Consider the following 62,047-nt stretch of genomic DNA (forward strand, 5'->3'; position numbering starts at 1 on the left):
TATGCTGCTAATTTTTGACATCGATGCTTTTTTTGTCGATTTCGGTGCTGACAACCTGTGTTATTGATTTTGGCATTGACGTTCTTTTCTACTGATTTCGACACCGACACCCCGTGCTACCGATTTCTATGTTTGACATCTTTTTCTGCCTCGAATTCTCTGTGTGACCATGGGTCATCCTAACACCAATTTTTACAGATCATACAGATGTGTATTCTTACAATTTGATTATTCTGAGCATTATTCGTTCTGTCATCATGTCTGGTCATGCAAATACTTCATGGAAATCTGATCAATATATGTTGAAGAAGTTTCAACAGTTCCTTGCTTCACAACCCTCTGTCATGCCAGCTTCCTCTCATGTAAGTTTGTCATCGTCTGGTATTTCAGGTATATCTTCATCCTTATGGATTTTGGACTCTGATGCCTCCCATCATATTCCATCTAATTTATCATCTTTTATTTCTTTTTCTCCCCGTTCATCTATTGTGATTGCTAATAGTACTCCTATGTCATTAATATGTGTCAGTTCAATTGTTACATCTTGTTTATCTCTTACTTATGTTTATTATATTCTGAGTCTTACTTTAAATCTTATTTTTGTTAGTCAATTATATAAGTCTGGATACCTAGTCTCTTTTTCTTCATCCAATTGTTATGTTCAGTACTCGCAATCTCAGAGGCTAATTGGCACAGGTCGTAGGCAAAGAGGACTCTATGTTTTAGATCAACTCAAAGTACCAGAAGTTGTAGCTTGGACTGTGGATTTATCATCTTCTTATTTTTATTTATGACACTCTCGTTTAGGTCATGTTTCAACATCTCATTTGCAGTTTTTAGTTTCTACAAGAGTATTAGGACCTTTAAAAAGTTTTGATATTTCTGATTGTAGTGGTTGTAAACTGGCTAAATTTTCTACCTTACCATTTTATATAAGTCTTTTTTTTCTTCTATTTCATTTGATCTTATCCATTTTGATGTGTGGGGACCCTCTCTTATTCTTACAAAAGGGGGGTTAAGATATTATGTTTCATTTATTGATGATTGCATTCGTTACACTTGGGTCTATCTTATAAAACACAGGTCTGATTATCTTACCATTTTCAACAACTTTAGAGCTCTTGTGAAAAACTCAACATTCTAGTATCATAAAGTATTTTCGTTGTGATTTGGAGGGGGGATGAATACATTTCGAATCATTTTTCACAATTACTTGCTTCTGATGGTACTATTCATCAAGCCTCTTGTACAGATACTCCTAAACATAATGGTGTGGCTGAACGAAAACATAGACATCTTGTTGAAACAGCCCGTTCATTTTTATTATCTTCCAGTGTTCCTAGTACCTTTTAGGAGGAAGCAATCCTTACTGCTTCTCACGTGATTAATAAAATTCCAACCTCACACAATTTAGGCTTGTCACCTTTTGAAAAATTGTATGGTCATGCTCCTCTCTATTCCTCTTTGCATGTTTTTGGTTGTACTTGCTTTGTCTTTCGTCCATATGTTGAGCGTAATAAATTAGTCTCCCGTCTACTCTTTGTGTATTTTTTGGTTATGGTGTTACTCAAAAAAGATATCGTTGCTTTGATCCCATTAGTCAAAAATTGTATGTCTCTCGTCATGTTGTGTTTTTTGAGCATATTCCATTCTTTTCTATTCTAGCTAGTTCGCATAATATGACAAAGTCAGATATACTTTGTATTGATCATTTTAATACTAACACTGAGGAAGTTTCACCCACAACTCCTACTGGTAGCTCAACTGAATTTAGTACTTTGGTTCGACCTGAGATATCTGCTCCACATGCTCTTCCTTCTACCACTACCCAATCATCTCTTAAGGTTGCGGATGATCCTTCTCTCCACCATCGTCTATTCACTTGTGTTTGTAAGTCTACTAAACTGTCAGATTTTGCTTACTCTTGTTATTCTCATTCTTTTACTTCATTTGTTACATATATTCATTGTCTTTCTAAGACTGTATCCTATAGAAAAGATGTTTGTAACTCACTTTGGTACAGTGTTATGGCTGAAGAATTAACTGCTTTGCATCAGATTCATATATGAGATTTGGTTCCATTGCCACCAGGAAAACACACTATTAGTTCTCGTTGGATATAGAAGATCAAAATTAAATCTGATGGATCTATCGAGTGATACGAAGCTCGTCTTATTGCTAAATGTTATTCTTAGGAGTATGACATGGATTATAAGGAAATATTTGTTTCTGTTGCAAAAATGATGAATGTTCGTACTCTGATTGTTGTTGCTTTTGTTCGTCGATGGAGAATATCTCAAATGGGCACTACAAGAAAATTCTTATTCAACAACACTTAAAAGACAATGATTTTATGTCAAAATCGTTGTTTTTTACCTTTTAACAACGGTTTTAACAAAACCCGTTGTCTTTAAGCGATTTTTTGGGGCTCACGACAACGGTTTTTAAAAATTATTGTCTATTTGTACTTTTTTGGGATTACGACAATAGTTTTTGAAAGCTACGACAACGGTTTTTAAAACCGTTGTCTATTTGCACTTTTTTGGACTACGACAATAGTTTTTAAAGGTTACGATAACGATTTTTAAAACCGTTGTCTATTTGTGCTTTTCTAAAGCTTACGACATGTTTTAAAACCCTCTTTCTTTTATTTCTTTTCCAAAACCCTCGCGACTCGACTCTCTACCTTCCTCTCACCTCGACTCGTAGCTCGACTTTCTATAATTATTCTCTCATAAAAAGGAAAGAAATTCTAAAAAGTTAGAAATTTTTTCATAATCATAATACTAAAATCCTAAACAGACATAAAATATAAAAATTACCAAAAATAACTAAAATACTAAAAAAAATTTAAATACCCTAAAAGTGAAAATTATCAATAATAATAATAATATGTGGATCCTTGTCCATTTCTACAATTCTATGATGTGGTTATATATATATATATATAAAAGAATGATAATTTGCACAACGGTGGGTGACTAAAACTTTTTTTTTTATTTCCCTCTCTCATCTACACACAATTCTCTTCTCTCTCCTATATGCAAGTTTCTCTCCTACATGCAATTGGGTGCTTATTTTTACAAACCAGTACTAAGGTAGAACTAATTTTTAAAAACCAACTCCAACGTGCTAATCTTTAAAGACCACCACCAGCATGTTGGTGCTGGTTTGTGTAAACCAGCACCAACTACTGTTGCTGGTTTGCACCACATTTGTGCTAGTTTGCACAAACCAGCATCACTAGTGGTTTAAAGACTAGCACTAAAGTAGTCAGACGGGTCAACCCATGGCAGGCGGATTGGCCCACGACGGACCAGCCATTTAGCAAGGCGGGACGGGCCAACTCGTCATCTTGGCCGGTTGAAAAATCCCCAACCAAACCAAATCCAAGGTGGATTGCGGGTTAGGCGGGCCAACTCACGGGCTATATTTTATTTCGAAAAGATTTCATCAATCAAATATATCCAAAAACAGATATTTTAAATGTAAATCAACACAAATGAGTACTCATGTTGGATGAAAAAGTACTATTTTTATTTTAAAATTATAACAAAGAAAGATAATAAATTGATATAAAACTTAACTTACATGCGTTTCTTAACCCGCGAGTCAACCCAATCTCGTCGTAGGCTGACCCACGTGGGTCGCGGGCTTAGGGGGTTAGCCACGGTGGGCTTGGGTTGATAAAATTTCAATCCAATCCGTTTAAATTTTTAGTGTGGCGGGTCAACCCAACGAACCCAACCCAAATTGGCATCTCTAACCAGCACCAACAGAAGACCAGTTGTGCAAACCATCATCACGTTGGTGCTGGTTTACACAAACTAGTACCAACCAACACAGTAGTTAGTGTTGGTTTGTGCAAACCAGAACCAACTATTGGTGCTTAGTTGGTGTTGGCTTGATCTTTAAAGATTAGCACCAACAAAAAATCAGTTGTAGAAATTAGCATCAACGTGGTACTGGTTTAAGAAAATTAGCACCAACGTGATGCTAATTTGCACAAACCAGCACCAATGTGGTGCTGGTTTGCATAACTGATCTTCTGTTAGTGTTGGTTTGCACAAATTAGCACCAACGTAGTGTAAACTATATAGCTAGCACCAATAGTTGGTACTGGTTTATGCAAACTAGCACCAACGTGGTATTAATTTGTGCAAATCATTGCCAATGTGTTGGAACTGGTCTTTAAAGATTAGTTCCACCTTAGTGTTAGTTTGTAAACAATTAGTACCACCTTGCATGCAAGAGAGAGCATGCAAGAGAAAGAGAGAGAGAAAAAATTAATTTTGACCACGTCATATCATCTATGTTGGATGTCACCCATCATTATACAAGGTAAGTCTCTGCTGTGGATGAGATGTCGTACGCCTATATACCCCACAACGATCCAGACATTTGGATTCAATTTTTTTAAAATCAACATTTCCTTAAAGATGGATAATATATTCGTGAGCATCTAAATTTTTTTATCTTGATTAATATTATAACTAAAAGGGAAGCCTTAGACTTTAGAGGGAAAATCTTATTAGGTTAAATCCATTATAATCCAACATATAAATCCTAAATTTTAAATTTTAAATTTTAAATTTTAAATTTTAAATACATATAATATACACAATGAGTATCTAAAATTTTTAATCTTGAATCCTAATCCAAAGAGAAATTTGAATCCTGAAAAAAAAATTATTGATTCAAATCTATTATAATCTAACTCCTAAATTTTAAAATTTTAAATCTTAAATAAATATAATATATATAAAAAAAATAAAAAAAATTACTAAATGAATCCAAGCACCAGTGTCGGACACGGGCGCGCCATGAAAGGTCCCCAACATCATTAAATTGTAATTCCAATTTCCTTGGAGAAGAAGAACGCGGCACGGATGTTTTGTTGGAATTTTCCTTCAGCTCCTCTATGTTATCTTTATCTTGAAAATGTCCTCGTAGTTTTAAAATTGTAACCATACAGTCACGATATCTCTAACTCTCATTACTTTACATTTATGCTGTTAAACTGATTCGGTGATTCCTAACGTTCACAACATTATTAAATACAATATATCCCACTTAAGTAAAAACATAAATGAAAATAAAAAAATATATATCAAACAGGCAAATATATAAATAAATGTCGCAAATTAATATTAAAAATTAGATTAAATAGTATTTTCTTTAATATTTAACTAGTTTACATTAAGGGTGTTAGAGCATCCACATCAGGTTCTCTATTACTATATCTAAAATTTAGGGTAAATGACTTACTTTATTAAATTTAGATAATCACTTTTCATTACACACTACATCAAATACCCTAAAATTTTCATCATCCTAATTTTTTTTATTATTTTCTTCTCTTTCTTCTATTTTTTATTATTATATTTATGGAATGAGTGGAAGGAGAGAGAGTGAGTGGAAGGAGAGAGATTAAAAAGAAATATTATTTTATTTTCAGGGTAGAGGTTTCATTCCCTAAATTTAGATAATCACTATTCATCAAATCTAAATTTAGGGAATGGATAAAGTAACTAGTTATCCTATCTAAAATTTAAGGTAAAATATTTGGATAAGGTAACTGATGTAGATGTTCTAAGATGATATGATGATTATTATAATATTACACAAATCATGAAATCTAGTTATTCCCTATGAAGGGCACATCAAAACAAATAAAATAACAACATTGATAATTTAGAGTGAAATAATTTTAATAGGTAAGTATCAAACTCAAGGATCTCGTCAATATCATAACTGAAAAAAAAAATTATCTTGCATTCAATTAAGAAAAACAATATTATTTTGATCAAGTTATTACTATTAGAATAAAATATTTGTCATTAAAAAGGTATTTAAAAAAAGGATAATAAAGGATGCATGGTTGTTTGATTTTTATCCAAAATTTTATCTTAAAATATAATAAATTTGTACCAATTACAAAAATCTTTCCTTTAGACTCGCATCATCCTCTTCCTCTTCCCTATCTTACCTCATCAAATTATCTTAATTCACAACACATTCATTTTATAAATTATATAACAATAGGATGTCATAAATCTAAATTCATTTCTAAATTATTACTAACGAAAAAACTTGTATGGCATGGCTATTAGTGATGCATAACGTGATAACGTTCACACCAAAAGTATCGTCATCGGCCGCATTGCAGGGCGGGGCTGCTAGTGAACTCAGATAACAGAACGAAAATTTTAAATGCAAATATGGACAATGAAAAACTGCATATATTTAGGGTTTATTATTAAGGTGAACGTATAAACCAAATTGGAATTAAATCTGGAAATCTATTAATGAATATAAATTTCGTGATCATGGTTAATTTTTCGAATGCCTAGTTAAAAATAGCTGGCCAACGGTTGCATGACAACACGGATCCCGAAGCTGCCGCGAAGCTTCTCTCTGGGCCTCTTAACTCCGTACACGGCGCAGCGAAGAGAACCGAGGCGACGAAGACGAAGACGAAGACGACGACGGAGTATCGCGAGGGACGAGGACGAGAGGAATCTCATCTTCTCCGATCTCTCATTGCCTCGTCGCCGCCACCGCCGCCGCCGCCGCCATCGTCACCGGACCTTTCGGCATCCCTAGGTGAGTTTGCTTCGATCTCCAATGAGGCTCCCCCACCGTTGCTATGCGAAGATTCCTCCATGCCTTAGTAATATCCCTGTTCATCTATTTGCCCTAGTCCGTCTGATCCTCTTTTTGCGGCCCAGATTTTGATCGATCGTCCACGTCCCAGTGCGAGCGATGGACCCAATGCGGCGTGACGAGGAGTATGGTCTCGGCGGATCGTCGGAGATCGTCGACGCGGACAAAATAGGCGCTGAGGACGATGCGTTCGCTATCCCCCCGAAGAATGCGCCGACGGAGCGTCTGCGTCGATGGAGGGTACGTTCGCATTCGCTTCTTCCCTGATTGCTTTATGGTGGTAAACGGAATGAGAATATAAGTGTTTCCGTTGATTGTTTTGTGTTCCATCCCTTCTCGTATTGGTTCCACTGATGGAACGAATCAAGGCGAGGACATTAATGCTATCGAAGTCTCATTTTGATCTCCGGAGGGATCGGAATAGATGGATATATAATAAGACACTGAGGTTGAATTTTTTCCCCCTCATCACTTAAATTTCTGATCGTCAAAATTTCAAAGTACCCGCAGAAAGATATAAGGAGAATTCATAAAAATATATGTTTGATATGGATTTTTTAAGAAAAAAAAATTACAGTCAATAAACTAGCTCAATGATACTTATATATTCGGTGCGGATATATATATTTATTATATATAACTGTGTAGAGGTGCAATGTTTTCGATGCTATTCTTATTCTTAGATAAGCGAGCAGAACTTTGCAAACCAATTAAATAATCAGAAAAAGGAATATTCATTTTGGTTGGTAGTTTTTCAGAGTTCAAACATTAATTTAATCAGGCAATCTAACTACTGCATGTTCTAACTGGCATTGACTTGTATTATTGACAAATTTGAGTTTATCTAAAAAGAACTACATAATCTAATTTTTCTGTTTTTTCTCTCCTACAGCAAGCAGCTCTTGTGTTAAATGCTGCACGTAGATTTAGATACACACTTGACTTGAAGAAGGAGAATGAGAAAGAGGAAGTGAGAAGTAAAATAAGAACCCACACACAAGTCATACGGGTATATTCATCCTTGTGGTTCTTTTATTTCAGGCTTGTACTAGATTGCGATGCCCTTCTTCTTATGACTTATAATAATTTGTGTTTTATTTGTCCTTTCCAGGCAGCATTTCTCTTCAAAGAAGCAGGAGAAACACCACCACCACCAGGTACATGTTTCATTATTGATATGCATAAATTCGATTCCATTAGAGATGGATCTTAGATCTTAATCATAAATCTCTAGTATGCTGATTTTTTCTTATAGACTTCTTATTTTAATATCTATTTTATTGCATTGTCTTTTTATACTCCTAACAAACTAGATGCTACTGGAGGAAAACCAGTACTTCAAGAAGGTGATTTTCCTATTGCCGTCGAAAAGCTTATGGAAATAAATAGGGAACATGATTTAACTGCACTAAAAGAATTTGGAGGGGCAAGTAGTTTATGACTTCAGCAGCTACATCTAAAGCTATAATTTATTAGATGTTCAATTATGTTGCATGTTTTTCTTTATGTTCAGGTTAAGGGGCTGTCAAATATATTGAAATCCAGCACAGAGAGGGGTATCGTTGGAGATGAGACAGATTTATTAAATAGAAGAAACATATTTGGGGCAAATACATATCCACAAAAGAAAGGGAAGAGCTTTCTGGTATGAGATCCATGCTATATCTCATGTTTTGCAGCTCTCATTCTATATGCTTGATTATTACGATTTTAATCCCACTTCTTCCAATTGTAGGTTTTTGTGTGGGAGGCTTGCCAAGATTTAACACTAATCATACTAATGGTAGCTTCAGTTCTTTCTTTGGTATTGGGTATAAAAACAGAAGTACGTTATCTATGCTAGGTTCTCAGCTATTCTATTATTTTTCTTATATTATCAAATTGTTTATATTTTATATTATTTTTCAAGATTCTTTTCCTTTTCAGCATGCAAAAGCGATTTCTGTTTGTATAGTCTATCAACTTTTATGCTAAGAATTAGTTTGGTTCATCATACATTGTAAAATGGGCATGTCATTTAACATTTTTGCAAAAACATGATATCTGCTATTTGCTTAAGTAAATCTCAGCAGCATAATTTTCCTTTGTATCAAATTCCGGGTCCAAAGAATCTGATAGAATAAACGTATGTGTTGCTTTTTTTTTACTCATTCATCATCAAAGCTTACTAATTGTTGGATGCATGGGCTATAAATATTATACATCAATAATAGATTTTCATACCTTTTCAATAGCAGTTTGTACAGTCGTACAAAAGATAATATACATTAATTGTATGTTCACTACAGTGAATAACAATACATATATTTTGAAAGTTATCTATAAAAATTATTACATTAAGCTTAATTTTTTGGGTTTCTAATTTTATTTTATATTATCAAGAATATTGATTATCAAATAATATCGAATCAATTTATAATGTTAAATATAAATCACATTCCTATTTCATTTTTTCATTTTATTATTAGAAACTTTCTCATTCTTTTAAAAAAAATAAAATCATTCTTTAAATTTTTTAAAATGTATTGTGATAAACTAATGTTTGTCGAACAGAAAAATGTACTATTGTTCAATTGAATTTAAAAATAGGAAAACATAGATTAATCTAAATAAAAAATTGGAAAATTTTACAAAAGGTAATTTTTTAAAAAGAGGATATATAATGTAATAGTTTCTAGAATACAATTGTTAAAGCAATTATATTTGATATATGATTAACCATGTGTAAATCTTGTTTCTGTTTCCAATACTTTTCAATTAGTTACCTGAGAGGATCTATAACTTCAATTGTTGACCTTTCAAGTATGAAACCAAATTAATTTTTGGTCATTGTGGTCTCCTACCTTAGTCTTTTTTCTATTATTCTTTTTCAAAGTTTCATTATAGGATTTAGTTTAATACCCTTATAGTTTGTATAATTTCGTACGTTTCCTTTAGGAACTAGAGTACTTAATCTCCGCCGATTAGATATTTTTTCGTTATGAATATGTGAAGGATATTTTTGATTAAACATGATTTTCTTCTTTTTTTTTTGCCACAAGTTTTATTATTAACTAATATTAAAATTTTATTTTTTGCACAAGTAATTTTTGAAGAAGTTCAAGTACAATCAATTTCCTATACCCACATTTTATAATTATATAAAATAATTAACACATGAAAATTTAATTTATTTCCTTTACAATGTTTCAAATTATAATTTTATAGTTTTTAATATATTAATATTTTATGAAAATAGCAATTTTCTTTTAAAAATTTATTGAATTGATTTACTAATTGTCAATAATGTTTATTAAATGTAATATTAAATTTAAATATCTTATACTTGCTAACTATATAGTTCCTTTGATTAATTATATTTCATCAATTTTGTTAAAAAAAAAGTTTATAATAGAATCTAAATTTTATTTATAAATTTAAAGCACTACGATATAATTAATTTGAAACGCAAATAAGAAAAAATATTAATTAATAAAATCTTCAATATGAAAAGATAAATTTGAATTTAATGCAAGGTTTAAATTTATATGGTAAAATTGTAATACAAACATTTATATAGTTTAATTATATTGTTTAAAATATACTTATTTGGGCTATATAAATATTTTCAAAAAAAAAATATTTCTTCTTCTGTTAGTTAAATGTGAATTATATCAATACATTATAGTATTTGACATTGCAATTAATTTATAATTCTTTTCTATATAACTGAAAATGGGACTCATCTTTATGTTGATTTTTGTAAAAAATAAACAAATTGGATATTTGAGGTGATTTTTTTAGCACTCCTTTTTACAATATATAGATATAGCTAGTGGCGAACTCATGAATATGAGTCGAGGGAGCAGAGTAAAGCAACTTACATTTATTGTTTTTCAATGGGTTCAATACTATAAATGATTAATAGTTTAAAAAAAGAAATTAGTCATCCTTTATAATGGTCTTAAGGGAATAAAAATTTTAGGAAGTCAAAGACAACAAAAAATCTAGGAGTGTGAGAGATACCACTAGCACCCTCGTGTCTGCTCTTGAATATAGCATCGTTTTCATCAATCCCTCATGTTATCAATTATTATTTTTTGGTTTTGCAACAACCACTCGTTTAGTTGTTTCTAAAAAAATATATATTTTTCCTTGATATTATGATTTTATTTTAGACATGCAAATAGTTGTGTGGTTTTCATATTCCTGAATTTATTTTAAATTCATAAGCAAAAGAGGAAAGACTAAACTTATCTTTGTAGCTTATACCATCTATCTGAGTAACCCTCCTAACTTGTTAGTGCTTTATGTCGTTCTTGTTTGTATGCCAATCCAAGTTTTTGGATTATTTTTATGGACATCAAAAAGACTAAACTTATCCTTGTAGCTTATACCATCTATCTGAGTAACCCTCCTAACCTGTTAGTGCTTTATGTTGTTCTTCTTGTTTGTATGCCAATCCAAGTTTTTGGATTTTTTTTTTATGGACATCAATATGCTAACTAGATTTTATTATAAATGTTGATGCATTAACATTCTTGTGTTTGTACTCTTTATTTAATGTGCTATAATATACTATTTAAGGGCTTAAGTGAAGGATGGTATGATGGAGGAAGCATCGCCTTTGCTGTTATTCTGGTTATACTTGTTACAGGTATGATATCCATAAGTGATTATTTAATTTGTTGCATTTTTTGTTTGAATCAATGATTTTGCCTTAAGAATTTGCACCTTTAAAGTATTTCATAAGAAACATGGATGAGACCAAAAATCATTTCAACAGAGACAAAATGATGCTGTCGAGAGTGAACAAAAGAAAAGGAAAACAAAATGCCTTAGGAAGCATTTGTTTAGCCAAATTTGTATTAGTTTTCTTGTTTTCTACTTAAAGACGAGCAAAGCTGTTTGTAGGAGTAAACATGGATTAGCCTGGTCTGGTTCTCTACCAAAATTTGACCCAGCCCAAGTTTTCCGGCTCAAGGAAAATTGATCCAAAATCATATTCAAATTCAAGTATGCTAAATTTGACCCAACACATAAAAATCAGAACATATAAAGTTTATACATAGTAGTCAAAATTGCATTGGAGGTTGATCACTAATTTCCATTTCTTAAAGAAGTTGAAAATGCAATCTTATTCTTTTTCCCTTTTTTACATTTTGCAAATTTTTGCTTCTTGTGTAAAAGAAATACTGGAAATTTTTTACAAACTAAATACAATCATAATCTCCCTGAATTCAAGTCAATGGATTGCCTAGTTTTGCCAATTTGAAATACTTTTGTAAAATAAAGGGTTGCAACGAACCCGGTCATGGTCAGTCCCAAGCCCGAAGAAAGGAGGAGGGTTGCGTTATGTTGTCGGCCAGCGTTAAAACTATGACAAATATTCAATGAATGGATCCATTAAATTATTGTGTCAATGCTAGGTTGTTCTCCTGAAGGAATGCATTGCAGGGTCCGACTGTAACATCTCGGCAAGAGCCGCTACAACTTCAAAACTCAGGTGTAGTGCTAAATATGCAAGAGTTCGCATTGCAGGATCTGATGTAACGTATCGGCAATGACCGCTACATCTTCATGAAAACTTAGGTGTAGTGTTAAATAAGCAAAAGTTCTCATGTCATAGGTTGGATAAGAACAAATATGATAGGAAAACTAATAATCTAAAATTTAGAACATATAACATAGAAACTCTCACCGGTAAATCTATGGAGGTAGTAAATACGCAATGATTAAGAGAATAATTAGTATTTTATGTGTACAAGAGACAAAATTGATAGGCGAGAAGGCAAAACTAATAGAGAACTCGGGTTTTAAATTACGGTACACAGGAAAGAGTAAAGCAAGAAAGGGAATGGGTATTGTTGTAGATAGTTCGTTAAAAGATGAAGTTATAGGAGTAGTTAGAAAAAAGGATAGAATTATAACTCTTAAGATAATAGTGGCGAAAAAAACTATGAACATAATTAGCATATCTGCACCGCAAGTAGGATTAGATGAAACTACCAAATCAAGATTTATGGACGACTTAGATGAAATATTACAAAACATTCTGCCAAATAAAATGATTTTAATAGGAGATCTAAATGGGTATGTCGGAGTGAAAAATAAGGAATATGAGAGGGTGCATGGGGGTTATGAGTTGAGAGTGAGAAATGAGGAAAGAAAAATTATATTAGATTTTGCGATAGTATATGACCTTATATTAGCTAATATGCTTTTTTAAGAAAAGAGAACACTTAGTCACGTTCTAAAGTGAAAATAATAAATCACAAATTGACTTTCTTATAGTTAGGAAGAAAGATAGAAAGATATGTAAAGATAACAAGATCATCACTGAAAAAAGTTTAACTATCCAACATAGGTCAGTAGTTTTGGATATACATCTCAAATATAATATCAATGGAAAGAAAATATATACAACTTCTAGAATCAAGTGGTGGAAGTCAAATGATTGGAAGCAAAATATATTTAAGGAGAAGGTAGGAGTACAAACATTAGGTGAAATATACAATGATTCTAATGCGACATGGGATAAGATAGTATCAAAGTTAAAAATAGTAGCTAAGAGTGTACTCGATGAGTCAAAGGGGCATGCACCACTAAGGAATCTTGATGGTGAAATGAGAAAGTACAAAAGAAAATGAAGGAAAAATGAATAATTTATAAGAATTATATATTTATAAGAACGAGGAAAATTTTAAAAAAAATATACAATAGCCAAGAAAGAAGCTAAGAGAGTAGTAAATGAAGCAAAAAATGAAACTTTTGAACGATTATATCAAAAATTGGATACAAAAGAAAAAGGAGACATTTATAGAATAAATAAAGTGAGAGAAAGGAAGACAAAAGATCTTATCCAAATAAAATGTATTAAAGATGAATATAATAGGGTACTAGTAAACGATGGAGAAATAAAAGAGCAGTGGAAGTGGAAGAGGTATTTTCATCATCTTTTTAATGAAAGTTTAAGTGACCAACTTAACTTAGGTAATTTAAGTAGGTCAAATGAGCATAAACATTTAAATTTTTATCTTAGAATTCAAACTTTAGAAGTAGAACAAGCTTTAAATGGGATACACAATGGAAAAATTGTTGGACCAGATGATATTCCAATAGAGGTATGGAAGTGCCTAGGGAAATAAGGTATTAAATAACTTACAAAATTATTTAACATGATATTGAAAAAAAAAAAAAAAAACTTGATCAATGGAGGATAAGTATTCTAGTTCCCTTATATAAGAACAAGGGAGACATACAAAATTGTGCAAACTATAGGGGTATTAAACTAATGAGTCATACCATGAAACTTTGGGAAAAAGTAATAGAAAAAAGATTAAGGAAGGACACCATGGTGATCGAAAATCAATTTGGGTTCATGCTTGGAAGGTCGACAATAGAAGCTATACATCTTCTTAGATAATTAATTGAAAAATATTGGGAGCAAAAACAAGATCTACACATGGTATTCATTGACTTAGACAAAACTTATAATAGAGTCCCAAGAGAAATATATGGAGAATTCTAGAAAAGAAAGGTGTTGCGTAATATATATTGAACTAATTAAGGATATGCACGAGGATGTAACTACTAGAGTAAAGACTTCAGGCGGAGTAATTGAAGAATTTCTAATAAACATAGGGTTACATCAAGGATCCGCTTTAAGTCCCTATCTTTTTACACTAATTATGGACGAGCTCACTGCACACATTCAAGACACAGTATCATAGTGCGTGTTATTTGCAAATGATCTTGTTTAGTAGATAAAACACGTGAAGGAGTAAATGCTAAACTAGAATCTTAACAGAAAATACTAGAAGGGAAAGGTTTTAAGATTAGTAGAATAAAGACAAAATATATGAAATTTAAGTTTAGTAATATTAGACATAATGAGACAATTGTTAAGATAGCAAATGACGAGTTGCCCGAAACCGAGAGTTTTAGATATTTAGGATATTTTTTAAAATGATGGAGAGATTGAGAGAGAAAATTCTACAAAATCACAGTTAAACCTGCTATGTTATATGGAACTTAATGTTAGACTATGACTCGAGCATATAAGCAGAAGATGAGAATTGTATAGATGAGGGTATTAAGGTGGATGTGTGGACATAGGAGAATGGACAAAATAAGAAATGAGAACATTAGAGAGAAAATCAGAGTTGCATCTTGATCCTGTCCGAGCGCTGAGTCGACGGACGCTGGGGACGTGGCAGGCTCCGCTGTCTCCGACTGTTGGTGTAGATCTCCGACGAACCTGCAAAGAAGCCGAGCCGGGAGGGGTTTCCCGGCGACGTACCCTCCGACGCTCAAGTCAGGCAACGAGAAATGAGAGAGGCAGCGTAACTGTGGCTACAGTAAGGGATCGCGCATACCTTCGTCGACGTTTGGGGGTCCTTATATAGGACCCCGGGGAGGCGTGGGCACGCTTCTCGATGCGTGCATGCTTCCCCAAACATACCTTAACGAGCCCATGTCAGAAAAGTACCCCTGACGCCATTCCGCAATCGTCCGAGCATATCCCGGATGTGACGGTGGAAGCTTCCGCCGTATGATCCTGTGTACGGCTCGGCCGCCAACTCTGCTGCTTGTCGGCGGCAGACGTCTCGAGGATGATGTTATCCCCTGTCTCCTTTGTCCTCTTGCGCCTCCTGTCTGTTCCAGGGCCGAGTGGTTCGGCCGCTCGACAGGCATATCCCTTCTGTCCCGGTTGTAGGTATCGGTCCGACCGGGAGGACTCCCGGTCGTATGCTCGGATGAGATTGCTCCTGTCTGTCTATGTTGCCTCGTGCCCGGCCGAACGGACAACCCGCTCAGCCATAAAACCTTTTTACCTTGAGCATCGGAAACCCGACCCCTAATCGGGTTGTCTTTCATTCAGCAGGAGGATTCATGGTCGGCATGCTTCGTCCGATCGGTCAGCCTGTTTCATCCGGTCGGTCGAGTCTCAGGGTTGAATCTTTTGACCTTTGATCTCCACGTGCCATTGACCTTCTGCCAATGAGAATCTCTCGTTCTTACCACCGGATCACATCTATTGAAGGAAAACTTCGAGAGATACATTTAAGATGGTACGGGCATCTACTGAGACGATCAATAAATGTTCTAGTTAGGCGATTTGAAACTATGACAAATACGCATATCAAACAAAGAAGAGGAAGGCCAACAAAAGACTTGGTTAGCAACAATAAAACAAAAAAAGACAGCCCGGTGCACAAAGCTCCCGCTATATGGGGTGGGAAGGCTCCATTGTACGCAGTCTTACCTTGCTTTTTGCAAGAGGTTGTTTCCAGATAAATTTTATCTGGAAACAATAAAATAAGATAAAATTTATTTAAGTATAGATGATGATATAGTAGAAGATAGAGCTCAATGGCTTAAAAGGATCCATATAGCCGACCCCACCTAGTGGGATTAGGCTTAGTTGTTGTTGTTGTAAAATGAAGGGTATTTTTTCTATGGAATGCAAATGGCAATAGCCTCCCAGTATATTGTTGATATACAAATATTGTATTCTTACTACTTAGATGGTACAGTCATTTTTTTTAGAGATTTTTAAAATATCATGGTTAATATTTATGGGCAATTAATTGCATAGTTTTGCTCTGGAACATTAATGACTAATCCATTAAATTCTTTCTGCACTTTCACACTAGGGTTTTATACCTATATATGTGAGTTACTCTTTTAATGAATTTTCTCTAAAGAGGTAGTATTGTTCTTCAGTTCACTTGGTTTTACCTTGTTTGCAGCCATCAGTGATTATAAACAATCCCTCCAATTTCAACATCTGAATGAAGAAAAGAGAAACATTCACTTGGAGGTATGTATGAGCTGATGACACTATTTGTTCTTTTTTTTATCAGAATGTCACCCAAGATGTTTGCAGAATGTCAAGTTCTTAAAGTTTTCAAATTGCCTACTGATTCAAGTTATCTACGTTCCAGGTAATTAGAGGTGGTAGAAGGATAGAAGTTTCCATATATGACATAGTGGTTGGTGACATTCTCCCACTTAAGATCGGAGATCAGGTACAAAATTAAGATGCTACTTATCTTTTATTATGCATTGGCCTTACAATTAGTATTGCCTTTTAGGTTCCAGCTGATGGGATATTAGTCTCTGGCCTTTCTCTTGCCATTGATGAATCTAGTATGACTGGAGAAGCCAAAATTGTGAGTTGTTTCTTTAACTTATTTGCATAATCCTGAGACTTATGTGAGCTCGATCAGAGTATTTGATATGATTTAAATTTCCAGGTTCATAAGGACCAAAAGGCACCATTTTTGATGTCTGGTTGCAAGGTTTCTGATGGTTATGGCACCATGTTGGTAAGCATTTTGTGTTTTCAATTGTTTGTTGTTATAGCTGTGTATATTATTTGATTGAATAAACACAGATTAATAATTATTGGGTTGAAAGGAGGCCAAAACATATATGCATTTTAGAGTATCCTGATTATACATATCTTTGATTACTCTTTTCCATGATTCTTAGGAACATTTATGAAATAGGAATTTAATCCTTTGGGGAACTCGGACAATAACTATGCCTATAATATATTATTAACTTCTTCACTTTGCATTCTTTTGCACCACATTAGTATGTCTTTTTCATAAATCTTAGGTAACTGCTGTCGGAATTAATACTGAATGGGGTCTGTTAATGGCTAACATTTCCGAGGACAATGGGGAAGAAACACCTCTGCAGGTATTTCATCTTACTTGTGCGATTTTGTTTGACATGATATATAAGAAACATGTTTTTTTGGTGATGCTTTGGTGTATATTTTTGTTTTCTCATTAGGTGCGATTGAATGGTCTTGCCACGTTGATTGGTACTGTGGGGTTGTCTGTTGCTGTTGCTGTTCTTGTTGTCCTTGTGTCTAGGTAATGACACAGTTTTCCAATTGAGTATGCCACAAAATTTTAAAATTATTATAAAACTTTCAGATACTTTACTGGCCATACCAAAAATCCTGATGGAACTATTCAGTTTCTGAAGGGACAGACTAGTGCAAGTGCTGCCTTCGATGGAGCCGTTAAAATCCTGACTATTGCGGTGCGTAGCAATACTTTCTAGATCTGTAAATCATTGGTTGCTAGCTTACTTTGCACTGGTCTTTGGCTAGGTAACCATAGTAGTCGTTGCAGTTCCAGAAGGGTTACCATTAGCTGTGACATTAACGTAAGAATTTCTTTTGCATTTTCATATAACGTTTAAGTTGCTTGTTCTATCTTTTCTGCTAATTAATCATGTCTTTGAATCTATCAGTCTTGCGTACTCAATGCGAAAGATGATGGCAGACAAGGCTTTGGTATGCATCTTTCTTAAATCATATCCATGTTGCAACAGCAGAGATGAACATTTATGATGGTTTTATCACAGGTTAGAAGACTTTCAGCTTGTGAAACCATGGGATCAGCAACAACAATATGCAGTGATAAAACTGGTACTTTGACACTCAATCAGGTTTGCAAACTTGTCCTCAATCATCAAATTGTCTTCTTTGGCGTTAGCAATTTGTTTTACTAAATTTACAAAGCTCTTTTTGTCTTTTGTTCTTCTTCAGATGACCGTTGTAGAGGCTTTGGTTGGAGGGATGAACTCCCAGTCTCTTGACAATTGTGATACATTGTCTAAATCGCTAGTTTCTTTACTGATCGAAGGCATTGCTCAGAATACTACTGGAAATGTGTTTGAGCCTGAAGTAAGTCGACCTCTTGTCCGATTGAAATTCACATTCTTAATGTTAGATAATTGTTATATCTGTTTGAAAGAATTCACATTCTTGCCTTGTTAAGGTAGAGGGGAAATTTTTTTTCTTATTTGAACTCTTGGTAGCTCCTCCTATAGATATGTGTGTGTGTGTGTGTGTGTGATGGATATATAAATATTATTCTAAATAGCCCCTCTACCTTGACATATTTACACATTATTGATCCTTTACCAATAATACTCTCTCGCAAACTATTTAGAATATATTATGAAGCCCATCTTGGTATAAATATGCTAATTGATTGAATGACAATCAATCTGTATATGTTTTGTATTCTCATTTGTATTCTAAAATACACATTCGACATCATATGCATAGGAACTCAATTATCATAATAAAGCCTCATTGAATTTCAGGAGCATATCTAATCTTTATCATTAAATGCTTCACCCAAATGAGTTCATATACCACCAAGGCCGCACTTAACATTCTCACCAGTGCTAGCTTGTTGCTCTTCTAGGAAATTAGGTTACCTCATAAGAGGACACAATAACTAGATGTAGAAAAACCGTTCTCAATCTACTTTGAGTAACCCACAATATAAAAGATGACCTTGATACCCTTTCCTGTCTATTTGTTTAGGTTACATAGAATCCTCATAATTGATACTAATAGGCATAACATGGATTTTCTAGAAATTTACTACTCATACTAATTATGAGATGTTGGGTGTAGTCACATAGACAATTCAGTTTTTTTACTAGCCTTTTGGACATTGTAGATTACCTTCTGGCCCCTCCAAACATTTATAATCTCGTTGTCAAATTCTAATGTAATTAACTCTTATCTTCCAATTCTACCATCAATTAACTAAAGATAACATCTCATGTTCCCAACACGTCTCTCTATTTCTCTATAGTGGCTTGTCATTTCTAATAGGGATATAGTTCTCAAAAAAAAATTCACCAAAAGTAAATGTATTAAGTGATTTTTTTAAGAAATGTCAAAAAGTCTTAACAACTCTATTTGTGAAAAAAAAGGGACTAAATTTAATTTTTATATCCTATCACATCTTCTTTCCACTATGCAATTTATAATTTCTAAGAGTCTGGCTGTCTAGGCTTAAATTTCTGTCTGTCCAGTGCCTTTTAAATTTTTTGGCGTGTCAAGATAATTATAATAGTTTGTGTTAATAGGATGGTGGAATTGTAGAGGTGACTGGCTCACCTACAGAAAAGGCAATCCTTTCCTGGGGAATCAAGGTAAAAAGTTCAGAGGACAAGTTCTTTAATGGTATGCATTGTTTGATCGTTCTTTAATTAAATTTTATATGATAATCGTACATGGACCTTCTTCTTTATAGCTGGGAATGAAGTTCGATCTTGTGAGGAAAAGTTCATCAATTCTTCATGCAGTTCCTTTCAACTCAGAGAAAAAGCGTGGTGGTGTCGCTATAAATCTGGTAATCAGATTTCATAGAATATCTTGAAACCGTGATATTTATTTAGCATTTTAAGGAGGCTTTTTCCTACATATTATTGAAATTTATGTGTTTTATAATGGTTAAAAGCTACTAATTTATACAGTTATTCTTGAATAGCTTTTCCAGCTTCCATTTCAGAAGCTTGATTCCGTTAACTATTTTTCGGTTCCTTTTAAAAAAATTGCCACTTGACTAGACATGTTTGACTGCATCGAAATTATCTCATTTTTTCTCTTTGCTAAAAGTTGCAGTTATTGGCTTTCTTACATCTTTTCAGTGCATTTTCTGATTGCAATAAACAATCTTTTTATCCCTCTTGGGATATACTCACAAGGGAATTTCTGTATTTTCTTATCTTCTTTCAATTTCAGATGCATGTGAGATATAATTGTCTTTTTTCCCTCATGTTTGCAGGCAGACTCAACAGTTCATGTGCACTGGAAAGGAGCTGCTGAATTGATCTTAGCTGCTTGTACAAGATGGATTGGCATTGATGGTTCTATTCAAATGCTGAATCCAGAGAAGGCATGTCTTATTCTTTTAATACCTTCAACTAATATCTGGCTAACATCTTTAATTATACAGGTGGATGAATTTAAAAAATCTATTGAAATCATGGCAGCAAAGAGCCTACGTTGTGTTGCGTTTGCATATAAAATGTATGATCACGATAGAGTTCCAGAAGTAGATAAGAGGGGTGATTGGAAGTTACCTGAGGACGAACTTGTTATGCTTGCTATAGTTGGAATAAAGGTCTGCTCGTGAGAAATGAATCCGATATTTCTTACTGATTTTTGTAGTTTTGGGTTTCTGACTTTTATGTTCTTTTCTCTCTTGATTTGTGACACAATGTGATTGCATGTAGGATCCTTGTCGTCCAGGCGTTAGAGAGGCTGTCACATTATGCACCTCTGCTGGTGTCAAGGTAGTCTTTAAGAGCAATAATGCAATAATAGCATTTACCGCATGTTCTGTTATTGTTGTTGGCCAACATTGTTGCCATTTTATATACACTTTTTGTCTTTCAAACACTCGTTACCTGTCGTGTGTGTTATATTTTGATAGTTCAATTAGTTTTTTAGAGTATAAATGTTTACTTTTCATCCTAAACAAATCATCTCTTGGTTGATAAGGTTCGCATGGTTACGGGCGACAATATAGAAACAGCCAAGGCTATAGCTATGGAGTGTGGAATACTTGATCCCACTTCAGCTCTTTCTGAGTCAAGCATCATTGAGGGAAGAGAATTTCGTGTCCTCTCCGAATCTGCAAGACAAGCTATTGCTGACAAAATATGTGTATGTCTAACATGGTTTCTTATAAGTTATTAATAAGTTTCAAATGATATATTTGACCCTTCTCTCTAGTTTTGAAGTGTGTATTTCTTTGTTTAGGTAATGGGTCGGTCCTCGCCAAACGACAAACTCCTGCTTGTTCAAGCCTTGCGGAAAAAGGGGCATGTTGTCGCCGTTACTGGAGACGGAACTAATGATGCTCCAGCATTACATGAGGTATGATATTCATTCAAGAATCTCATACGTTGATTATAATAGTAGTCGCTGATTTATATCATGTTCTCCATTTCATTTCTTAGGCAGATATAGGTCTATCAATGGGAATTCAGGGGACAGAAGTTGCAAAAGAAAGCTCAGACATCATTATATTGGACGACAATTTTGCATCCGTTGTAAAGGTTCGCTTGAAGTCTTTGCAGCTTCAAAATTCTCTCTGGCTTTTCGCTCTATCAAAGTTCATATGAATGTGTCCCTTTCAGGTTGTCCGATGGGGCCGTTCTGTGTATGCCAACATTCAAAAATTCATTCAATTTCAACTTACAGTCAACATCGCAGCACTCATAATAAATGTGGTAGCTGCTGTTTCAACCGGAGATGTGCCGCTCAACGCTGTTCAGGTTCAGCAAAATTTCATTATATTTTCTTTGCAAAACCAGATTTTCGCTATTTTTTTCTTTGATCTCGTCCAACTCATAAAAAGAATATTTTGGCTGAATGTATTGTGAATATCTTAAACTTAAATCGTTTGTGGTAAATGTATTAGCTTCTCTGGGTCAACCTAATCATGGACACTCTTGGAGCACTAGCACTGGCAACAGAACCACCTACCAATGAACTAATGAAGAGATCTCCTGTTGGTCGAAGGTCAGACTCTTCCTTTTACCATGATTTAAACTCCATATTAAACAACTTTCGTAGTGTACCGATATCCTTTTCTTTTTTTTCATAGTTTAATCTTTCTTAATCTATATTTTTCTTTGGTTTTATTGTTCGCAGAGAACCTCTAGTTACTAATATCATGTGGCGAAATATAATCGTACAAGTATGTCTTCACCTTTAGCTCACTCAAGCTTTCCTTTTCTTTCTTCATAATGGTTAGTTCTCTATTATTCACAACTCTTTAAATTCAGGCTTTATATCAAGTGGGAATCCTACTAATTTTCAACTTCGCTGGTAAGAACATACTGCATTTGCTGAAGGACGATCCGGCACATGCAGAGAAAGTCAAGACTACCTTCGTGTTCAATACCTTCGTATTTTGCCAAGTAAGCTGAAAAACAAGACTACTTGGTGACTTTTATCATTCTTCAAAAGATATTCTCTTTTCTTGTAATCATGCAAACTGTTTCGATAATTTGTAATTTCAGATATTCAATGAATTCAATGCCCGTAAACCAAATGAGATGAATATCTTTAGCGGTGTGACAAAGAACTACCTTTTCATGGGGATCATAGGGATTACTTTAATACTGCAGGCAAGGAAACTTTCGATGAATTTTCGATGATGAAACTTGAGCCAATTTTTATGGTTCAATTACTTTGTTTCTTATGAAAAGAAGAATTTTGAACACGTCGCTTTTTTTTTATGCAGGTTTTGATTATCGAATTCCTTGGGAAATTTACATCGACTGTGAGACTTAATTGGAAGTTGTGGCTGGTGTCTATTGTGATTGCTCTTGTAAGGTATGGTGTCTCGTTTAACCCTTTCACTTCGCGTTGCTTGAGTGCTGTTTTTCTCTTAAGTTCGCCTTCTCTTAGGTATCACTGCTTTTAGGTCAAAACGCATCACCTAGTTTATACGAGATGTTTGATTAATGTTGACTTGAATAATTCAACTCTCTAGAGTCAATTACTTCTAGAAATTTTTGCCTCATTGATCATCATAACATGAAACTCTATATTTTGGTTTCAATGGTGCTTCTTTCAGCTGGCCTCTTGCGGTGATCGGGAAGTTGATTCCGGTTCCTGAGATTCCTTTAGCGGTGTATTTTTCTAGCATCTGTTGCTCAAGAAGATCGCAGTGAGATATCTCCTAGTTTCCTTCGTAATAACAACCTTCATGGTGATTTAGCTTTTATCATATTCGTTGATATTCTTGGAAATAAGCCCGAAAGGTATTGAACTCAAATTCCTTGCATGTTGATTCTATCAATCTCATGTCTCATTGTTACTTTACACTTCCCCAGAATATAAATATCACACATTGGCCTCTTCTTCATGTTTTTGTTTATGGTGCAATCGATCTATTTGTCTTGAAAATGTTCCTCCAATATTTAAGTAACTTTTTAATATATATGTCTTTTATTAATATTAAAATGCCTTTTAAAATATTTTTATTTTATTGTTAAAATGCTTATATATTATAATTTCCTATGATAGGTCCTCTCTTCTATCTTCTTGTTTTTTTTTTTTTTTTTGGGATCAGGGGATTATTTATAATATAATTATAGTTGAATTGTGGTCGTAATTTAGCCATAATTAGTTGAGATTTTTTTTTTGTTCATTTTTCTATTTAGATTATAGTTTAAGTCAAGATGAGTGATCGGAGGATGTCCGGAGGTTGTCTCTCGTTCAGCGCTCGGTAGTCCGGACACTCGTCCACTGTCGATAGCTTTCGGGTGATCTTCGGTCGTCTATCCCAATTCAAATTATAATCTGAAAGGAGAAGGTAAATTTAAGGAGGGATCGTAACTAATTACGATCGAATCGTGATCGTAATTTGACTACAATTATATTACACATCAGTTCTTAATCTATAAAAAGTGGATCAGAGAATCTTTGCTCGATTACTTTGGCATCTATAAGACTTGTTTATATTGTTGGTATCACTAGCAGAGACAGCCTGAGTGATCTACCCGGGTTGTGGGCTACATCGACGCTGTCACCTCTCTCCTTGGCTTGCGTTTTCTTTCTCTCTCTCAAGGTAAATTTAAGTTTTTCTCTTGTTAATTGCCATTGGCTACTCTATAGTTCCGGCAGATAAGAATGTGGCTCCGCCCTTGGTTGGTATATAAATTTGTAATTATGGATTGCAGCATCTTTTGTACTTATTTTATTAGAGAAATAAAAAAACAATCATTCTTCAAAACCAAAATATTTTACAAATTTAATTCACCTATAATATCCATGAATGTAAATTAGTTCAAATTAGGAAAATTAATTTTTCTCTTTATAATAGATAAAATATGTTCTTTGAGTTATATTTTTGAATAACTCAAAATTCTGTAAACTTTATGTTAAAAAATCTATGATTGAAATTTAGTTATTTTTTTAATAACATTACTCCATAAAAAAAATCCAATTAAACCTTAAACCCTAAAATCCAATTAAGGCAACATGACTTAGTTCAGAGATAAAAACAGTTAAGTCATGTTGCCTTAATCATGTGATCAATTAAAATATACGTATAAAATAACCGTTTATTTTTAAAGATGCTTTTATATGATATGAATTTAATTCAATTTTTTTAAAAAATATAAAAGTTATCAATATATATTATATATACCAGTGTGTAATATAATAATATATAAATTATTTGGGTCTTTGAAAATTTGAATTATTTAGATTTTCTAGTGTCATCCTTATAAACCAAGAATTAATTATTTGGATAGATTCGTCAGACTCATACAATAATGACGCTAGAACAAACTAATATAACAGATTTCCCTATACAAAAAATTAATTTAATTTAATATTATACTTATCTTAGTAAAAAAAAATTAAGAAAAATATATTTTTTAACATTGTCGGCCTAAAATATTTATAGAAATTTTTTTGATCATAGTGTTGTCAATTCTAAGACGTGGGACTAAAGAGAATTATATTTTTTTTATATAAAACAACCATAGAAAGTTAATGATGAGAAAAATTCATAATAATATGCCGTAGCTGAGTCTCGAACTCTAGATCACTGATTGTTTAGCTTGTGGAATTACTAATAAACCTTGGAATTATTTTTAGTACGAATAGAAAAAAAATATATTAACATAAATTCATTTTAGACTTCACCCAAATTAATTAGTAAAGGGGGAAGATTTTTAATAAAATAATAATATATATATATATATATATATATATATATATATATATATATATATATATATATATATGTGTGAGTGGTTTCATTCATATGAACTTAAATTTATGCATTTGAATTTGAAGTGTACCGTGTCAATTTAAATTTTGATTTGGGCCGGATTATATTATAAACTCTTCTTTCACGAATTCCAAGGGACTCTTTGTATAAAATTAAGGCCTTAATGGTTAATGGCCCCTCTTCGGATGCAATGCGAAATCCAATTGAATCATATAGTTGTGGTCACTGCGTCTCATGCTAAGAAATCACACCGAGGCTCAAAGAGGCCCAAAATTTATTTTAAGCAGTTTTTGCAATAAGAATCCATACGGTATGTTTACTAATCGGTGTTCATACCCGTCAAGGCACTCACCCATTCAAATTAACAGTTAGCATAAGGCCTATTCCAATACGGCGCCCTTAATCGGGCTTCAGAATTGATTCTATAAGTAGAAGAGGCCTTTGTAAGCTAAAGCTGATGTCCGGAATATGAGTCAGATATATTGTCGAGTGAAGTGGATGAAATATTAATTGAATCGTAATATCTCAAAGGGAAGATGGTATACTGAGATGATTACTATATTGACGAAGTCGTTAGAAGCCCTCTAGTCAATGTTACCTGCAGCCAGCGATCGGATCGCTCCGGTCTCTGGTACTCCGATGCTCAAGATAAATCTAACGAATATATAAGTAACAGAATAAGACGTATAATAATAAAATGCATATACAATATGAATGGAGAACGTACCTTGGCACAGGGGGGCGTTCTCGGGTGGATCAGTGAGTTGGTCGGGATGCTACTCGTGTTGCCCTGACCGGGAAGGGCAAATGACTCTGAACAGGCTAAAGAGTTGGATCTGACGACGCGGAGCCGAACACGGTGGCACAAAACCAAATGTGACCTTGGCATGCAGACCGAGATATGACATCGGCACATAAGTCGAGATAAAATATTGGCACGCAGATCGAGATATAATGGTGGCACGAAGGTCGAAATATAAAAATATCACACAAGTAAGACGACTACAATGTTGGAATATAGCAAGACACTAGAGTGGAATGACGATAGCTGCGGGGGTTCAGAAGCCGAAGATGGGTCCGATCGACGAGGTCAAGCGGAATGTTGGAACGTCATCAGACATGTGCTGCTGGATGAATCCAAAGGGCTTGCAATAAGGATGGTACGGAGGATAGCATCAGCCGCTAAAGACAATGTCGCCCGATTGTGGGCAATGTCGACCGGATGTGAGCGGCGTCGGCCGCCGGAGGCAATTGGTCGACAGTGGCGAGAAGACGTACGGGCTGCCGGCATGTGTGAGGGAGAGAGGTAGCGTTGGAAAGAGGGAGTGCGGCAGAGCAGTGCTGGCGTTAGAGATCGGCGAGGGGAGGCGACTACGTGATGAAGGCTATGTCGAGTCCGTCCGATGGCAGCGCCAGCGTGAGGAGGAGAAGGGGAGCAACGTGAGGAGGAGAAGGGAGTGGTGGTCGGCGTCCTCGCGAAGGTGGCGTTGGCATGCCGACAGAGGCGGCAGTTGGAGGCATCTGTTGGTGAAAGGAGAGGGAGAAAAGGGACGGCTCGACGGCGCCTCCTCAACCGAGGAGGAGGCGATGAGAAGCCGACGCGAGGCGGCAGAGGTGTGCGCCAACGTGGGTTAGGCGGTGGCGATGTTTCTAGGCGGCGTCGAGGTGGCGCCTGCTCGACGCGGCGCTGGAGAAGGGGAGGCGTTCGCTGGGACTGCTGACGAGAGGTGAGGGAGAAAAGGGATGGCTCGGTGGCAACCTCCTCGGCTGAGGAGGAGGCGACGAGAAGCCAGCATGCGAGGCGACGGAGGTGTGCGCCAGCGTGGGTTAGATGGCGACAATATTTCTGGGCGGCGTCGACTTGCAGGAGACGACGACGGTGTTCCTCGATGGCACCGGCATAGAGAAAGGAGGCGGGGGCTTTCACTGAGACTGCCGGCGAGAGGAGAGATTACGCCGATCTCTCCTCTGCGTCCAACGGTAGCAGCGTCCCATGGGAGACAAACTGTAGCATAGTACAAGTGTCGCATCACCAGATTCTCCCAGGACCAAACTAAGTTGATAATAATAATAATAAATTTATAAAGTTGAGCAAGATTGGTCCCGATAAAAATACCCAATTTTATGATTTACTTCCTCTGGTGGTGTGGGGGAGGGGGCGGTGACAGATTTTTAGCATCGCCAGATGTCTACCTTGGACAAAAAAAAAAGTAATCCCAAAAGTTGAAGCCACATCTTCATCATCTAAACGAGAACCAAATTGTTACGACAACACGAGCAAGCCAGTAATTCTACAGTTCGATAAATAATTTTTGAAAATTTTAAGTGATCACTTGATGGGAGAAGTTGGAAACGCTTTACATCACAGACATGGACATGATCTGGTGCGCAAGACCTGGATCTTGCTGAAGTAACTCTCGCAGATTGTTTTCGATCTCGGCCATTTGCTTCTCTAGGTACTCTTTGGAAACCTGCTCAAATCAACAAAAATGATTGTTATGTAAGTTTATATTTGAAGCCAATACCCAAATTGAATGTCAAATAGTACAAAAACACTAGATTCGGCTCCACTATTCAAAAATATAACAAGTTCAGGTCCCTCATCAAATTGTAGTGAAACTACTTGATAAACCATACATTGACAAACAACAGAATCGTATTGAGATCTAATTCACCAATATTATCACCTAAGATGATTTTTGTACAAGTTTCATACAAAATATGGTTTCTAAAGTGATACAATCAATCAACATAAGGACTGAAATTTTGTCAATTTCAAATTTATAGTTTGTCTTCATGTTTGAAACAAATCGCATTATCTAGGTCAATTTTGGTACAATTTGAATATAAATGATCTTTTATTAAGTAATAGGGTGAAACAACTTGCTGTAAGAAATGAAAATTTGTGAAATACCCTTTTCTGGTAGAATTTTAATACAAAATATTGTTCACAAAATTGTTGAATGAGACAAATTGATTGATTGAAAATTTGGCAATTTCACATTTTAAACAATTTGTCCTGAGGTTTAAAAAAGCTATTATTTTTTTAGTTGATATTAGATATCCAACTTATACCAACTAATCCTTAGATTTTAACATAATTTTGATACTAAATATCATCCGTCATGCCGTTTGAAAAATAATTTGATAATTTGACAACAGGAAAAAGATAATTTGAGAATATGGATTAGAGCTGACAATACTAAATACAATAAATAACCTCAACCTGAAAACATGATTAAAAGAATACAAAACTTAAAATGACACAATAATAAATAAATAGGTTGACACAGATAGACATTCATGTAGACAATTCATTTTGTATATTGCTTAAAAATATATAATTACTTTAACATTGTCTTTTATGATTTTTTACCTTATAAAATTATTTTAAAAAATGCATAATTAATTTTATATTATCTCTTATAATTAATTAGTAACCTAAATGACACACAATTAGCATGCCACGAATTGTCGCCCTTGCAACGGAAGAGAGGACGGCTAGATTGACAGTTTTCAAAGAGGGTCAAACTCAAATTTTTTATAAGCAAGAATGTATGACAAACCTGCAAAGAATTTATGGCAGTCTCACTGTCTTTATATTTCTGTTCTTGCTCATTCAAGAGAACTGATTTTGGTTCCAAAATAAACCTAAATATCAAGATATAAAATATCACAATTATTAGATAGATCAAGAGAAAATTTGGTCTCTTCAACAATAATAAATAGTAAATTACTTCCTTGACAAAAGTGTTGGGATTATGGAGAACTCACGCTTTTCCTGCAATTTGTTTTTTTAAAAAATTGTCATCAGATAGTCATAAACTCAATGGTTCTCTTTCTATAAAGAAAAATCAAGCAATCAGCAGACAATTCTAACAAGACTTGGCAATCAAAGAAATAGGCGGCTTCATTGAAAGAAATAGGTGACTTCTTTGAAACAATTTAATTGAGAAAAAATACACTGATCTGGATGTTGGCAACTAGGAGGGAGGTCGCAGATAACGACCGATAAAGGAGAGGGGGCATCACATTGGTGGATGGGAGGCAGTGTCTAGAATCAGAGTACATGGATCACAATTGTTCAATACAAACAAGGATGATGGCCATTAGCAGTCAAGGTTACACAAACAGTTCTCTTTCAATACCATGGTATTGCTTTCATTTCGGTTTTTTTTTTTAAATCACAAGAATTTAGATACAAAATAACAATTCAAATGTAAGTTGTTGCCCAATAGTTGAACCAGTAGAAATTGGAATCTACCTGCACTACCAAATCTATGGCAGGAATAGAATATCCAACAAAATATTTACTCAAAACGGAAACGTTTTTCCTACCAATGGATTTGTAGGTATTTGTATCATCTGATAACTGACTAAGTTCTTCCCTGGTTAGGTAAGCTCGTTTCCTTTCACCTTCTTTAGTTCGCATCTGATTTTGCACCTGAAAGAAGATATAGGCAAACATACCATATAGTGTTTTTTTTTTGTGTATCACAAGTTTCACAATCTATTTTTGTGCACAATAGAAACAACAATAACTGATTGTCTACAATTTGTTTATTTATTGTAATAGCAAAAAGATTGAGGTAACATTTTAATTTTATGAGAGAAAAGTGAAAACCAATTCATCAGAAAATCAAAAATTTATCTCACTTCTCCAATCAAATCATTTTCAATTGGTACTAAGTTCTGCAGTCTTCCATGCCATACTTTTCACAAAGAATGCAACTCCAAGTCATTGGCACAATGATGGTATACTTTACAGAGCTGTATGTACTTTAAACTCTTCCAATAACAAGATGAAAAAAAAAAACCCTAAATTATCAGCTACCAAATGATCAGTCACCCATCACCAAATGGCATAATACAGATCGCAAAAAAATGTTTAGCCACTTAGAGACTCCTGATTTATTGCTTTTCTATTATCATTATCTTTCTCATGAGATAATCATTCACAATAATCAAAAAGCCAAACAAACTGGTCGAATTCCATACAGCAATTTAAGGACACAATAAAACAACCCAAGTCTTCTTAACTCTCTAAATCCCAGGCCAAATACACTCCAGTTAAGTCCAAACAATTTATATCATCATTTGGGATCCAAGATTTGAGACTAAATCTATCAAGTTAAACTACAGAGAGAAGACAAAAGTAGCAAATTTTCTACCAAACCAGATTCAACAGTGTTATAGAGAAAGAAAAGAATGCACGATTACCTGCTTTAGCTTCCCGGTTGTCTCGATCATACGGCTCTGTATCTCAATAAAAGCCTGGAACCACAAATCCAAAATCACTCTTTAACAGCATGAATCAAATTTCGAGAACCGATCGAGATCAAGGTCGACAGAGTAACACGATCCTCGAGAAGAAAAAAAACAACCACTTGAGAAGGAGATGAAAGCATACACCTTACCATCCGGTTCGCTTCATCAGCCATTTCCCGAGATCTGCTTCAAGGTCGTCCGATGGAAGAACCCTAATTCGAGGGAGCACGCGATCCGCCAGCACTAGAGCGAAGCAGGGAAGGGAACAGGCAAGGAGTACGGTTTAAATGGGCTGATAAATGGGCCAGGCCAAAGAGCCTCTCTGTGGAATATTGATGGGTTTTAATGCTTAATGATTCGGAATAGGTTCGATTTGATTCAGACCAAAAAACTTGGTTCGGTCGAGCACAGCCGAGGGATTAAATAATTATATATTTTTTTTCCTCAATAATAATACTAACAAATCATGTGATCACCTATAATATTAACAACCATCAATCATGATCCGATCAACTCAACTTATAATCAACCATCAAATAATTAGAAAATGAAAAGAATTTTCTTACACGTCTGAATTTAATCCTTATCTCATTATAATACATTTATAGCTCAACTAATTGTCAACGGTAAATTGTAATTTTTGAGAGCTGAGGAGCAAAGTTATCTCGACAGTGTCTTTAAAAGCGGACCAACAGTTGAGATTGTCGGTGCAATATATGCTTTCCATCTATATATTTCAATGACAACTCACTTTTCATTGAAAAAAAACCTTGAAAACAATTTAATTTATTTTCTCAGTATCATCTAAAATTTTATTATCATCAAATATGACAATATTCCTATTATTCATTTCACAGGTGACTATTAAAGTAAATCGATTCCATAAACATGCAGACATAGTAATATGTGCTATATCATTCTTTTAATCAAATAAAATAATATCAATAATAGAACAGAAAGGGATATTTGATTTAAAATTACTAATTTATAAAACTACAGATGGGAAATTAAATTTCCCCATTTGACTTTGTCCGGGCATTCACGTCTCAAAGTGTCAAACTCGAGCCAATCAGGATAACCTTCTAGAAGCTTCTAGAGCGGCTCCATGTATAACCGGTGATGAGTGCTGGAGGAACCCGACTATTTGCAAGCTATGAAATGAAACCAATCCGATAAGATCAAGAGCATAAAGGCATTGACCATTGATCCTCAACTAAACCAATGGCTCCACTCTAATCCACTAGACTTCACCTAAACTCAACTCCATTCCCACAATGTTGCTTCTCAACTCAGACAAATTCAAACAGGACACAAACAAATTTCAAACCGAGTTGCTTCCCAATTAGAAAGGGCACAGTTGAGGCCCAACACACTTGAGACCAACCACATCACAACCTGGACCATCTGAGCCAAAACAGTTCCAAGCTAACCAAAAACAGTCCAAACTGAGCCAAACCTCATCAGCTTGACCAAAGTTTAACACATACTCATTTAGCGACATGCCCAAAATAATGATCCAAGCCTGAATAACCGATTAGCACACTACTTTTAAACTTGGAAACCAGCCGTAACAACTGCAATCGCAATTTCATAAATCTTATTCTAAAATAGAATAATGCTTTTAACTCCAGGACCATGCCAGTGTCCACTCGTGATAATAATGTGAAATGCATCCTGTTCAATGAGCAGATCCTTCAATTAACATCTAGCAGTCTGTAGGTCACTCGAACATAACTTTAACGTCTGTACACAGACATCAAGGAAACCAATTCCATGAGTCAGCACAGTTTCTAAGCAGCCCCCTACTTCCCAAATACGATTCCTTATAAATCGAACCCGTGGTTTCAATTTCCGCTGGTATGCTCTTACATTCAACTCAACTTAAGCAAGGGAAGGAGTATTGACAATGCATGGGACCTGTGCTAATCCATAGAATTGTTTGCAGGCTGTTTTTTGGAAATTGCACCAATCCATGAAATTGATTTCTTTCTGGCTGTGTAAACATAATGCTGACATCACACAATAACAATATTAAGGTGAGCAATGTAGCTTTGATAGAATATTGAAAAATAAGTAATAGGACAATATTTACATAGACAGAAGATGACATAGGAACAATGCTTACAGAATGAGTGAAAAACATATCCTTCAATTAACATCTAGCAGTCTGAAAGTTATTTGAAGTCAGTAACATGACTTTTGTAGTAGTAGGGAGAGAAGTCTAGCAAATACATGATCTAACTTCAACTAAAGAATATTGAAAATATATAATATGAAGATATTTATACAGGACAGGAGATGAGATGAAACAGTGCTTACAGATTCTTGAGTTGAACATATATGGGAACCATGTGTTAGTTTGTGAGATGAAGCAAACAAGTTGCGTATTCCTCTGTTGGGCCATAGGGTTTTTGAGAGTTGCTTGTAAGTGGTCATGATAGAGATAACTGTGAAACTTCAACACTGTTACAGATGGAAGTTCTTGCAGAAAATTAAGAACTTGCAAGGTGAGGGAATGTTTGTTGCAGCACATGGGGAAGGTTCAGTACAATCTCTGCATAAGCTAAAGAAGCAAACAAAGGCACAAAAGATTCAGGGAGAGCAGAAAGACCTCATAATGCATTTGAATAAAATGGATAGCTATTTTGAATGCTGGAATAGGTAAAAGACTAGAAAAAGAATTGTTTGATTTCCTTAGTGGAATGGAATAAATATGGAAAATTTATTTTACAAAAATGTTATAACGAATAGTTTTCATAATGATAAATATTAATCTAGCTAACACAATCTGCTTGATCTTGGGTGAGCCAGCTAGTTTGTTGGTAACTCTCTAAGTTTGACTGGTCAACCTTGGTGAAGCCACTTGGGCGAGGCAAGCCTGACAGACCCACTCGACTTGTCGGCTTGCCTTGTCCAACTGACTACACCAGTCTGTGCTCAGACCATTCTGGCCCAGCTCACCTAGAATGCTGTCACACTCAAATTGCATGCTTGATTGCCCGACCCACTCTGTCTATGTAGCTCACCATCATAATATATATTTATTTATATTTTTTTTAGCAGAGTTGAACAAAGTAAAAAAATATGAATTGTTTAAAGAATGAAATAGACAAGGAATAGTTATTTCTTATGACGAGAGAAGAACTCAAAGAAAATACAATATCTATTTCTATAAATCAAGCGTGGCATTGCCATTCTCAAGAAACTAATGGCAGCCTACCTATAAAACTTCCAAGCTTTCAAAAGTTTATCAACTACAACGACCACTGTTGTCAAAATTCAAGCATTCCTACAACATTATTATCTACTTCCGAGTAATTTTCAAAATCGGCATACTCCTGATAAATTTTGGAATTTGTGGAAGCTCTAAATAAATTGTCCAAAACAGAAGTATCCGATTGTAATTACCTTCAGGCAAGCTCATGGTTCTGAGAGCATCTTCGGCATAAGGAAGACGAGATGGAATAGATTGTGCACCTCCTTTTTTCTCATCTGCTAAGGTCTTCTTCGAAGGGTGTACAGGCCATGCCAAAACCCGTATACGACTAGGTAGTATAGAAATGAGATCTGCATACCTAAGACTAACAGTCACCTTACTGCACGAGGAAAAAAACACTGATATAAGAAGCAAACAATTTGCTTAGCATCAACTAAGAATAACAAAAGATAAAATTAGTATCATTTTTTCAAAAAGGCCCTCTTCATAGTTGACATGTACCACATCTTCTGAAACATAAAATAAAAAACCCAGGGTATTATAAGGGGGAAAATAAAACTATATAGATATAGGGGTGTATTTGATATTATCAAAGAAGGTTTTTGTTATTTTGGCCAAATATTTTCACGAGGAACAAAATTATGAGAACACAACTTGATAAATCCCGCCACCTTAAGTCTGGTTGTAACCTCAATTTAGGATAAGACTTAAGCTTATAATTTGAAATTATAAGCTATGATGTAGTAAGTGCCCACTCATTCAAAAGTACTGACGCAGACATTACAAACAAGCAAATTATAAAATGTATCAGTTGGATAACTGATTTGAACTTGTACTTTGGTACTCACCAATCGAAGTCCTCCAATACAAATTCAATCAAGTTGTAGGAAAGGCTATGAAATAGTTCCCCTATCTGATTCCCATAAAGCTCCTTGATAAGACGAACCTAGTAAATCCAAATGTTAATGAACACTGAGGAAATTTTGTGAATTGTAAAATGTTCATAGCATGTTAAATAGATAAAAACAATCAACAAGTTTTATCCTGACAATTTGGGTATTTCATTAGCCGTCTAGACATCTTTTAATTAAATGCAGCAAAGACTTCTTGGTCTTCCTTTACTTTACTACCATCAGCTTTAATCGATCAACTTGCTTAACAATGAAATATATACACTGTTGTTGGGCATGCCCATACCACCTTGAGTCATTATCTTATTTTACCTAGTAAATAATAAGTCATCATATATTATTTCTCTCTCCTTATCTACTCACATCTATCTCAGATCCTCCTATTAAATGTTTTAACATTTTGAGCCTGTTGTTTTTAACCATTCAACATATGATCCATAGGACATGTTTGGTGACTTCCACTATTATCCATATTCATGAAAGCTTCGAAATACAATTAAAGGATGAGTCAAAACTTAGCTTCTATATTGTTCTCATGGACAAGAGGACTCTGAAATTGCTATTAAATACAGATAATATGAGAGACAAAAAAAAACAATCTATGTGAAAAATATTTAGCCTGTCATCTATAGTTTTAAAATAGATATAAAATAACACAGAATCATGCAGGATCAAGAGTAACTTATTAAGCAAGAAAAGTTATAAAAAAAAAAGTTTTAATCTGAACATCTAAGTTAAATATTTTGTAATAGCATTTGAAGATAAAACTCAACATAATCATACCTGTTCTCTCCTGTCCACGTATGATTGCAAAATTTCTCCAACATAATCTACAAATTTCTAACATGTATGACCAATATCAGCTGATTTTTTACTTTAAAAAATAAAGAAAGTATATCAGAAATAAATCATAAACCTACAATGGCATTAGAAGAGAGAAGGTCATTTTCCGCTTCACGTATTGGGAGGAAGAAAGGAACCGTGTGCTCAATTACAGACATCTTTTCAAGAAACGATTTGCTTTCAAGCACACAATGGTAAGTTTCACAGGGTTCTCCTACAAAGGATTAATGAAGATTAAAATCCATGATTTTTAAAAGGATCCTAAGAAATCATTAATTTTCGCCTTTGACCATTTCATTAGGTTAAATGTGCGTTGACAGTCCTTAACAGACACTTTAGAAGCTGGTCTAATATTTATCCTCTAGAAATGTATAATTTGGCTTAATTTGGCTTTATTCATGTTCATTGACGTATGCCAATTTTTCCAAGTTATAAAGAATGCTGAAATATGGAAATCCAAGGTTTTTCAAAGAATTATATACAAAGGGATACATTTGCCTTCAGATGATAAGTAACATAATACCAGCAACAGTATTAGTCTACTTTACCTGCAAAATAAGTCTCAAATTGTATTCCAATTCTTGCACCTTCTAGACAACAGATTACCTACTAACAAGGACAAAAAGGATGCCAATTCAGTTAGCAACTCCAAAGCCATAAAAAATCACTCCAACAAGCATGTAATTGTAAGAAATAGAATAACTTCAGCTATCATTGATTTTATTGAATAATTTTCATTGGAAAGTCCAGTACTGGTTGGCATGCTTTGGTTTTGGCGCATTTCATGTACAGGTTTGTATGGTCCTAGAATAGTAATTGTATAGCTGCTACAAACAAGACAATGTGCTCCAATTCAATGATTTCAGTATTTATAGAACTGCCATAATGTACATCTGATTAAGAAAGTTCTCAGCACCATAACACTAAGCTTGCAACTTAAAGAACACTCAATGGTTAAATTTCCTAAAATAGAATGTTATGATAAAACTATACAATTATTAAGGGTGAAAAAAAATCTAGCACTGTAACACTGCATTTCGCGTGGGAACTGGTAACAAAGTTGCCGCATATGACAATTTAACAGCAGAATGTAACTTCTGTTTAGATGAAAGAAAATTAAAATCAACTCATCACAACTATATAATGTATGGTAGCCAAAATAGAGAAATACCTTATTCTTCATTTTGTATGTTATTTTGGCATGAATCAATGGATCCAATGGTGTACATGTTTCATTAGACATTGCTTTTCTCTCTGCTTCCATATGGACCTGGGTCAAGAATTTTAAAAACTACAAATTTAGGACGCACTATATGCTAAATCAAGAATAAGAAAATGTAATAATAATTTAATACAATAGAAATTGAATAACCAATTACTACTTCCAGTGGCAAGTTTAAATAATATACCACTTCCATAAAAAGCATCATCCATTTCCATCAGATACAACTATATGCTTTAGTGTGATGAAAAATAAAATAAAATAAAATAAATGGAGAAATATAGCAATACTTTTTCACGGATTGTAGCTAGTAGTCCGTCATTCCACTGCTCTTCATCCAAAGAAATCTCTGCCAATAAAATATGGTTGAGATGTGTAGATTTTCTGGTTAGAAAGTTATGACATACAGCTTTCCAATCAAAAACAAAGATGATGTATATCAGTAACAAGACAATGTCAGCTGGAAATGATTCCCTAGATCTTTGAGGCTATCCATGGAATCTCAAAGCATTTGTGAATTTTTTTTAATGTACAAGTATCCAACATGAGTATTAACATGGATGAACGAAAAGTAGGTTGGTAATCAAGGATTCTGAGTATATGGATGCACATAGAAAGATTCAATATTTGAACACCAAGATAAAACAAACACAATTGACACTTTTTACTGAAATTTATCTATCCTATGTGTAAATGCCAACAAATTGCAATTTGCAGTTTTGGACACATAAGCAAATGCTACCCTAAAACATATAAATGTAACTGCATGAATACTTGCATATTATTGCAATTGTTACCACATTTGTAGTTGTTTCAAATAGATGAATGCAAGTGCAAATGCTCCATAACTTACACAGTAAGGTTACCAAAACAAGAATATGGATTTTTTTTATCAAATATTAGAATCACATATACCTTGGTGATTCTAAAATTAAAAAACAAATCATATTTTTAAATCTTATTAATTTATACAAACAAGATATGGTACTTTATGATGTCTGTTTAGATTTTGAGACAGGATTATGAAATTTCATCTTTAGACTTCCTTCCTTTGCGAGAGAACACCATAAGTCGAGCATGACTGACTCTACCTTCCTCCTGCCCTCGACCCGTAGCCTGACTTATAATTATTCTCTCATAAAAAGGAAAGAAATTCTAAAAAGTTAGAAATTTTTCATAATCATAATACTAAAAATCCTAAATATATATAAAATATAAAATTACCAAAAAATAACTAAAAATACTAAAAAAATTTAAATACTCCTAAAAGGAAAAATTATCAATACACACACATGTGGATCCTTGTCTACTTCTACAATTCTATGATGTGGTTATATATATATATATATAAAAGAATGATAATTTGCACAACGGTGGGTGACTAAAACTTTTTTTTTTATTTCCCTCTCTCATCTACACACAATTCTCTTCTCTCTCCTATATGCAAGTTTCTCTCCTACATGCAATTGGGTGCTTATTTTTACAAACCAGTACTAAGGTAGAACTAATTTTTAAAAACCAACTCCAACGTGCTAATCTTTAAAGACCACCACCAGCATGTTGGTGCTGGTTTGTGTAAACCAGCACCAACTACTGTTGCTGGTTTGCACCACATTTGTGCTAGTTTGCACAAACCAGCATCACTAGTGGTTTAAAGACTAGCACTAAAGTAGTCAGACGGGTCAACCCATGGCAGGCGGATTGGCCCACGACGGACCAGCCATTTAGCAAGGCGGGACGGGCCAACTCGTCATCTTGGCCGGTTGAAAAATCCCCAACCAAACCAAATCCAAGGTGGATTGCGGGTTAGGCGGGCCAACTCACGGGCTATATTTTATTTCGAAAAGATTTCATCAATCAAATATATCCAAAAACAGATATTTTAAATGTAAATCAACACAAATGAGTACTCATGTTGGATGAAAAAGTACTATTTTTATTTTAAAATTATAACAAAGAAAGATAATAAATTGATATAAAACTTAACTTACATGCGTTTCTTAACCCGCGAGTCAACCCAATCTCGTCGTAGGCTGACCCACGTGGGTCGCGGGCTTAGGGGGTTAGCCACGGTGGGCTTGGGTTGATAAAATTTCAATCCAATCCGTTTAAATTTTTAGTGTGGCGGGTCAACCCAACGAACCCAACCCAAATTGGCATCTCTAACCAGCACCAACAGAAGACCAGTTGTGCAAACCATCATCACGTTGGTGCTGGTTTACACAAACTAGTACCAACCAACACAGTAGTTAGTGTTGGTTTGTGCAAACCAGAACCAACTATTGGTGCTTAGTTGGTGTTGGCTTGATCTTTAAAGATTAGCACCAACAAAAAATCAGTTGTAGAAATTAGCATCAACGTGGTACTGGTTTAAGAAAATTAGCACCAACGTGATGCTAATTTGCACAAACCAGCACCAATGTGGTGCTGGTTTGCATAACTGATCTTCTGTTAGTGTTGGTTTGCACAAATTAGCACCAACGTAGTGTAAACTATATAGCTAGCACCAATAGTTGGTACTGGTTTATGCAAACTAGCACCAACGTGGTATTAATTTGTGCAAATCATTGCCAATGTGTTGGAACTGGTCTTTAAAGATTAGTTCCACCTTAGTGTTAGTTTGTAAACAATTAGTACCACCTTGCATGCAAGAGAGAGCATGCAAGAGAAAGAGAGAGAGAAAAAATTAATTTTGACCACGTCATATCATCTATGTTGGATGTCACCCATCATTATACAAGGTAAGTCTCTGCTGTGGATGAGATGTCGTACGCCTATATACCCCACAACGATCCAGACATTTGGATTCAATTTTTTTAAAATCAACATTTCCTTAAAGATGGATAATATATTCGTGAGCATCTAAATTTTTTTATCTTGATTAATATTATAACTAAAAGGGAAGCCTTAGACTTTAGAGGGAAAATCTTATTAGGTTAAATCCATTATAATCCAACATATAAATCCTAAATTTTAAATTTTAAATTTTAAATTTTAAATTTTAAATACATATAATATACACAATGAGTATCTAAAATTTTTAATCTTGAATCCTAATCCAAAGAGAAATTTGAATCCTGAAAAAAAAATTATTGATTCAAATCTATTATAATCTAACTCCTAAATTTTAAAATTTTAAATCTTAAATAAATATAATATATATAAAAAAAATAAAAAAAATTACTAAATGAATCCAAGCACCAGTGTCGGACACGGGCGCGCCATGAAAGGTCCCCAACATCATTAAATTGTAATTCCAATTTCCTTGGAGAAGAAGAACGCGGCACGGATGTTTTGTTGGAATTTTCCTTCAGCTCCTCTATGTTATCTTTATCTTGAAAATGTCCTCGTAGTTTTAAAATTGTAACCATACAGTCACGATATCTCTAACTCTCATTACTTTACATTTATGCTGTTAAACTGATTCGGTGATTCCTAACGTTCACAACATAAATACAATATATCCCACTTAAGTAAAAACATAAATGAAAATAAAAAAATATATATCAAACAGGCAAATATATAAATAAATGTCGCAAATTAATATTAAAAATTAGATTAAATAGTATTTTCTTTAATATTTAACTAGTTTACATTAAGGGTGTTAGAGCATCCACATCAGTTTCTTTATTATTATATCTAAAATTTAGGATAAATTACTCACTTTATTAATTTTAGATAATCATTTTTCACTATATAATACATCAAATACCTTAAAATTTTCATCATCCTTAAATTTTTATTATTTTCTTCTCTTTCTTCTATTTTTTATTATTATATTTATGCAACGGATGGAAGGAGAGATTAAAAAAAAAATATTATTTTATTTTTAAGGTAGAGGTTTCATTTCCTAAATTTAGATAATCACTATTCATCAAATCTAATTTTAGGGAATGGATAAAGTAACTAGTTATCCTATCTAAAATTTAAGGTAAAATATTTGGATAAGGTAACTGATGTAGATGTTCTAAGATGATATGATGATTATTATAATATTACACAAATCATGAAATCTAGTTATTCCCTATGAAGGGCACATCAAAACAAATAAAATAACAACATTGATAATTTAGAGTGAAATAATTTTAATAGGTAAGTATCAAACTCAAGGATCTCGTCAATATCATAACTGAAAAAAAAAATTATCTTGCATTCAATTAAGAAAAACAATATTATTTTGATCAAGTTATTACTATTAGAATAAAATATTTGTCATTAAAAAGGTATTTAAAAAAAGGATAATAAAGGATGCATGGTTGTTTGATTTTTATCCAAAATTTTATCTTAAAATATAATAAATTTGTACCAATTACAAAAATCTTTCCTTTAGACTCGCATCATCCTCTTCCTCTTCCCTATCTTACCTCATCAAATTATCTTAATTCACAACACATTCATTTTATAAATTATATAACAATAGGATGTCATAAATCTAAATTCATTTCTAAATTATTACTAACGAAAAAACTTGTATGGCATGGCTATTAGTGATGCATAACGTGATAACGTTCACACCAAAAGTATCGTCATCGGCCGCATTGCAGGGCGGGGCTGCTAGTGAACTCAGATAACAGAACGAAAATTTTATGGACAATGAAAACTGCATATATTTAGGGTTTTATTATTAAGGTGAACGCATAAACCAAATTGAATTAAATCTGGAAATCTATTAATGAATATAAATTTCGTGATCATGGTTAATTTTTCGAATGCCTAGTTAAAAATAGCTGGCCAACGGTTGCATGACAACACGGATCCCGAAGCTGCCGCGAAGCTTCTCTCTGGGCCTCTTAACTCCGTACACGGCGCAGCGAAGAGAACCGAGGCGACGAAGACGAAGACGAAGACGACGACGGAGTATCGCGAGGGACGAGGACGAGAGGAATCTCATCTTCTCCGATCTCTCATTGCCTCGTCGCCGCCACCGCCGCCGCCGCCGCCATCGTCACCGGACCTTTCGGCATCCCTAGGTGAGTTTGCTTCGATCTCCAATGAGGCTCCCCCACCGTTGCTATGCGAAGATTCCTCCATGCCTTAGTAATATCCCTGTTCATCTATTTGCCCTAGTCCGTCTGATCCTCTTTTTGCGGCCCAGATTTTGATCGATCGTCCACGTCCCAGTGCGAGCGATGGACCCAATGCGGCGTGACGAGGAGTATGGTCTCGGCGGATCGTCGGAGATCGTCGACGCGGACAAAATAGGCGCTGAGGACGATGCGTTCGCTATCCCCCCGAAGAATGCGCCGACGGAGCGTCTGCGTCGATGGAGGGTACGTTCGCATTCGCTTCTTCCCTGATTGCTTTATGGTGGTAAACGGAATGAGAATATAAGTGTTTCCGTTGATTGTTTTGTGTTCCATCCCTTCTCGTATTGGTTCCACTGATGGAACGAATCAATGCGAGGACATTAATGCTATCGAAGTCTCATTTTGATCTCCGGAGGGATCGGAATAGATGGATATATAATAAGACACTGAGGTTGAATTTTTTTCCCCTCATCACTTAAATTTCTGATCGTCAAAATTTCAAAGTACCCGCAGAAAGATATAAGGAGAATTCATAAAAATATATGTCGATATGGACTTTAAGAAAAAAACGCTATGTCAATAAACTAGCTCAATGATACTTGTATATTCGGTGCGGATATATATTTATTATATATAACTGTGTAGAGGTGCAATGTTTTCGATGCTATTCTTATTCTTAGATAAGCGAGCAGAACTTTGCAAACCAATTAAATAATCAGAAAAAGGAATATTCATTTTGGTTGGTAGTTTTTCAGAGTTCAAACATTAATTTAATCAGGCAATCTAACTACTGCATGTTCTAACTGACATTGACTTGTATTATTGACAAATTTGAGTTTATCTAAAAAGAACTACATAATCTAATTTTTCTGTTTTTTCTCTCCTACAGCAAGCAGCTCTTGTGTTAAATGCTGCACGTAGATTTAGATACACACTTGACTTGAAGAAGGAGAATGAGAAAGAGGAAGTGAGAAGTAAAATAAGAACCCACACACAAGTCATACGGGTATATTCATCCTTGTGGTTCTTTTATTTCAGGCTTGTACTAGATTGCGATGCCCTTCTTCTTATGACTTATAATAATTTGTGTTTTATTTGTCCTTTCCAGGCAGCATTTCTCTTCAAAGAAGCAGGAGAAACACCACCACCACCAGGTACATGTTTCATTATTGATATGCATAAATTCGATTCCATTAGAGATGGATCTTAGATCTTAATCATAAATCTCTAGTATGCTGATTTTTTCTTATAGACTTCTTATTTTAATATCTATTTTATTGCATTGTCTTTTTATACTCCTAACAAACTAGATGCTACTGGAGGAAAACCAGTACTTCAAGAAGGTGATTTTCCTATTGCCGTCGAAAAGCTTATGGAAATAAATAGGGAACATGATTTAACTGCACTAAAAGAATTTGGAGGGGCAAGTAGTTTATGACTTCAGCAGCTACATCTAAAGCTATAATTTATTAGATGTTCAATTATGTTGCATGTTTTTCTTTATGTTCAGGTTAAGGGGCTGTCAAATATATTGAAATCCAGCACAGAGAGGGGTATCGTTGGAGATGAGACAGATTTATTAAATAGAAGAAACATATTTGGGGCAAATACATATCCACAAAAGAAAGGGAAGAGCTTTCTGGTATGAGATCCATGCTATATCTCATGTTTTGCAGCTCTCATTCTATATGCTTGATTATTACGATTTTAATCCCACTTCTTCCAATTGTAGGTTTTTGTGTGGGAGGCTTGCCAAGATTTAACACTAATCATACTAATGGTAGCTTCAGTTCTTTCTTTGGTATTGGGTATAAAAACAGAAGTACGTTATCTATGCTAGGTTCTCAGCTATTCTATTATTTTTCTTATATTATCAAATTGTTTATATTTTATATTATTTTTCAAGATTCTTTTCCTTTTCAGCATGCAAAAGCGATTTCTGTTTGTATAGTCTATCAACTTTTATACTAAGAATTAGTTTGGTTCATCATACATTGTAAAATGGGCATGTCATTTAACATTTTGGCAAAAACATGATATCTGCTATTTGCTTAAGTAAATCTCAGCAGCATAATTTTCCTTTGTATCAAATTCCGGGTCCAAAGAATCTGATAGAATAAACGTATGTGTTGCTTTTTTTTTACTCATTCATCATCAAAGCTTACTAATTGTTGGATGCATGGGCTATAAATATTATACATCAATAATAGATTTTCATACCTTTTCAATAGCAGTTTGTACAGTCGTACAAAAGATAATATACATTAATTGTATGTTCACTACAGTGAATAACAATACATATATTTTGAAAGTTATCTATAAAAATTATTACATTAAGCTTAATTTTTTGGGTTTCTAATTTTATTTTATATTATCAAGAATATTGATTATCAAATAATATCGAATCAATTTATAATGTTAAATATAAATCACATTCCTATTTCATTTTATTATTTTATTATTAAAAACTTTCTCATTCTTTTAAAAAAAAAAAAATCATTCTTTAAATTTTTTAAAATGTATTGTGATAAACTAATGTTTGTCGAACAGAAAAATGTACTATTGTTCAATTGAATTTAAAAATAGGAAAACATAGATTAATCTAAATAAAAAATTGGAAAATTTTACAAAAGGTAATTTTTTAAAAAGAGGATATATAATGTAATAGTTTCTAGAATACAATTGTTAAAGCAATTATATTTGATATATGATTAACCATGTGTAAATCTTGTTTCTGTTTCCAATACTTTTCAATTAGTTACCTGAGAGGATCTATAACTTCAATTGTTAACATTTCAAGTATGAAACCAAATTAATTTTTGGTCATTGTGGTCTCCTACCTTAGTCTTTTTTCTATTATTCTTTTTCAAAGTTTCAATATAGGATTTAGTTTAATACCCTTATAGTTTGTATAATTTCGTACGCTTCCTTTGGGAACTAGAGTACTTAATCTCCGCCGATTAGATATTTTTTCGTTATGAATATGTGAAGGATATTTTTGATTAAACATGATTTTCTTTTTTTTTTTTGCCACAAGTTTTATTATTAACTAATATTAAAATTTTATTTTTTGCACAAGTAATTTTTGAAGAAGTTCAAGTACAATCAATTTCCTATACCCACATTTTATAATTATATAAAATAATTAACACATGAAAATTTAATTTATTTCCTTTACAATGTTTCAAATTATAATTTTATAGTTTTTAATATATTAATATTTTATGAAAATAGCAATTTTCTTTTAAAAATTTATTGAATTGATTTACTAATTGTCAATAATGTTTATTAAATGTAATATTAAATTTAAATATCTTATACTTGCTAACTATATAGTTCCTTTGATTAATTATATTTCATCAATTTTGTTAAAAAAAAAGTTTATAATAGAATCTAAATTTTATTTATAAATTTAAAGCACTACGATATAATTAATTTGAAACGCAAATAAGAAAAAATATTAATTAATAAAATCTTCAATATGAAAAGATAAATTTGAATTTAATGCAAGGTTTAAATTTATATGGTAAAATTGTAATACAAACATTTATATAGTTTAATTATATTGTTTAAAATATACTTATTTGGGCTATATAAATATTTTCAAAAAAAAAATATTTCTTCTTCTGTTAGTTAAATGTGAATTATATCAATACATTATAGTATTTGACATTGCAATTAATTTATAATTCTTTTCTATATAACTGAAAATGGGACTCATCTTTATGTTGATTTTTGTAAAAAAATAAACAAATTAGATATTTGAGGTGATTTTTTTAGCACTCCTTTTTACAATATATAGATATAGCTAGTGGCGAACTCATGAATATGAGTCGAGGGAGCAGAGTAAAGCAACTTACATTTATTGTTTTTCAATGGGTTCAATACTATAAATGATTAATAGTTTAAAAAAAGAAATTAGTCATCCTTTATAATGGTCTTAAGGGAATAAAAATTTTAGGAAGTCAAAGACAACAAAAAATCTAGGAGTGTGAGAGATACCACTAGCACCCTCGTGTCTGCTCTTGAATATAGCATCGTTTTCATCAATCCCTCATGTTATCAATTATTATTTTTTGGTTTTGCAACAACCACTCGTTTAGTTGTTTCTAAAAAAATATATATTTTTCCTTGATATTATGATTTTATTTTAGACATGCAAATAGTTGTGTGGTTTTCATATTCCTGAATTTATTTTAAATTCATAAGCAAAAGAGGAAAGACTAAACTTATCTTTGTAGCTTATACCATCTATCTGAGTAACCCTCCTAACTTGTTAGTGCTTTATGTCGTTCTTGTTTGTATGCCAATCCAAGTTTTTGGATTATTTTTATGGACATCAAAAAGACTAAACTTATCCTTGTAACTTATACCATCTATCTGAGTAACCCTCCTAACCTGTTAGTGCTTTATGTTGTTCTTCTTGTTTGTATGCCAATCCAAGTTTTTGGATTTTTTTTTTATGGACATCAATATGCTAACTAGATTTTATTATAAATGTTGATGCATTAACATTCTTGTGTTTGTACTCTTTATTTAATGTGCTATAATATACTATTTAAGGGCTTAAGTGAAGGATGGTATGATGGAGGAAGCATCGCCTTTGCTGTTATTCTGGTTATACTTGTTACAGGTATGATATCCATAAGTGATTGTTTAATTTGTTGCATTTTTTGTTTGAATCAATGATTTTGCCTTAAGAATTTGCACCTTTAAAGTATTTCATAAGAAACATGGATGAGACCAAAAATCATTTCAACAGAGACAAAATGATGCTGTCGAGAGTGAACAAAAGAAAAGGAAAACAAAATGCCTTAGGAAGCATTTGTTTAGCCAAATTTGTATTAGTTTTCTTGTTTTCTACTTAAAGACGAGCAAAGCTGTTTGTAGGAGTAAACATGGATTAGCCTGGTCTGGTTCTCTACCAAAATTTGACCCAGCCCAAGTTTTCCGGCTCAAGGAAAATTGATCCAAAATCATATTCAAATTCAAGTATGCTAAATTTGACCCAACACATAAAAATCAGAACATATAAAGTTTATACATAGTAGTCAAAATTGCATTGGAGGTTGATCACTAATTTCATTTCTTAAAGAAGTTGAAAATGCAATCTTATTCTTTTCCCTTTTTACATTTTGCAAATTTTTGCTTCTTGTGTAAAAGAAATACTGGAAATTTTTTACAAACTAAATACAATCATAATCTCCCTGAATTCAAGTCAATGGATTGCCTAGTTTTGCCAATTTGAAATACTTTTGTAAAATAAAGGGTTGCAACGAACCCGGTCATGGTCAGTCCCAAGCCCGAAGAAAGGAGGAGGGTTGCGTTATGTTGTCGGCCAGCGTTAAAACTATGACAAATATTCAATGAATGGATCCATTAAATTATTGTGTCAATGCTAGGTTGTTCTCCTGAAGGAATGCATTGCAGGGTCCGACTGTAACATCTCGGCAAGAGCCGCTACAACTTCAAAACTCAGGTGTAGTGCTAAATATGCAAGAGTTCGCATTGCAGGATCTGATGTAACGTATCGGCAATGACCGCTACATCTTCATGAAAACTTAGGTGTAGTGTTAAATAAGCAAAAGTTCTCATGTCATAGGTTGGATAAGAACAAATATGATAGGAAAACTAATAATCTAAAATTTAGAACATATAACATAGAAACTCTCACCGGTAAATCTATGGAGGTAGTAAATACGCAATGATTAAGAGAATAATTAGTATTTTATGTGTACAAGAGACAAAATTGATAGGCGAGAAGGCAAAACTAATAGAGAACTCGGGTTTTAAATTACGGTACACAGGAAAGAGTAAAGCAAGAAAGGGAATGGGTATTGTTGTAGATAGTTCGTTAAAAGATGAAGTTATAGGAGTAGTTAGAAAAAAGGATAGAATTATAACTCTTAAGATAATAGTGGCGAAAAAAACTATGAACATAATTAGCATATCTGCACCGCAAGTAGGATTAGATGAAACTACCAAATCAAGATTTATGGACGACTTAGATGAAATATTACAAAACATTCTGCCAAATAAAATGATTTTAATAGGAGATCTAAATGGGTATGTCGGAGTGAAAAATAAGGAATATGAGAGGGTGCATGGGGGTTATGAGTTGAGAGTGAGAAATGAGGAAAGAAAAATTATATTAGATTTTGCGATAGTATATGACCTTATATTAGCTAATATGCTTTTTTAAGAAAAGAGAACACTTAGTCACGTTCTAAAGTGAAAATAATAAATCACAAATTGACTTTCTTATAGTTAGGAAGAAAGATAGAAAGATATGTAAAGATAACAAGATCATCACTGAAAAAAGTTTAACTATCCAACATAGGTCAGTAGTTTTGGATATACATCTCAAATATAATATCAATGGAAAGAAAATATATACAACTTCTAGAATCAAGTGGTGGAAGTCAAATGATTGGAAGCAAAATATATTTAAGGAGAAGGTAGGAGTACAAACATTAGGTGAAATATACAATGATTCTAATGCGACATGGGATAAGATAGTATCAAAGTTAAAAATAGTAGCTAAGAGTGTACTCGATGAGTCAAAGGGGCATGCACCACTAAGGAATCTTGATGGTGAAATGAGAAAGTACAAAAGAAAATGAAGGAAAAATGAATAATTTATAAGAATTATATATTTATAAGAACGAGGAAAATTTTAAAAAAAATATACAATAGCCAAGAAAGAAGCTAAGAGAGTAGTAAATGAAGCAAAAAATGAAACTTTTGAACGATTATATCAAAAATTGGATACAAAAGAAAAAGGAGACATTTATAGAATAAATAAAGTGAGAGAAAGGAAGACAAAAGATCTTATCCAAATAAAATGTATTAAAGATGAATATAATAGGGTACTAGTAAACGATGGAGAAATAAAAGAGCAGTGGAAGTGGAAGAGGTATTTTCATCATCTTTTTAATGAAAGTTTAAGTGACCAACTTAACTTAGGTAATTTAAGTAGGTCAAATGAGCATAAACATTTAAATTTTTATCTTAGAATTCAAACTTTAGAAGTAGAACAAGCTTTAAATGGGATACACAATGGAAAAATTGTTGGACCAGATGATATTCCAATAGAGGTATGGAAGTGCCTAGGGAAATAAGGTATTAAATAACTTACAAAATTATTTAACATGATATTGAAAAAAAAAAAAAAAAACTTGATCAATGGAGGATAAGTATTCTAGTTCCCTTATATAAGAACAAGGGAGACATACAAAATTGTGCAAACTATAGGGGTATTAAACTAATGAGTCATACCATGAAACTTTGGGAAAAAGTAATAGAAAAAAGATTAAGGAAGGACACCATGGTGATCGAAAATCAATTTGGGTTCATGCTTGGAAGGTCGACAATAGAAGCTATACATCTTCTTAGATAATTAATTGAAAAATATTGGGAGCAAAAACAAGATCTACACATGGTATTCATTGACTTAGACAAAACTTATAATAGAGTCCCAAGAGAAATATATGGAGAATTCTAGAAAAGAAAGGTGTTGCGTAATATATATTGAACTAATTAAGGATATGCACGAGGATGTAACTACTAGAGTAAAGACTTCAGGCGGAGTAATTGAAGAATTTCTAATAAACATAGGGTTACATCAAGGATCCGCTTTAAGTCCCTATCTTTTTACACTAATTATGGACGAGCTCACTGCACACATTCAAGACACAGTATCATAGTGCGTGTTATTTGCAAATGATCTTGTTTAGTAGATAAAACACGTGAAGGAGTAAATGCTAAACTAGAATCTTAACAGAAAATACTAGAAGGGAAAGGTTTTAAGATTAGTAGAATAAAGACAAAATATATGAAATTTAAGTTTAGTAATATTAGACATAATGAGACAATTGTTAAGATAGCAAAGGACGAGTTGCCGAAACCGAGAGTTTTAGATATTTAGGATATTTTTTAAAATGATGGAGAGATTGAGAGAGAAAATTCTGAAAATCACAGCTTAAACTGCTATGTTATATGGAACTTAATGTTAGACTATGACTCGAGTACATGAGAATTGTATAGATGAGGGTATTAAGGTGGATGTGTGGACATAGAGAATGGACAAAATAGAAATGAGAACATTAGAGAGAAAATCGAGCCATCTTGATCACTCCGAGAGTCGATGACTGACCGGCAGTCTCAGCCTCCATGTGTAGATCTCGACGAACTGCAAGCCGAGCCGGAGGGTTTACGACTACGCCAAGTCGGCAACGAAATGAGAGAGAAATGGCCACGAAGGGATCGCGCCACTTCGGCGTTGTCCTATAGACCGGAGGCACGCTCGATGCATGCTTCCTAAACATACCTTAACGAGCCCATGTCGACTTCGACGCCATTCCGCAATCGTCCGAGCATATCCGGATGTGACGGTGGAAGCTTCTCCGCATGATCTACGCAACTCTTGTCGGCGTGACGTCTCGAGGATGATGTTATCCTCCTTTGTCCTTACGCCTGTTCCGAGCGGTTACCGAGTGCATATCCCTTCCGCCTGGTAGATCGGTCCGACCAGAGGACTCCGTCAGATGCTGGATGAGATTGCTCGGCTGCCTATGTTGCCTCGTGAACGGACAGCGCCATGAAACCTTTTACCTTGAGCTCGGAAACCCTAGTCGGGTTGTCTTCATTCGGCACGGGGATTTGCTCGTCCGGTCGGCCTGCTTCGTCCGGTCGGTCGGGTCTCAAGGTTGAATCTTTTGGCCTTTGACCTCCACGTGCCGTTGACCTTCCGCCAACGAGGATCCCCCGTCCTTACCACCGGATCACATCTATTGAAGGAAAACTTCGAGAGATACATTTAAGATGGTACGGGCATCTACTGAGACGATCAATAAATGTTCTAGTTAGGCGATTTGAAACTATGACAAATACGCATATCAAACAAAGAAGAGGAAGGCCAACAAAAGACTTGGTTAGCAACAATAAAACAAAAAAAGACAGCCCGGTGCACAAAGCTCCCGCTATATGGGGTGGGAAGGCTCCATTGTACGCAGTCTTACCTTGCTTTTTGCAAGAGGTTGTTTCCAGATAAATTTTATCTGGAAACAATAAAATAAGATAAAATTTATTTAAGTATAGATGATGATATAGTAGAAGATAGAGCTCAATGGCTTAAAAGGATCCATATAGCCGACCCCACCTAGTGGGATTAGGCTTAGTTGTTGTTGTTGTAAAATGAAGGGTATTTTTTCTATGGAATGCAAATGGCAATAGCCTCCCAGTATATTGTTGATATACAAATATTGTATTCTTACTACTTAGATGGTACAGTCATTTTTTTTAGAGATTTTTAAAATATCATGGTTAATATTTATGGGCAATTAATTGCATAGTTTTGCTCTGGAACATTAATGACTAATCCATTAAATTCTTTCTGCACTTTCACACTAGGGTTTTATACCTATATATGTGAGTTACTCTTTTAATGAATTTTCTCTAAAGAGGTAGTATTGTTCTTCAGTTCACTTGGTTTTACCTTGTTTGCAGCCATCAGTGATTATAAACAATCCCTCCAATTTCAACATCTGAATGAAGAAAAGAGAAACATTCACTTGGAGGTATGTATGAGCTGATGACACTATTTGTTCTTTTTTTTATCAGAATGTCACCCAAGATGTTTGCAGAATGTCAAGTTCTTAAAGTTTTCAAATTGCCTACTGATTCAAGTTATCTACGTTCCAGGTAATTAGAGGTGGTAGAAGGATAGAAGTTTCCATATATGACATAGTGGTTGGTGACATTCTCCCACTTAAGATCGGAGATCAGGTACAAAATTAAGATGCTACTTATCTTTTATTATGCATTGGCCTTACAATTAGTATTGCCTTTTAGGTTCCAGCTGATGGGATATTAGTCTCTGGCCTTTCTCTTGCCATTGATGAATCTAGTATGACTGGAGAAGCCAAAATTGTGAGTTGTTTCTTTAACTTATTTGCATAATCCTGAGACTTATGTGAGCTCGATCAGAGTATTTGATATGATTTAAATTTCCAGGTTCATAAGGACCAAAAGGCACCATTTTTGATGTCTGGTTGCAAGGTTTCTGATGGTTATGGCACCATGTTGGTAAGCATTTTGTGTTTTCAATTGTTTGTTGTTATAGCTGTGTATATTATTTGATTGAATAAACACAGATTAATAATTATTGGGTTGAAAGGAGGCCAAAACATATATGCATTTTAGAGTATCCTGATTATACATATCTTTGATTACTCTTTTCCATGATTCTTAGGAACATTTATGAAATAGGAATTTAATCCTTTGGGGAACTCGGACAATAACTATGCCTATAATATATTATTAACTTCTTCACTTTGCATTCTTTTGCACCACATTAGTATGTCTTTTTCATAAATCTTAGGTAACTGCTGTCGGAATTAATACTGAATGGGGTCTGTTAATGGCTAACATTTCCGAGGACAATGGGGAAGAAACACCTCTGCAGGTATTTCATCTTACTTGTGCGATTTTGTTTGACATGATATATAAGAAACATGTTTTTTTGGTGATGCTTTGGTGTATATTTTTGTTTTCTCATTAGGTGCGATTGAATGGTCTTGCCACGTTGATTGGTACTGTGGGGTTGTCTGTTGCTGTTGCTGTTCTTGTTGTCCTTGTGTCTAGGTAATGACACAGTTTTCCAATTGAGTATGCCACAAAATTTTAAAATTATTATAAAACTTTCAGATACTTTACTGGCCATACCAAAAATCCTGATGGAACTATTCAGTTTCTGAAGGGACAGACTAGTGCAAGTGCTGCCTTCGATGGAGCCGTTAAAATCCTGACTATTGCGGTGCGTAGCAATACTTTCTAGATCTGTAAATCATTGGTTGCTAGCTTACTTTGCACTGGTCTTTGGCTAGGTAACCATAGTAGTCGTTGCAGTTCCAGAAGGGTTACCATTAGCTGTGACATTAACGTAAGAATTTCTTTTGCATTTTCATATAACGTTTAAGTTGTTTGTTCTATCTTTTCTGCTAATTAATCATGTCTTTGAATCTATCAGTCTTGCTTACTCAATGCGAAAGATGATGGCAGACAAGGCTTTGGTATGCATCTTTCTTAAATCATATCCATGTTGCAACAGCAGAGATGAACATTTATGATGGTTTTATCACAGGTTAGAAGACTTTCAGCTTGTGAAACCATGGGATCAGCAACAACAATATGCAGTGATAAAACTGGTACTTTGACACTCAATCAGGTTTGCAAACTTGTCCTCAATCATCAAATTGTCTTCTTTGGCGTTAGCAATTTGTTTTACTAAATTTACAAAGCTCTTTTTGTCTTTTGTTCTTCTTCAGATGACCGTTGTAGAGGCTTTGGTTGGAGGGATGAACTCCCAGTCTCTTGACAATTGTGATACATTGTCTAAATCGCTAGTTTCTTTACTGATCGAAGGCATTGCTCAGAATACTACTGGAAATGTGTTTGAGCCTGAAGTAAGTCGACCTCTTGTCCGATTGAAATTCACATTCTTAATGTTAGATAATTGTTATATCTGTTTGAAAGAATTCACATTCTTGCCTTGTTAAGGTAGAGGGGAAATTTTTTTTCTTATTTGAACTCTTGGTAGCTCCTCCTATAGATATGTGTGTGTGTGTGTGTGTGTGATGGATATATAAATATTATTCTAAATAGCCCCTCTACCTTGACATATTTACACATTATTGATCCTTTACCAATAATACTCTCTCGCAAACTATTTAGAATATATTATGAAGCCCATCTTGGTATAAATATGCTAATTGATTGAATGACAATCAATCTGTATATGTTTTGTATTCTCATTTGTATTCTAAAATACACATTCGACATCATATGCATAGGAACTCAATTATCATAATAAAGCCTCATTGAATTTCAGGAGCATATCTAATCTTTATCATTAAATGCTTCACCCAAATGAGTTCATATACCACCAAGGCCGCACTTAACATTCTCACCAGTGCTAGCTTGTTGCTCTTCTAGGAAATTAGGTTACCTCATAAGAGGACACAATAACTAGATGTAGAAAAACCGTTCTCAATCTACTTTGAGTAACAAACAATATAAAAGATGACCTTGATACCCTTTCCTGTCTATTTGTTTAGGTTACATAGAATCCTCATAATTGATACTAATAGGCATAACATGGATTTTCTAGAAATTTACTACTCATACTAATTATGAGATGTTGGGTGTAGTCACATAGACAATTCAGTTTTTTTACTAGCCTTTTGGACATTGTAGATTACCTTCTGGCCCCTCCAAACATTTATAATCTCGTTGTCAAATTCTAATGTAATTAACTCTTATCTTCCAATTCTACCATCAATTAACTAAAGATAACATCTCATGTTCCCAACACGTCTCTCTATTTCTCTATAGTGGCTTGTCATTTCTAATAGGGATATAGTTCTCAAAAAAAAATTCACCAAAAGTAAATGTATTAAGTGATTTTTTTAAGAAATGTCAAAAAGTCTTAACAACTCTATTTGTGAAAAAAAAGGGACTAAATTTAATTTTTATATCCTATCACATCTTCTTTCCACTATGCAATTTATAATTTCTAAGAGTCTGGCTGTCTAGGCTTAAATTTCTGTCTGTCCAGTGCCTTTTAAATTTTTTGGCGTGTCAAGATAATTATAATAGTTTGTGTTAATAGGATGGTGGAATTGTAGAGGTGACTGGCTCACCTACAGAAAAGGCAATCCTTTCCTGGGGAATCAAGGTAAAAAGTTCAGAGGACAAGTTCTTTAATGGTATGCATTGTTTGATCGTTCTTTAATTAAATTTTATATGATAATCGTACATGGACCTTCTTCTTTATAGCTGGGAATGAAGTTCGATCTTGTGAGGAAAAGTTCATCAATTCTTCATGCAGTTCCTTTCAACTCAGAGAAAAAGCGTGGTGGTGTCGCTATAAATCTGGTAATCAGATTTCATAGAATATCTTGAAACCGTGATATTTATTTAGCATTTTAAGGAGGCTTTTTCCTACATATTATTGAAATTTATGTGTTTTATAATGGTTAAAAGCTACTAATTTATACAGTTATTCTTGAATAGCTTTTCCAGCTTCCATTTCAGAAGCTTGATTCCGTTAACTATTTTTCGGTTCCTTTTAAAAAAATTGCCACTTGACTAGACATGTTTGACTGCATCGAAATTATCTCATTTTTTCTCTTTGCTAAAAGTTGCAGTTATTGGCTTTCTTACATCTTTTCAGTGCATTTTCTGATTGCAATAAACAATCTTTTTATCCCTCTTGGGATATACTCACAAGGGAATTTCTGTATTTTCTTATCTTCTTTCAATTTCAGATGCATGTGAGATATAATTGTCTTTTTTCCCTCATGTTTGCAGGCAGACTCAACAGTTCATGTGCACTGGAAAGGAGCTGCTGAATTGATCTTAGCTGCTTGTACAAGATGGATTGGCATTGATGGTTCTATTCAAATGCTGAATCCAGAGAAGGCATGTCTTATTCTTTTAATACCTTCAACTAATATCTGGCTAACATCTTTAATTATACAGGTGGATGAATTTAAAAAATCTATTGAAATCATGGCAGCAAAGAGCCTACGTTGTGTTGCGTTTGCATATAAAATGTATGATCACGATAGAGTTCCAGAAGTAGATAAGAGGGGTGATTGGAAGTTACCTGAGGACGAACTTGTTATGCTTGCTATAGTTGGAATAAAGGTCTGCTCGTGAGAAATGAATCCGATATTTCTTACTGATTTTTGTAGTTTTGGGTTTCTGACTTTTATGTTCTTTTCTCTCTTGATTTGTGACACAATGTGATTGCATGTAGGATCCTTGTCGTCCAGGCGTTAGAGAGGCTGTCACATTATGCACCTCTGCTGGTGTCAAGGTAGTCTTTAAGAGCAATAATGCAATAATAGCATTTACCGCATGTTCTGTTATTGTTGTTGGCCAACATTGTTGCCATTTTATATACACTTTTTGTCTTTCAAACACTCGTTACCTGTCGTGTGTGTTATATTTTGATAGTTCAATTAGTTTTTTAGAGTATAAATGTTTACTTTTCATCCTAAACAAATCATCTCTTGGTTGATAAGGTTCGCATGGTTACGGGCGACAATATAGAAACAGCCAAGGCTATAGCTATGGAGTGTGGAATACTTGATCCCACTTCAGCTCTTTCTGAGTCAAGCATCATTGAGGGAAGAGAATTTCGTGTCCTCTCCGAATCTGCAAGACAAGCTATTGCTGACAAAATATGTGTATGTCTAACATGGTTTCTTATAAGTTATTAATAAGTTTCAAATGATATATTTGACCCTTCTCTCTAGTTTTGAAGTGTGTATTTCTTTGTTTAGGTAATGGGTCGGTCCTCGCCAAACGACAAACTCCTGCTTGTTCAAGCCTTGCGGAAAAAGGGGCATGTTGTCGCCGTTACTGGAGACGGAACTAATGATGCTCCAGCATTACATGAGGTATGATATTCATTCAAGAATCTCATACGTTGATTATAATAGTAGTCGCTGATTTATATCATGTTCTCCATTTCATTTCTTAGGCAGATATAGGTCTATCAATGGGAATTCAGGGGACAGAAGTTGCAAAAGAAAGCTCAGACATCATTATATTGGACGACAATTTTGCATCCGTTGTAAAGGTTCGCTTGAAGTCTTTGCAGCTTCAAAATTCTCTCTGGCTTTTCGCTCTATCAAAGTTCATATGAATGTGTCCCTTTCAGGTTGTCCGATGGGGCCGTTCTGTGTATGCCAACATTCAAAAATTCATTCAATTTCAACTTACAGTCAACATCGCAGCACTCATAATAAATGTGGTAGCTGCTGTTTCAACCGGAGATGTGCCGCTCAACGCTGTTCAGGTTCAGCAAAATTTCATTATATTTTCTTTGCAAAACCAGATTTTCGCTATTTTTTTCTTTGATCTCGTCCAACTCATAAAAAGAATATTTTGGCTGAATGTATTGTGAATATCTTAAACTTAAATCGTTTGTGGTAAATGTATTAGCTTCTCTGGGTCAACCTAATCATGGACACTCTTGGAGCACTAGCACTGGCAACAGAACCACCTACCAATGAACTAATGAAGAGATCTCCTGTTGGTCGAAGGTCAGACTCTTCCTTTTACCATGATTTAAACTCCATATTAAACAACTTTCGTAGTGTACCGATATCCTTTTCTTTTTTTTCATAGTTTAATCTTTCTTAATCTATATTTTTCTTTGGTTTTATTGTTCGCAGAGAACCTCTAGTTACTAATATCATGTGGCGAAATATAATCGTACAAGTATGTCTTCACCTTTAGCTCACTCAAGCTTTCCTTTTCTTTCTTCATAATGGTTAGTTCTCTATTATTCACAACTCTTTAAATTCAGGCTTTATATCAAGTGGGAATCCTACTAATTTTCAACTTCGCTGGTAAGAACATACTGCATTTGCTGAAGGACGATCCGGCACATGCAGAGAAAGTCAAGACTACCTTCGTGTTCAATACCTTCGTATTTTGCCAAGTAAGCTGAAAAACAAGACTACTTGGTGACTTTTATCATTCTTCAAAAGATATTCTCTTTTCTTGTAATCATGCAAACTGTTTCGATAATTTGTAATTTCAGATATTCAATGAATTCAATGCCCGTAAACCAAATGAGATGAATATCTTTAGCGGTGTGACAAAGAACTACCTTTTCATGGGGATCATAGGGATTACTTTAATACTGCAGGCAAGGAAACTTTCGATGAATTTTCGATGATGAAACTTGAGCCAATTTTTATGGTTCAATTACTTTGTTTCTTATGAAAAGAAGAATTTTGAACACGTCGCTTTTTTTTTATGCAGGTTTTGATTATCGAATTCCTTGGGAAATTTACATCGACTGTGAGACTTAATTGGAAGTTGTGGCTGGTGTCTATTGTGATTGCTCTTGTAAGGTATGGTGTCTCGTTTAACCCTTTCACTTCGCGTTGCTTGAGTGCTGTTTTTCTCTTAAGTTCGCCTTCTCTTAGGTATCACTGCTTTTAGGTCAAAACGCATCACCTAGTTTATACGAGATGTTTGATTAATGTTGACTTGAATAATTCAACTCTCTAGAGTCAATTACTTCTAGAAATTTTTGCCTCATTGATCATCATAACATGAAACTCTATATTTTGGTTTCAATGGTGCTTCTTTCAGCTGGCCTCTTGCGGTGATCGGGAAGTTGATTCCGGTTCCTGAGATTCCTTTAGCGGTGTATTTTTCTAGCATCTGTTGCTCAAGAAGATCGCAGTGAGATATCTCCTAGTTTCCTTCGTAATAACAACCTTCATGGTGATTTAGCTTTTATCATATTCGTTGATATTCTTGGAAATAAGCCCGAAAGGTATTGAACTCAAATTCCTTGCATGTTGATTCTATCAATCTCATGTCTCATTGTTACTTTACACTTCCCCAGAATATAAATATCACACATTGGCCTCTTCTTCATGTTTTTGTTTATGGTGCAATCGATCTATTTGTCTTGAAAATGTTCCTCCAATATTTAAGTAACTTTTTAATATATATGTCTTTTATTAATATTAAAATGCCTTTTAAAATATTTTTATTTTATTGTTAAAATGCTTATATATTATAATTTCCTATGATAGGTCCTCTCTTCTATCTTCTTGTTTTTTTTTTTTTTTTTGGGATCAGGGGATTATTTATAATATAATTATAGTTGAATTGTGGTCGTAATTTAGCCATAATTAGTTGAGATTTTTTTTTTGTTCATTTTTCTATTTAGATTATAGTTTAAGTCAAGATGAGTGATCGGAGGATGTCCGGAGGTTGTCTCTCGTTCAGCGCTCGGTAGTCCGGACACTCGTCCACTGTCGATAGCTTTCGGGTGATCTTCGGTCGTCTATCCCAATTCAAATTATAATCTGAAAGGAGAAGGTAAATTTAAGGAGGGATCGTAACTAATTACGATCGAATCGTGATCGTAATTTGACTACAATTATATTACACATCAGTTCTTAATCTATAAAAAGTGGATCAGAGAATCTTTGCTCGATTACTTTGGCATCTATAAGACTTGTTTATATTGTTGGTATCACTAGCAGAGACAGCCTGAGTGATCTACCCGGGTTGTGGGCTACATCGACGCTGTCACCTCTCTCCTTGGCTTGCGTTTTCTTTCTCTCTCTCAAGGTAAATTTAAGTTTTTCTCTTGTTAATTGCCATTGGCTACTCTATAGTTCCGGCAGATAAGAATGTGGCTCCGCCCTTGGTTGGTATATAAATTTGTAATTATGGATTGCAGCATCTTTTGTACTTATTTTATTAGAGAAATAAAAAAACAATCATTCTTCAAAACCAAAATATTTTACAAATTTAATTCACCTATAATATCCATGAATGTAAATTAGTTCAAATTAGGAAAATTAATTTTTCTCTTTATAATAGATAAAATATGTTCTTTGAGTTATATTTTTGAATAACTCAAAATTCTGTAAACTTTATGTTAAAAAATCTATGATTGAAATTTAGTTATTTTTTTAATAACATTACTCCATAAAAAAAATCCAATTAAACCTTAAACCCTAAAATCCAATTAAGGCAACATGACTTAGTTCAGAGATAAAAACAGTTAAGTCATGTTGCCTTAATCATGTGATCAATTAAAATATACGTATAAAATAACCGTTTATTTTTAAAGATGCTTTTATATGATATGAATTTAATTCAATTTTTTTAAAAAATATAAAAGTTATCAATATATATTATATATACCAGTGTGTAATATAATAATATATAAATTATTTGGGTCTTTGAAAATTTGAATTATTTAGATTTTCTAGTGTCATCCTTATAAACCAAGAATTAATTATTTGGATAGATTCGTCAGACTCATACAATAATGACGCTAGAACAAACTAATATAACAGATTTCCCTATACAAAAAATTAATTTAATTTAATATTATACTTATCTTAGTAAAAAAACTAAGAAAAGTATATTTTTTAATATCATTGGCCTAAAATATTTATAGAAATTTTTTTGATCCTAGTGTTGTCAATTCTAAGATGTGGGACTAAAGAGAATTATATTTTTTTTATATAAAACAACCAGAGAAAATTAATAATGAGAAAAATTCATAATAATATGCCGCAGCTGAGTCTCGAACTCTAGATCAATGATTGTTTCGCTTGTGGAATTACTAATAAACCTTGGAATTATTCTTAAAGTGAATAAAAAAAAAGACAATAACGTAAATTTATTTTAGGCTTCACCGAAATTAATTAGTAAAGAAGGGAGATTTTTAATAAAATAGTAATATATATATATATATATATATATATATATATATATATATATATATATATATATATATATGTGTGTGGTTCGATTCATATCAATTTAAATTTATGCATTTGAATTTGAAGTGTACCGTGTCAATTTAAATTTTGATTTGGGCCGGATTATATTATAAACTCTTCTTTCACGAATTCCAAGGGACTCTTTGTATAAAATTAAGGCCTTAATGGTTAATGGCCCCTCTTCGGATGCAATGCGAAATCCAATTGAATCATATAGTTGTGGTCACTGCGTCTCATGCTAAGAAATCACACCGAGGCTCAAAGAGGCCCAAAATTTATTTTAAGCAGTTTTTGCAATAAGAATCCATACGGTATGTTTACTAATCGGTGTTCATACCCGTCAAGGCACTCACCCATTCAAATTAACAGTTAGCATAAGGCCTATTCCAATACGGCGCCCTTAATCGGGCTTCAGAATTGATTCTATAAGTAGAAGAGGCCTTTGTAAGCTAAAGCTGATGTCCGGAATATGAGTCAGATATATTGTCGAGTGAAGTGGATGAAATATTAATTGAATCGTAATATCTCAAAGGGAAGATGGTATACTGAGATGATTACTATATTGACGAAGTCGTTAGAAGCCCTCTAGTCAATGTTACCTGCAGCCAGCGATCGGATCGCTCCGGTCTCTGGTACTCCGATGCTCAAGATAAATCTAACGAATATATAAGTAACAGAATAAGACGTATAATAATAAAATGCATATACAATATGAATGGAGAACGTACCTTGGCACAGGGGGGCGTTCTCGGGTGGATCAGTGAGTTGGTCGGGATGCTACTCGTGTTGCCCTGACCGGGAAGGGCAAATGACTCTGAACAGGCTAAAGAGTTGGATCTGACGACGCGGAGCCGAACACGGTGGCACAAAACCAAATGTGACCTTGGCATGCAGACCGAGATATGACATCGGCACATAAGTCGAGATAAAATATTGGCACGCAGATCGAGATATAATGGTGGCACGAAGGTCGAAATATAAAAATATCACACAAGTAAGACGACTACAATGTTGGAATATAGCAAGACACTAGAGTGGAATGACGATAGCTGCGGGGGTTCAGAAGCCGAAGATGGGTCCGATCGACGAGGTCAAGCGGAATGTTGGAACGTCATCAGACATGTGCTGCTGGATGAATCCAAAGGGCTTGCAATAAGGATGGTACGGAGGATAGCATCAGCCGCTAAAGACAATGTCGCCCGATTGTGGGCAATGTCGACCGGATGTGAGCGGCGTCGGCCGCCGGAGGCAATTGGTCGACAGTGGCGAGAAGACGTACGGGCTGCCGGCATGTGTGAGGGAGAGAGGTAGCGTTGGAAAGAGGGAGTGCGGCAGAGCAGTGCTGGCGTTAGAGATCGGCGAGGGGAGGCGACTACGTGATGAAGGCTATGTCGAGTCCGTCCGATGGCAGCGCCAGCGTGAGGAGGAGAAGGGGAGCAACGTGAGGAGGAGAAGGGGAGTGGTGGTCGACGTCCTCGCGAAGGTGGCGTTGGCATGCCTGACAGAGGCGGCAGTTGGAGGCATCTGTTGGTGAAAGGAGAGGGAGAAAAGGGACGGCTCGACGACAGCCTCCTCAACTGAGGAGGCGATGAGAAGCCGACGTGCGAGGCAGCAGAGGTGTGCGCCAACGTGGGTTAGACGGTGGCGATGTTTCTAGGCGACGTCGGCTTGCAAGAGGTGGCGACGGTGCTCCTCGACGACGTCGGCGTGGAGAAGGGAGGAGGCGGCGGCTTTCGCTAGGACTGCTGACGAGAGGTGAGGGAGAAAAGGGATGGCTCGGTGGCAACCTCCTCGGCTGAGGAGGAGGCGACGAGAAGCCAGCATGCGAGGCGACGGAGGTGTGCGCCAGCGTGGGTTAGATGGCGACAATATTTCTGGGCGGCGTCGACTTGCAGGAGACGACGACGGTGTTCCTCGATGGCACCGGCATAGAGAAAGGAGGCGGGGGCTTTCACTGAGACTGCCGGCGAGAGG

At 34.5% G+C, this 62,047-nt stretch overlaps 4 protein-coding genes across 6 annotated transcripts; 2 read left to right on the forward strand and 2 right to left on the reverse strand.

Annotated features, from left to right (window-relative positions):
* Nucleotides 1-6,476: 6,476 nt before the first annotated feature.
* Nucleotides 6,477-23,348, forward strand: LOC121995363 (calcium-transporting ATPase 5, plasma membrane-type-like). Its single transcript, XM_042549120.1, has 33 exons — nt 6,477-6,606; nt 6,732-6,906; nt 7,559-7,675; nt 7,778-7,823; nt 7,980-8,092; nt 8,180-8,311; nt 8,402-8,491; nt 11,233-11,302; nt 16,401-16,471; nt 16,596-16,679; nt 16,746-16,823; nt 16,908-16,979; nt 17,275-17,358; nt 17,455-17,537; nt 17,601-17,709; nt 17,780-17,835; nt 17,923-17,965; nt 18,037-18,120; nt 18,221-18,358; nt 19,564-19,629; nt 19,731-19,829; nt 20,265-20,603; nt 20,716-20,775; nt 20,984-21,148; nt 21,245-21,361; nt 21,445-21,543; nt 21,625-21,762; nt 21,909-22,009; nt 22,142-22,187; nt 22,276-22,410; nt 22,513-22,620; nt 22,737-22,828; nt 23,073-23,348. Exons 2-33 carry the CDS (start codon nt 6,766-6,768, stop codon nt 23,167-23,169), a joined length of 3,273 nt encoding a protein of 1,090 aa, XP_042405054.1. The 5' UTR covers nt 6,477-6,606; nt 6,732-6,765; the 3' UTR covers nt 23,170-23,348.
* Nucleotides 23,349-27,452: 4,104 nt separating this feature from the next.
* On the reverse strand, nt 27,453-30,814 carry LOC121998194 (prefoldin subunit 1-like). Of its 2 annotated transcripts, none has more exons than XM_042552984.1 (6): nt 30,659-30,814; nt 30,462-30,515; nt 29,580-29,685; nt 29,016-29,022; nt 28,808-28,892; nt 27,453-27,712 (listed from the first exon to the last, which is right to left on the reverse strand). In XM_042552984.1, exons 1-6 carry the CDS (start codon nt 30,680-30,682, stop codon nt 27,599-27,601), a joined length of 390 nt encoding a protein of 129 aa, XP_042408918.1. In that variant the 5' UTR covers nt 30,683-30,814; the 3' UTR covers nt 27,453-27,598. The 2 variants fall into 2 exon arrangements, with proteins under 2 accessions (XP_042408918.1, XP_042408919.1); XM_042552985.1 differs by having other exon boundaries at nt 30,654-30,782.
* A 1,263-nt stretch (nt 30,815-32,077) lies between these two features.
* Nucleotides 32,078-37,197, reverse strand: LOC121998195. 2 transcript variants are annotated; one of them, XR_006116446.1, is made up of 9 exons: nt 36,993-37,197; nt 36,652-36,750; nt 36,029-36,086; nt 35,558-35,694; nt 35,421-35,477; nt 34,575-34,672; nt 33,918-34,105; nt 32,635-33,072; nt 32,078-32,518 (listed from the first exon to the last, which is right to left on the reverse strand). XR_006116446.1 is itself a non-coding variant. In XM_042552986.1 (8 exons), exons 2-8 carry the CDS (start codon nt 36,742-36,744, stop codon nt 33,002-33,004), a joined length of 702 nt encoding a protein of 233 aa, XP_042408920.1. In that variant the 5' UTR covers nt 36,745-36,750; nt 36,993-37,197; the 3' UTR covers nt 32,078-33,001. The 2 variants fall into 2 exon arrangements, 1 of the variants encoding a protein (XP_042408920.1); XM_042552986.1 differs by having other exon boundaries at nt 32,078-33,072.
* Nucleotides 37,198-41,549: 4,352 nt separating this feature from the next.
* LOC121995364 (calcium-transporting ATPase 5, plasma membrane-type-like) lies at nt 41,550-57,486 on the forward strand. The gene is made up of 31 exons (XM_042549121.1): nt 41,550-41,672; nt 41,798-41,972; nt 42,619-42,735; nt 42,838-42,883; nt 43,040-43,152; nt 43,240-43,371; nt 43,462-43,551; nt 46,293-46,362; nt 51,237-51,307; nt 51,432-51,515; nt 51,582-51,659; nt 51,744-51,815; nt 52,111-52,194; nt 52,291-52,373; nt 52,437-52,545; nt 52,616-52,671; nt 52,759-52,801; nt 52,873-52,956; nt 53,057-53,194; nt 54,400-54,465; nt 54,567-54,665; nt 55,101-55,439; nt 55,552-55,611; nt 55,820-55,984; nt 56,081-56,197; nt 56,281-56,379; nt 56,461-56,598; nt 56,745-56,845; nt 56,978-57,023; nt 57,112-57,246; nt 57,349-57,486. Exons 2-31 carry the CDS (start codon nt 41,832-41,834, stop codon nt 57,484-57,486), a joined length of 3,114 nt encoding a protein of 1,037 aa, XP_042405055.1. The 5' UTR covers nt 41,550-41,672; nt 41,798-41,831.
* The last annotated feature ends 4,561 nt before the right edge of the window (nt 57,487-62,047 follow it).

This window comes from Zingiber officinale, chromosome 6A (genome assembly GCF_018446385.1).
Source record: "Zingiber officinale cultivar Zhangliang chromosome 6A, Zo_v1.1, whole genome shotgun sequence".
NCBI classification, from domain to species: Eukaryota; Viridiplantae; Streptophyta; class Magnoliopsida; order Zingiberales; family Zingiberaceae; genus Zingiber; species Zingiber officinale.

Bases quoted from the DNA above. Each gene is read 5' to 3' on its own strand.
- LOC121995363 (XM_042549120.1), top strand. From the start codon at position 6,766: ATGGACCCAATGCGGCGTGACGAGGAGTATGGTCTCGGCGGATCGTCG. The intron at 6,907-7,558 runs GTACGTTCGCAT...TCTCTCCTACAG, and splicing joins AGCGTCTGCGTCGATGGAGG to CAAGCAGCTCTTGTGTTAAA. The intron at 11,303-16,400 runs GTATGATATCCA...CCTTGTTTGCAG, and splicing joins TCTGGTTATACTTGTTACAG to CCATCAGTGATTATAAACAA.
- LOC121998194 (XM_042552984.1), bottom strand. From the start codon at position 30,682: ATGGCTGATGAAGCGAACCGGATG. The intron at 30,516-30,658 runs GTAAGGTGTATG...TTGTGGTTCCAG, and splicing joins CTGATGAAGCGAACCGGATG to GCTTTTATTGAGATACAGAG. The intron at 27,713-28,807 runs GTTTGTCATACA...TGATTTGAGCAG, and splicing joins CTGCCATAAATTCTTTGCAG to GTTTCCAAAGAGTACCTAGA.
- LOC121998195 (XM_042552986.1), bottom strand. From the start codon at position 36,744: ATGGAAGCAGAGAGAAAAGCAATGTCTAATGAAACATGTACACCATTG. The intron at 34,106-34,574 runs GTGAGTACCAAA...TTCCTCGTGCAG, and splicing joins GTATTGGAGGACTTCGATTG to TAAGGTGACTGTTAGTCTTA. The intron at 33,073-33,917 runs GTAATTACAATC...TTGCTTCTTTAG, and splicing joins AACCATGAGCTTGCCTGAAG to CTTATGCAGAGATTGTACTG.
- LOC121995364 (XM_042549121.1), top strand. From the start codon at position 41,832: ATGGACCCAATGCGGCGTGACGAGGAGTATGGTCTCGGCGGATCGTCG. The intron at 41,973-42,618 runs GTACGTTCGCAT...TCTCTCCTACAG, and splicing joins AGCGTCTGCGTCGATGGAGG to CAAGCAGCTCTTGTGTTAAA. The intron at 46,363-51,236 runs GTATGATATCCA...CCTTGTTTGCAG, and splicing joins TCTGGTTATACTTGTTACAG to CCATCAGTGATTATAAACAA.